The following is a 71,753-nucleotide window of genomic DNA, read 5'->3' on the forward strand; positions in this document are numbered from 1 at the left end:
GTCAGTAGAGGAGAGGAGACAGTACAGTCAGGAGAGGAGACAGTACTGTCAGGAGAGGAGGAGTAGTCAGGAGAGGACACAGTACATTCAGTAGAGGAGCAGGTACAGTCAGGAGAGGAGAAAGTACAGTCAGGAGAGGAGACAGTACAGTCAGGAGAGGAGACAGTACAGTCAGGAGAGGAGCAGGTACAGTCAGGAGAGGAGAAAGTACAGTCAGGAGAGGAGACAGTACAGTCAGGAGAGGAGACAGTACAGTCACGAGAGGAGACAGTACGGTCAGGAGAGGAGAGGAGACAGTACAGTCAGGAGAGGAAACAGTACAGTCACGAGAGGAGACAGTGCAGTCAGGAGAGGAGACAGTACGGTCAGGAGAGGAGAGGCGACAGTACAGTCAGGAGAGGATACAGTACAGTCAGGAGAGGCGACAGTCAGGAGAGGATACAGTACAGTCAGGAGAGGAGACAGTGCAGTCAGGAGAGGAGACAGTAGTCAGGAGAGGAGACAGTACAGTCAGGAGAGGATACAGTACAGTCAGGAGAGGAGACAGTGCAGTCAGGAGAGGAGACAGTACAGTCAGGAGAGGATACAGTACAGTCAGGAGAGGCGACAGTACAGTCAGGAGAGGAGTGGGTACAGTCAGGAGAGGAGAGGAGAGGGTACAGTCAGGAGAGGAGACAGTACAGTCAGGAGAGGAGTGGGTACAGTCAGGAGAGGAGAGGAGTGGGTACAGTCAGGAGAGGCGACAGTACAGTCAGGAGAGGAGAAGGTACAGTCAGGAGAGGAGAGGAAACAGTTCAGTCAGGAGAGGAGAAAGTACAGTCAGGAGAGGAGAGGAGAGAGTACAGTCAGGAGAGGAGAGGAGACAGTACAGTCAGGAAAGGAGAGGAAACAGTTCAGTCAGGAGAGGAGAGGAGAGAGTACAGTCAGGAGAGGAGAGGAGACAGTACAGTCAGTAGAGGAGAAAGTACAGTCAGGAGAGGAGACAGTACAGTCAGTAGAGGAGACAGTGCAGTCAGGAGAGGAGAAAGTACAGTCAGGAGAGGAGAGGAGACAGTTCAGTCAGGAGAGGAGAAAGTACAGTCAGGAGAGGAGAGGAGAGAGTACAGTCAGTAGAGGAGCCATTACAGTCAGGAGAGGAGACAGTTAAGTCCAAAGTTACAATAATTCTAGTTCTCCCATTATCACTCCCAAACAGGTGTGCGCCGACCCTAAATCACTCATAGAGAAACATGGAGAGTTATAGAGACAGATACATAGAAAGACAGGCCGAAAGGAAGACCAAACAAAAGAAAGACCCAAAGGAAGAGAGAGGAAGAGGTAAGAAGAGAAAAATCCATCCCGCTCCCTCTCTCCCCCTCTCTCTCCTCTTTTTGACCCAGGCTCGTCTCTGCTAGATGTCATCAGCCGGTCTGTCTTTCGTTTGACATGCCTGTATCCTCATCCTACTTCCTCTCCTCATCTCAGACCCTCCCCTGTCCTCACTGTCACTCCATCACACCTCTCCACCGCTCCCTCCCATTTTCAATCTCCTCCAGTCTCATCCACCCACCTGGAATCAATCTGATTTTTTTGTGAGAATATTATATTGTGTGACATCCTCTCAAACTGCTGGTAAAGGCTTCAACTAGTAGACAGAGCAGTCCTACCAACCCTCTCTGTTCAGTTGGTTCATCTTCACATGGGTTACTGTTACTGACAAGTGGCCACCCACTCTCCCCTTCTCCCCATATAGTGACCCCCCTGCAGATGTTGTTATGCACTGATTCCCAGAAACACAACCCACGACCCAGAACCTCTCTCTCAACCTTTCCATCTCTCAATGTCTTTATGTTTCTCCTGCTCTGTCCTTCCCTCTCAAACCTGTGGTCATTCATGATAGAAACAGGGTTGAACACACTCACACACACACATGCATGCATGTGCACACACGCACACACACACACCCACACGCACACACACACGCGCACACACACACACACACACACACACACACACACACACACACACACACACACGTACACAAACACACAAACACAAATACTCACACAAAGACAGAGACAGGCATGGGGTAGTAGGTAGAAGTGGCCCATAGGGAACCCCTACAGGAAACTTTTTCCATTGACTATTTCCAGGATGTTACCTATTGGACACAGTTCCTGATGACATCATGGTCGCTGACAGGGCTTTGATATCTGGGGGTTATGGAGAGAAGAGGAGGAGGGGATCGCTGCATAAAGAAATCACTGGCTGATTAGCAATAGCATATGTGGGGACCAAGAAGAGAGGGGGGGGGGATAGAAACAGAACTGTAATTTTTTTATTTACATTCTGAAGCATCAGCACTTAGCGTTGAGTGGATTTAAATGTGGTTTGACCATAGTGGTTGTACTATGTGCTAAAGCTATAAAAACGAAGAAAGGGAAGAACTAGAGATGTGGCTGAGGCTGCTTAGACACCGTAATTTGCTTTGAAGGATTTCCTGTGGCTGACTGCGTTGTATTCTCACACCCATAGTGCACATCTTTCCCCTGTAGAACACTGGCCAATTGAACACAATTATTGACCCAGCGTATTTAGGAATGTAGAAACTGTATAGCTGCATTATGGCTGTGTTACTGCGGGAGACTGTGTGTATGTGTGTGTTTGTGTGTGTGTGTGTGTGTTTGTGCATACATGCGTTAAAGCCAGACCAGTGTAGTTATCTGTCTTTCATCAGGCCCCACCTCTGTAAATACTTCATGTGTGTTTCTAATAAACTCAGTAAGATGTGTGGGGTGAGAGCATGGTAGTTCATCAATGTACATGTGTGTGTTTGTGTGTGTGTGTGCTTGTGTGTAACTGTGTGTCTGTGGAATATGGGACGTGTAAGCAGACGGGGTACTGCTTTGACGGGGTACTGCTTTGACGGGGTACTGCTTTGACGGGGTACTGCTTTGACGGGGTACTGCTTTGACGGGGTACTGCCTGTCTCCCAATACAACAACACAACAGATCATCACATCACCACATACGGGGTACTGCCTGTCTCCCAATACAACAACACAACAGATCATCACATCACCACATATCATATCACATCACAATATTTAACCACATGTATTCTCACAACTGCATGCAAAGTTAAATCCCTAAAATCAACACACACACAAATACATACAGAGAGGGATTGAGAAGGACTGAGAGGGACTCTGGGGAAAAGGGAGGTAGGGAAAAAGAGGACGAGAACAAGAGAGAGAATCAGAGGGAGGAAGGTATTGATGGGAAGGGAGAGAGAGAGGAAGAGGGGAGAAAGGGATGTCTCTGAAAGCACTGAATGATCATATAAACCCAGCGAAGCCACAGGGATTGTTGTGAGTTAGAACAGAAACTAAAGAAGAGAAACACACACACACTGGGGTGAACTAGGGGTACAGAATGAAAGCTCTCCAGCTGAGTGTTTCAGTGGTCTAACCCTGGAGCATTCTCACACAGGAACCTTTTAGCCTGGACCAACACAGAAAGCTGTGCTAACTCCACCATCCTTACAACCATAAATTGACAGAAGAGTTCAATTTATTAAACAGCACTGACAAACTACAATATAACATATTCAGATGCATTTAGTGCAATGCACTACACTTATCCGGTGTGTGACAATAAAACCTACACATTTTTATGGAATGGACTGTCATCCATTGGAATAGTTCCACCAAACTAAGAGGGGGTTGGCTACACTCTGGGTACAGAGACACAGTCTTTCTTTCCTATCCCCCCTCCCTCCCTCTCTCCCCCACCCCCTTTCTTACCTCTCTCTCCCCATCAGAAGGACATGGTGTCAGCATTTCCACTGAAGTCAGGCCTTACAGTCGATCCTCAGAGTACAGACATGTCATCATCACTCTGGTTAAGGGGACTGGGTGCAGGATACAGTATATGGAGAGGCATAGGACAAATCATACAGTAGGGCTCTGGCCAAAAGTCCTGCACTGCACTGTATAGGGAATAGGAAGCCGTAGCCAGTAGACAATGGTCTGACTGTAGTAATTTATACTGAGTCCATCTGAAGTGCCAGAGTCCAGTAATACACTACATCACTGAATGACTCCACCCAGGCACTGACTAAAAGCCATCTATGTGGATTTGGCTGACTGTTTGGTTATTGACCATTTGGCAGAACATTTCTGAGTCCACAGCAGATTTTTGACTGAACTCTCTCACTCCTGATGCCATGGCAGACTAGGGTGGCAGGTGGAGGATGGGGGAGGGAGGGAAGGATGGGGGAGGGAGGGAAGGATGGGGGAGGGAGGGGAGATTAAAGGATGTTGTAAGATAGGGGGCGGGGTGGGAAAACCAGAGGAGTCCAGGGGAGAGAGGGTTGAGTGCAGTTTAGGTGAGTTGTCAGTATATAAATTCAGGGCCAGAGATCCATATGGAAGCAGCCCTGTGAAATTACAACCATGAAACACTTTAGCTTAAACTTGCTCCATTATCTCAAACAACACTGGAACACTGCCCAAAAGTAAGGAAGACAAATGATTCCATATAGTGTGTGTGTACGCACCTGCGTGTGTGTGTGCGTGCATGCATGTGCGTGATTAGTTTTGCAGGTGGCATGGAAGCCATTGCTGTGGGTCTATCAGGCCTAAGTGGGCTCCATCCATCCCTCTTTAGAACACATGGCAGTTGGCATGATGGAGGAGTTGTTTTGAAAGAGACAAACTGGTTTAACTGTCTGCAATAAAAAGCCTGTGTTTCCCTTGATCCTGTGTCTGGTTTGGTTGAAGCCATGTCTTAAAGCCACTCAAATGTTATTGTGATAGCCTTTAGCTGCTCTGCTATTATTCAGTCACTCCTCTCATTCTATATTGATTACTTTACAAAACTCTGGTCTCTGACTCCAGCCAGAGTTACAGAGACCTTTAGAAGCCGCAGTACCACTGAACTCTGCTGTCAAACATTTATTTCTCACTGGAACGAACCCTAAGCCTCCTGTGCTGGATGTATGGAAGTGAGTTCCTTCCTGTGGCTCTCCTGCCACAGCCTTTCTCTTTCTATAGAGCAGCCAGAGCTGGAAAACACACCAGTAAAGATGCTTTATGGTTTCAAGCATTTAAAGGGCCAGTGACCTTAAAGACAGCAGATAGAACCAGTGGTTGCGGTGGGCTTGTGCTGACAGAGGGGTTTCGTCCAGTCCAGGTCAGACTAGGCGAGGCTAGAGAAATATGTTCATGAAGCACTGAGTCACACCACTGGCCAGTGATCTGTTCTGCCAGGCTTGACCCAATGACCACAGGGCTGATTCATGAACAACACGGTGACTGAGGATGACAACTTACCAGGGAGCAACAATAGACAGGAGACAGCCTGGCTGGCCAGAGACACAGAGACCATAACTATACTCTATAAGAGCCCTAGCCTCTACAGGAGGCCTACACTCTTAACTCTAACCATGTCTTCTAGTATAGCTTCACAATGACTGCTGTCTGTCTATTTAGATAAGACCAGTCTTGGCCCGTGACTGAGGTAGAGAGCTATTCATGTCAGTGTGATTTAGAACACTCAAAGAATCCGGAAATAATCCTTTAATACAGAACAGAAAATAACTTGAAGGATTAACAGAATCGAGATGAGGTTTTAATCTTATCAGAAGAAAAAGATCCTTAGACAGTAGAGTAGGCTGAAACACTTGAGGTCAGCCACCACAACAATATCAGATCCGATATCAGATGCACTGTCCTGCATCCATCACTTTAATAAGAAACACACACCACTGATCAGTTGGAAGTCAGTGGGTCCACACAATACCACAGATGAAACATTATCCTACTGAACCTGGGTGTGCTGTCCAGCATGCGCATTGTACTGACGTCTATGATGCTGTTGGTCTCTGATACACATGGCTGCAGGGCCACCTGGTGGTATTATGATCCACCTACACTCCCAGAGCACAGCTCTCACAGGCCATAACTAACCATAACCTTGCCTAACTCAGTAACCCTGGCCTGTAATAGCAAAGTAACTGTGATTCAATGGAGTGTCAGACACTCCAGACTGCTAGGAGCTAATCCAGCACAGTTTCAGGTAAACATAGATGCAGCTGAACTAGATAAAAAACAGGAGACAGCATACATTGTGGTCCTCTGTAGCTCAGCTGGTAGAGCACGGCGCTTGTAACGCCAAGGTAGTGGGTTCGATCCCCAGGACCACCCATACACAAAAAAATGTATGCACGCATGACTGTAAGTCGCTTTGGATAAAAGCGTCTGCTAAATGGCATATTAATTTTTTTATTACATGTACTGCAGCAGAAAGGAATGTTTATTCCAGGGAGGTGGCTCCACCCTGTGGTGAAGAGTAGTAACTGACAGGTGCATGCTGTACAGTCACAAACTTCCAAGAAAAAATAAATAAACAGCTTTTTCAGAATGCTTAGGTTTTAATTGTTTTAAATCAAAATCAATATTGCAAATTACAAGATTGGTCCAGATATCAAAACAACAGATAACTTATCTTTGAGCAAATTATTACCATATTTCATATAGCTATGTACAACTGTCTAGAAGTCATTGAAAAATTATACGGTCTGAAAAATATTATAACAATTAAAAAAGCAGTTGATCCATTCAAAGTTCTTCATATTTCCCTTCACATTTCTCCGCCATCGAGGAGTGTGTGTTAGGCCAGTGTAGACGTAATGTTCTCTGTACAGCCACAGAAGGGGAATGTTCCACAGCAGGGCTGCAGCCATGGACGCCACAGAATCTTCTCCCACGTCAGCTGGTTGGGGACAGGCTCGGACCGGGGAGTGTGTGTGTCTGGTTGTGTGTGTGAGGGATGTGTGTGTGTGAGGGTGGCACTGTGCTGCTCCACGGCCTTGGCAGTCTGCTGTATAACTTCCTGGTAGCGTGGCTCAGTGTCTGGGGTCAGGGGGCGGGACTCCGAGGGGTCGGTGTGAAGGTCAAAGATGATGGGGGGGTTGTGGTGTGTCACATGACTTCCGTGACATAAACAAACCTTGGTGTCATAGCAACCGCCAGCGCCCGGTGGGGAGAAGTTAGGGGTAAAGAAGTGGACCTTATAGACGGACTCACCTGGGGAGACACACACATGTAATGAGATGATGGTGTGTGTTGTAGTGTATAGTAGTGTGTGTATGTGTGTGTGTGTACTCACTCCCAGGTGGGTGCCAGCGTACTGCGTTGAGGTAAACACCACAATAGTGGAACATGAACTCATGCTGCGACCGCTCTGTCCTCCCCTCTAAAACAGGCATCAGATCATAGCCATCTAACAACCTGGAATATCCAGACATGAGGATAGGCAGACACACACAACAAGTACACACACACAACAAGTACACACACGTACCTGTCGCTGTGTGTTGCACTGGCCAGGTGTGTGAGTGTGGGGTAGAGGTCCATGAGACTGGTGGGTGTGTCAAACACTCTGCCTGCTGGTAGCCTGCCAGGCCAACGGAATATACCTGGCACCCTGATACCTCCCTCCCATCCACCCATCGCCTTCCCACCTGTATGAGAGGAGAGGAGACGACAATCAGAATGTTTTTCACGTCCGTTTCCTGTTTTCTGATTGCTCAAATGGCTCTATTTGATTGGTTGTTACCCCTGTACAGGCCTGTGATTGGTCGTTACCTTTGTAGATTCCATTCCAGCCTCCTTTCTGTCCTTGTTCATCTGCGTCTTCAATATGGCCTCCGTGGTCAGAGGTGAAATACATCATTGTGTTGTTGGCCAGACCCAACCTGTCCACTGTCTCAGTCATACGACCTGACAGAAGATCAATCATTAATACATATCAGAAACATAACTCATTCTAATCCAACAGTGTTGATGGCTAGACCCAACCTGTCCACTGCTTGTCATACAACCTGAGAGCATATAAAATCATAGTAAGATCATTAATACACATCGTAAACATAATAAACATTCTAATCTATCAGTGTTATTGGTCAGAGCTATCACACGCACACACACAAACCGCTCACCGATCATATAGTCCACTTCCTCTACGTTGTCTCCATAGAGACCATGGCGACTCTTCCCAGCGAAGCCAGGAGAGGAGAACAGAGGAGTGTGTACGTGGGCCAGAGACAGGAACAGGAGGAACGGCCTGCCAGCATTCCTATCGAACACACACACAAACAAGCTTTGAACTCTCGCCCAATACTGACCCCTAGCCTTTACCCTGAACGTACTAGATAGGTATAGCCAATGTGGGGAAAATCTATAAAAATGTAATGATTGATTGAGTGACTGATTGACTGTTCTGACCTCTCTATGAAGCCCTGGGCCTCTCCCAGTAGTCTTTGTGATAACGTGTCTAGGTCCATGGGCTGCTCCACCACTTCCTGGTTCCTCATGATGATGCAGTTCCAGGTCATCAGGAGTTCAAACGGGACGAACCACACACTGAACGCCAGCAGACACAGACAGGTCACCGCCACGATGACAGACACACTCACCTCAAGCAGACCACACACACGCACACACACCTACAGACAGGGAGAGAGGAGCTAGACAAACCTGCAAAACTATCAAAATATGCCATTAGATGGCCTTGTTTCATAAAACCATGTGAATCATTATCATCAAGGCCAGTTAACTGTTTGAGGCTCTCAGATAGAGATTAAGTATGTAGAACAGACATGACACTGTCATGTGGAAGAGGGAGTCATTGGACCCTACCAGGCTGAGCAGGGCCAGGGACCCCAGCAGTGTTAGTTGCCACAGTCTGTTCTGTAGGTCAGCTAGTACATCCGTCCCCTCCCCTGGTCTACAGTCATTGAACAGGGTGAAAGGCAGGCCGTAGAAGTAGCTGAAGCCGTGTGTGTTGGGGTGGTGGCAGTGGTCCCCTCGACGCTCACAGTTCACACCCAGGTGCCATTTTCCTACAGGTACACATCAGTGTGTTAGTGTGTGTGTGTGTGTGTGTGTGTGTGTGTGGGGGGGGGGGGTGTCTTACCCACTAGTCCGGTGGTGTATCCCTGCTCCTGTAGTCTCTTAGCGAAGGTGGTCTCAGTGGGGGGTAGACCCCCAGAACCTCCCAGAAACAACAACACCTGCACACGCCCTGTACTGCCCAGACCTACACACACATTATAATAGAAAGACACACAAAGACATTCCATTAATGCTTCCAATATTGTCTTTGTACGTGAGTGTGTGCGTGTTACTTGTGTGTGTTACCTGAGCGCAGTGCGTAGCGTCCTGTGTGGAAGGCAGCTCTACTGGGTGTACAGAGAGGAGCGGCAGCTATATGCTGAGTCAACTTCACTCCCTCTGCTGCTAAACGGTCGATATTAGGAGTCCTGAGAGAGAGAGAGAGAGAGAGAGAGAGAGAGAGAGAGAGAGAGAGAGAGAGAAACTCAGACTGCAGTATTTGGGACGGATTGCAGATTGCCTGGTTGCCTCTGTTACCTGATGGAGTCATTGCCGTAACAACCGATGTCCCCAATGCCGAGGTCGTCCACCATCATCAGGACGAAGTTGGGCTTCCTGTCCTCCTCTGACGCTGTGACATCCCTTCCTGTGGCCAGGCACAGCAACAGGGCCAGCAAGCAGAGCCTGGGGGTCAGGGCTTAGAGGTCAGGAGGGAGCAGTTTTACAGAACGTTCACATAGATCGGTAGTATGTATAATGTAGAACTGATGTGATCATCTGTTAGTCAGCTAAATTAATTTTGTTTCTATCTGTAACGGTTCTAAACATTTCACCTCATGGAACACCAGGGGGACAGCCTGATGGAGGGCTAGATCATACCTTAAGAGACAAATGGTGCTCTATAACCTTCCTATTGACATCAATTACCTATCTGTCTGGGGTATGTGTGAAGTCAGCATTAACTTATCTCAGTGATCTACAACATAAGGTATGTTCAGGAGTGTGAAACGGTACAGAACGTTAGTTTTGTGAACAACATATACGATTGTCCTCTTATCTTCCTCTGATCTACACAAGTAGCCGACCGACTGACTGATATCTCCTCATGCTTGTCTCTCCGTAGCTCCACGCAGATAAAGACAAAAAGTAGACTATAGCCTAATATAGTCTGAAAAATAAGTTATTTCAGCAAAACGTACACTTTTTTTCGCGTAAGGAAACAGTCACGCATTAACTTCAGTGTTGTGTAACAGTGCGAGGACTGACTTGCTTTAGAGTTTATGGGTGAACGTCTTAGTTTATGACTGTCCAGAAGGTCAAACCATACAGTAAAAGAACCTGATAGAAACACCGGTTGAACGTTTCGAAACAAAACCAAGCCATACGGTTTATCGAGTTGCATCTACACACTTATAGATCGCTATAGGTTATAACCAATGAAAAGCATTAATGGTGCTTTTAGAAATGATGCGCTCAAGCCATACCGTCTGCCACATCACCAACTCTTACCTCATCCTGAAACACAACAACGCGATTGATTCAAGTTGCGAAAATGTAACACTCTTGTCCAACTCTCCCCCATTTACCGTAGATACATGAGTATGAGCGCTATTACACTACCGGTGTGTTGGTATTAAATGCAAAGCAGTGGGTCTGATGGGGGCAGCTGCTCAGTTGCTTGCAGAACTACAGAATCTAAAGCCTTGTTCACACGGGCAATTTTTTTTGCATATCCTTTTCGAATCTTGCTGTCTGAACAGCCAAAAAGCACATGGAATCGGATATTTCAATACAAAATCTGAATCCTGACCATGCAACGGATAAATCAGGTTTATTATAAGTGGTTTTTAGACTGATATCTGGCATATCTTGTTGCTTGCTTGCTAGCTAACTTGCTTGTTAATTAGTGAATGTGCTTAACATATAACCTAGCTAGCTAGTTGAGGCTTTAAAAGTGTTCTTACACTACACTCTTTGAAAAAAATAAGCTACACTATATATACAAAAGTATGTGGACACCCTTCAAATTAGTGGATTCGGCTATTTCAGCCACACCCGTTGCTGACAGGTGTATAAAATCGAGCACACAGCCATGCAATCTCCATAGTTGGATCTGACTCTCAGATCCACCTCTACGCAGACGACACCATTTTGTATACATCTGGCCCTTCATTGGACACTGTGTTAACAAACCTCCAAACGAGCTTCAATGCCATACAGCACTCCTTCTGTAGCCTCCAACTGCTCTTAAACTAAATGCATGCTCTTCAATCGAACGCTGCTTGCACCCGCCCACCCGACTAGAATCACTACTCTCGGCTGGTCTGATTTAGAATATGTGGGCAACTACAAATACCTAGGTGTCTGGTTAGACCGTAAACTCTCCTTCCAGACTCACATCGAGCATCTCCAATCCAAAGTTAAATCTAGAATCGGCTTCCTATTTCGCAACAAAGACTTCTTCACTCATGCTGCCAAACATGCCCTCGTAAAACTGACTATCCTACCGATCCTTGACTTCGGCGATGTCATTTACAAAATAGCCTCCAACACTCTACTCAGCAAATTGGATGTAGTCTATCACAGTGCCATCCGTTTTGTCACCAAAGCCCCATATACTACCCACCATTGTGACCTGTACGCTCTCGTTGGCTGGCCCTCACTACATATTCGTCGCCAAACCCACTGGCTCCAGGTCATCTATAAATCACTGCTAGGCAAATCTCCACCTTATCTTAGCTCATTGGTCACCATAGCAACACCTAGCTCATTGGTCACCATAGCAACACCCACCCCTAGTATGCACTCCAGCAGGTATATCTCACTGGTCATCCCCAAAGCCAACACCTCCTTTGGCTGCCATTCCTTCCAATTCTCTGCTGCCAATGACTGGAACGAACTGCAAAAATCTCTGAAGCTGGAGACTTATAACTCCCTCACTAACTTTAAGAATCAGTTGTCAGAGCAGTTTACCGATCACTGCACCTGTTCACAGCCCATCTGTAATTAGCCCACCCAACTACCTCATCCCCATATTGTTATTTATTTTGCTCATTTGCACCGCAGTATCTCTATTTGCACATCATCTTCTACACATCTATCATTCCAGTGTTAATACTAAATTGTAATTATTTTGCACTATGGCCTATTTATTGCCTTAGTTCCATAACTTACTACATTTGCACACACTGTATATAGATTTTCTATTGCGTTATTGACTGTACGTTGTGTTTATCCCATATGTAACTCTGTGTTGTTGTTGTTTTTATCGCACTGCTTTGCTTTATCTTGGCCAGGTCGCAGTTGTAAATGAGAACTTGTTCTCAACTGGCTTACCTGGTTAAATAAAGGTGAAATACATGTTTTTTTTAATTGACAAAAATTGGCAGTAGAATGGCCTTACTGAAGAGCTCAGTGACTGTCAACGTGGCACCGTCATAGGATGCCACCTTTCCAACAAGTCAGTTCATCAAATTTCTGCCCTGCTAGAGCTGCCCCGGTCAACTGCAAGTGCTGTTATTGTGAAATGGAAACATCTAGGAGCAACAACGTAAAAATCGTCTGTCCTTGGTTGCAATACTCACTACCGAGTTCCAAACTGCCTCTAGAAGCAACATCAGCACAATAACTGTTCGTAGGGAGCTTCATGAAATGGCTTTCCATGACCGAGCAGCCTCACACAAGCTTAAGATCACCATGCGCAATGCCAAGCGTCGGCTAGAGTGGTGTAAAGCTCACCGCCATTGGACTCTGGAGCAGTGGAAACGTGTTCTCTGGAGTGATGAATCACGCTTTACCATCTGGCAGTCTGATGGACGAATCTGGGTTTGGCAGATGCCAGGAGTAAGCTACCGGCCCGAATGCATAGTGCCAACTGTAAAGTCTGGTGGAGGAGGAACAGTGGTCTGGGGCTGTTTTTCAATTTGTGAATCGGAGGTGCCGGAACAAAAACTGAGCACTAGAAGGGGGTGACCTGGGGAGCTCTGAGGTACCAGAAAATCACCTTTATATTAAAGCATTGCATGCATATCATTACATTTTCATAGTGGTCTAGACTAGAGCAGTAGAGTAGAGGCACTTGCAGATTGATTTTTGTAGCCTAGGGCCCGAAAAAATGTGGCCTTTTATAAACGCATTTCATGCAATTCTATGTAATTTTGACATGACTGGAGACTGTAGCCGAATATTTTGTAATACCTCACCAATGGTTTAAATGTCAGGCTATTTTGACATTGACAAACTGAGAATATGAGATCATTAAAAACGACCTCGTCTTGAATCCATCAATAGCATAGGTTTAGGTGTGTGGAGGAGACACATATTGTACAATATGAGGAGGAAATTATAGTCCTAAAAAAGCTTTCCAGTTTCAATGACTCAACCAATGATGCGCAGCTCACTATCTCTCTCGGTTTAGTTTGTAATAATAATAATAATATGCCATTTAGCAGACGCTTTTATCCAAAGCGACTTACAGTCATGCGTGCATACATTTTTGTGTATGGGTGGTCCCGGGGATCGAACCCACTACCTTGGCGTTACAAGCGCCGTGCTCTACCAGTTGAGCTACAGAGGACCACAAGCGTCGTAAAACAATGTAAAAACAATGCTGTTCACTCAGTAGGCCTATTTGGAAGTTGATACAATATTTTCGTAGCCTACAGAGAGATACGTATTTTTGTTTCAGCAGGAGGCATTTGCCTTCAAACCTGTGCTATCCCATGACTGTATTTGAAATATTGAGAAAGGCCTGTTTTGGCTGCATGCTGTTCACTGACAGATTTACCACGCGTTCCCGACTGTAGGCAATGCCTTGTGACTGGGCTACACACAATCCAAGCTAGGCAAAAACAAAACCTATTGATCATCGGTGGATAAATTATAGGCCTACTCCTGGTGTAGTATTCTGAATTATTTCATTTATTTCTGAACAGATGGCAGTAATTCTATAACTTTGGCAAATGTATTTCAATTTATCAGCGGTGCTGCAGCACCACCAGCACCCTTCCCATGGTTATGATTCTATAAGAAAATGATTACGAACAACTCTGGAGAGATGGTATTTGCAGGCTCATGTCTATCAGAGCAGAGAGAGGGAAAGAGATCATAGAAAGTTAATCTCATTCTGGTTCTGAGAGAGATACAGGCACGCTTCTCTCTCCCACCACTGCAACTGCCAGGAGTTGGTCTCTAGGGTACAATGTTGCGCAAATCATAAATCCGGGCTGGCCCAACCCGAATCAATTCTTAGAATATCTAAGTTTTCACATAGGCTACGTTTTTTTTAGGGTGCAGGAGAATTACAGAGGAGGCAACTCTGATCGCTTTTATTCAAATATCTACATTGAAAATTATGTTTGATGCCACGAGAGGTACCGGATCCTGGCAAATAGGTTCCGGAAAGAAATAGTCCAAAACTGAGAGGTGCTGGATCCTGTTCTGGCAGGATCCGGCTCAAATTAAGCACTGAGTGAAGGGAAATCTTAACGCTACAGCATACAATGACATTCTAGAAGATTCTGTGCTTCCAACTTTGTGGCAACAGTTTGGGGAAGCCCCTTTCCTGTTTCAGCATGACAATGCCCCTGTGCACAAAGAGAGGTCCATACAGAAATGGTTTGTCGAGTTCGGTGTGGAAGAACTTGACTGGCCTGCGCAGAGCTCTGACCTCAACCCCAGCGAATGCCTTTGGGATGAATTGGAACACGGACTGCGAGCCGGGCCTAATTGCCCAACATCAGTGCCCGACCTCACTAATGCTCTTGTGGCTGAATGGAAGCAAGTCCCCGCAGCAATGTTCCAAAATCTAGTGGAAAGCCTTCCCAGAAGAGTGGAGGCTGTTATAGCAGCAAAGGGGGGACCAACTCTATATTAATACCCATGATTTTGGAATGAGATGTTCGACGAACAGGTGTCAACATACTTTTGGTCATGTAGTGTATCTAGAACCTAAAAGGGTTCTTTGGCTGTCCCTATTGAAAACCCCTTTTTGGTTCCAGGTAGAACCCTTTTGGGTTCCATGTAGAACCCTTTCCACAGAGGGTTCTACATGAAACCCAAAATGGTTCTATGTGGAACCAAAAAGGGTTCAGCCAAAGAACCCTTTTGGAACCCTTTTTTCTAAGAGTGTATGATTTTGAACATTCAAAGCAACTGAAAAATGTCAATGGCAGGCATTGTTGTTACCGACCATAGCTTTCTACCCGACTTCTGAGTGATGGAAAGCAGGAATTACAGCCTACACCACTACGCACACATCCGTCATTACTATAACAACTAGCGTAGCAATGTCAGCAATTGACTGCTGTCTGAACACACACAAATCTGATTTTGTCACTTGTAACTTGCTGTTTGGACCGTCAGTATTCCAAAATGCATAAAAATATAAAAATAATGATTTGAGGCCTGCAGTTTGAACAAGGCAAGTGCTTTTAATACCAAATCTATGCCACCATATAAAGATGCCCTCCTTGATTGATAAAATCAAGTGAATCATTATCATCAAGACCAGTGAACTGTTTGGCACTCCTTCACAGAATATGTAGTTTGGCACTCCTTCACAGACAGACACACTTCTTTGTCATGTGGAATAGGGAATCTTGTCAGTTCTACAGCAGACCTTCCTCCAGCACAAAGGTCAATGCCAGGCGCAAAGGATGGATTAGAGTTGAGGATAGGTTAGGATAGTTGACTGCAAATATTTATACGTACAATACACATGAATACATTTGAATAATATATATTAAGATGGCAGTGAGTCTAGCCAACAGCACATTCTGACATTTCAGCTCTAATTCATTCATGTATTGGCCCAATTTAATACAATAGCCTCGATTTTCAATATTTATTACCATCACCTGTCTTGTCCTGAATTACTAAAGTGTATTAGTCTGTCGTGACACCAATTAACATATTTGTTTCTGGGTGCCGTGATCACAAGTTTATTGTCCACTTGACTTACAATCAAATATTCCAAAACACCAATGCCATTGTGCACTTGCTGATCTAATTAGCTGGCAATGGCATATGGATGATATGATGATGATATGCAGCTGTAAGGTGAGAAGTTATTCAGCGCAGGTTCCCACATATACCTGTAGTAACGCACCTGATGCCCCAGGCCTTGCTTTATGTGCCTGTCACTATCAATCACTACAACGTTGTGTGTGTGTGTGTCCGCCCTCTGATGATGAATACCTGACATATCAAGCTGTCCTGGTCATGTCTGATTCATACAGGCAGCTATGCCTCTAAAAGCACTGATCCATATGTTACTTATTGGGTTTGAACCCGGGTTGCCTGCATGCCCCAAGACTTTGACACACCCTTCACACACAACAGACACATGTCACATAGTTCCCCCTTAACAGCTCCTTTATTCCGGTCTCCAACATTATTCACAGAATTAAAAAAGAAAAACAAATAAGTGCTGAAAGATTAAAATCACACAATTCTTAAACACAAGATAAAGACAGATTCATTAAATAGAAGAGCGTAGTACTCTGTATACCAACGTGTATCATCATTACTCAAAACATGAATAGATTGGGAAAGTACTTCACCAAAAGAGGTCTTGTTAAGACAATGATATTCAGAAGAGTTAGTTGGCTAAAGTACACACAAATCATGGGACCAGGCTAATCAGAAAGTGCTTCTCCAGTTTTAGTCTTCGACTGTGAAGTGGAACATTCTTACAGTGCGTTCAGCAGTGAGCATCACCCAGGCTGACTCCTGCCCAGAGCTATACTGCATACAGTCGTATACCCTTTTCAAACTACTGAGCCAAATCAAGCTGTACTGGGCTGGCCTGGTTACGCATCCACCATAGTTGCTGGAGCCTTGTTGGAAAGGACAATATGAAAAGGAAATATGCTAGTCAGCACAGTACTGTTCGGGTCGGCCCTATAGTGTGAAGCAGGCACTGGGTTTTCCAATTCTGATCTTAGAGAGCTGCTGGGTGTGCAGGCTTTTGTTCAGACCTACGTTAACAGCACAGTACACCCAGTAGCTCTCCAGGACAAACGTTATAGACCCCTGACAGTCTCCATGGGGATGTGTGTGAAGAATGTGACAGTCCTGCCTAAGTCTAAAGCTATGTCCAAAATGGCACCCTATTACTTTTATAGCAGGGCTCCAAAAGTATTCCACTATAGAGGGAATAGGGTACCATTTCAGACTGGCACTAGTAGTGAGATAGAATCGTGATAAGGCTTGCAAGGTGAACCATCTAATGTAAGGCACTTACAGAGCAGAACAGCATTATATTGTAATACAGACTATTTGAACAGAGCTCTTTGACCTGCATTGTTGTCACTCGGAGCATAAGAATTTCACTGTACCCTGCGATTACATCTGCGACCCTGTGCATGGGACTAATAAACTCTGATTTGATTTGATAAATGTTCACATACTTTGTTGCATTTTAGACAACCCGCCGGTAAAGGTCTCCAAGCCCCCCGAATACCAAGCAAACACACAACAGGGCGACATCTTCTGTCCTCTTACCAGCTCTCACACAGCTTCCTCTAACCAGATTTCACAGTGAACAACACTACTAGTCAGGTGGTCCAGTCTGTTGCTGCTTTAGCCAACTCCTCTCTGAGTTCCTTAATTGTCACACAAAACGTGTATGGCTTGACAATAATAGAAGAGTTTGCTACCTTCATTATGGGACCAGGCTAAAAGATTGGGCTACAGCATATTCAACATGGGACCAGGCTAAATCATTGCAAAGAACCCAACAACAAACAAAGGTAACATTTCAAATAGAGTAGCCATTTTATCCAAAATAATCTAGGAACTAATAATCATGAGCTGTGCCTATACACATTGTTTATGTTAGATCCATAAAAATTGTGCTGCCTTCTCATAGACAACATAGAATGAGGTTCTACTGATTGGTCTCACACTCTAATGTGGTGCTGAAGGTTCATAATCCCACACAACTATCTCACAGTTTTACAGCTATATCAGTTTAAGGCCTAAAGATTGAGATTAATCTGTGTTTGAGTGTGTGCGCGTGTGTGTGTGCGTGTGTTATGGGACTCTGCCGCTGGTCCTGGTTATTTTCCAGTAGAATCTCAGATGATCTAGGATGAATTAGTCAGCAAGTTGCTGAGAACTGCAACCAGAAAAGGACAGGCTGGATTAACCACAGACAAACACAACACCGGCAGACTAGTGGGTGATTTATTAAGACATTACGTACCCTGGGGATCCGACTGGGTCACAGCCTCCTCCTTAGGGGCACTCTCTACGTCCCCTGACGGAGAGACAGGGAATTACTCTCTCTCTCTCTCTCTCTGTGAATATAGCTACATTAGCAGGCTGTACATTATGTAGTTGATGGTATCTCACCTCCACTGTTCTTGAAACAGAGCTTCTTCTTCTGATAGGCGAAGTATCCGGTGGCAGCTCCAACGATCGCCACGCCGATAGCACACAGAATGCCCACAACCGAGCCAGAGCTAGCCGCTATAGAGACAACAGTACACTGGTTATAACACTGCCTTTAATGCATGGTTCTATTAGGTGGTTTTGTACAGTATTTTCACAGCAGATATGCAATACTGTATTTCGTAACAAGTAGTGCAGTGTGATGCTGTTTCATTCATTCACACATAAAGAAAAGTTTGTTCATCAAATGTAATCCTTCTACAGCCCCCCCCCATTAAAAAAAAATAATAATAACAAATAAATAAATAAAATTTAAAGTGGTTATTCCACTGGCTATAGGGTGAATGCACCAATTTGTAAGTCGCTCTGGATAAGAGCGTCTGCTAAATGACGTAAATGTAAATGTAATGTAATGTATTTATTCATTAGATTGATTTATTTATTTTCATGTTATGTTTGATGTGAAGGGGAGCAACAAAAACTGCACTGTAGTGTAATTCAGAGAAGTTTATCATGTGATGTCATGTGTGTATAGATCTACATGGCTTGTGTCTGTGTATAGATGTACATAGTTGAATTATTAAGCGGGAAAACAGCTTCTCTGTCCTATTGGACTATTAATACTAGGGGTCATATAGAGCCTGGAGCTGTATCTGTCATCACTCTGTAATACACACAGAGACGGAGGACAGCGAAAGAGAGGGAGACATAGGGAGCGAAAGAGCGACAGAGAGGGAGAGAGAGAGAGAGAGAGAGAGAGAGAGAGAGAGACAGAGAGGAACGTGCTAAGTAGTGTCTCAGAGGACACCGTGTCCCTGCGATGAGCAGAGTTGACACACACGCACACACACACCTACACACATGCATGCAGACACACACACACACATCCAAACACACACACATACATGGTGGAAATGGAATGTGGGGGAGAGAACCCTCTGAGACAAGAAGGGACAGGTAAGACACACACATTGCACAGTATTGACACATCCAGAACACACTCAAGGGGAGAAAAAGACAGAGAGGGAGGGAGCAGGACTTACCTTGCGCTTCCGCTGCGCCTGTTCAGAAGAGAATAGAAAGAAACACACAATTATTTACATAACACACACACAACTAAAACACACCCACACTAACACACCCACGATTATTCACATAATATATCATTAAGGGAAGCAAGGCTCTTACCGTCTGCTTCTGCGGTATGGGCTGGAAAGAGGGGGGGGGGGGGGGGGGGGAGAGAGTGTTATTCAAACCCAGTCTGTGATGTAGTTGATGCCCTGAGGCTATTACTGCTATAGAGTTTCTGCTCTAACCAGTTCGGAGAGGACCAGATCTACATGCAAACACACACACACGCACATTCACACACATACTTAACTAACATTTATATTTGCATATGGATCATAGTGAATGTGAGCCATTCATGACTGGAGCTCTCTGTAAGCTGCAGTACATGAAGGCTCCAGGGCCACTCTGTCTTTGGTTCTTATACAAGTTGGAGCATGATAAACCACCTGCATGTGACTCATTCATTACTGTATATTAGTCACTTTATTGTTCGTAGAACACAATGAGCCCTGAGCTTTTAATATATTTTAATAGAGACTCCATATGTAGCTGCACATCAGAGTGTATTCAACAGGACACAGCATAATGATGTAGGAATGTTCACACTGAGTAGATCAAGTTCAAGTTTCAGTTAACAGCCTCTGTAGCTCAGCTGGTAGAGCACGGCGCTTGTAACGCCAAGGTAGTGGGTTCGATCCCTGGGACCACCCATACACAAAATTGTATGCACGCATGACTGGAAGTCGCTTTGGATAAAAGCGTCTGCTAAATGGCATATTATTATATTATTTGTCTGGTTCCATACTGTGCATTAGCCAGCTCTTCTAGCCTGGCAGGTTCCATACTGTGCATTAGCCAGCTCTTTTAGCCTGCCTGGTTCCATACTGTGCTTTAGCCAGCTCTTCTAGCCTGCCTGGTTCCATACTGTGCTTTAGCCAGCTCTTTTAGCCTGCCTGGTTCCATACTGTGCTTTAGCCAGCTCTTCTAGCCTGCCTGGTTCCATACTGTGCTTTAGCCAGCTCTTCTAGCCTGCCTGGTTCCATACTGTGCTTTAGCCAGCTCTTCTAGCCTGCCTGGTTCCATACTGTGCTTTAGCCAGCTCTTCTAGCCTGCCTGGTTCCATACTGTGCTTTAGCCAGCTCTTTTAGCCTGGCTGGTTGCATATTGTATGTGTTGTAGCCACGACCACCAGTATAAGATACTAACCAAGTGAGCCCCCTCTGCGGCTCTTCCCTCCCGTGGGTGTCTCCTCCTTTGTGGGCTCGCTCTCCGCTTGTGCTTCAGGCTCGGCTTCTGTAAAAGAAAGGAGGGAGGAGAGGTGAGACAGGTGTTGTCAGGGAGGAGGCAGGAGAGGTGAGACAGGTGTTGTCAGGGAGGAGGGAGGAGAGGTGAGACAGGTGTTGTCAGGGATGAGGGAAGAGAGGTGAGACAGGTGTTGTCAGGGAGGAGGGAGGAGAGGTGAGACAGATGTTGTCAGGGAGGAGGGAGGAGAGGTGAGACAGGTGTTGTCAGGGCGGAGGGAGGAGAGGTGAGACAGGTGTTGTCAGGGTGGAGGGAGGAGAGGTGAGACAGGTGTTGTCAGGGAGGAGGGAGGAGAGGTGAGACAGGTGTTGTCAGGGAGGAGGCAGGAGAGGTGAGACAGGTGTTGTCAGGGAGGAGGGAGGAGAGGTGAGACAGGTGTTGTCTGGGAGAAGGGAGGAGAGGTGAGACAGGTGTTGTCAGGGAGGAGGGAGGAGAGGTGAGACAGGTGTTGTCAGGGAGGAGGGAGGAGAGGCACCTTAGTGATGGCATAGAAACACACGGCGATATTCAGATAAAGAACCATATTATTTTTTTGATTGTCTTAACGATGGAGGATTGGTTGATTTCCAGTTTTTAAGTACATGTTTTTTCAAGACAATTGACAAAAAGAGTATCAGCCAACCCATCAGGTATCTCACTGCCTGCTCATATGATTTTCTAACTCCGCCGATAACTTTTGGACTTTATAGCATTCCCAGAAGGCATTGATTATTGAGTTATTGTTAGTTTTACACTTTATACATGACTCTGTCGTTGTGCTGTAGAATTTGTGAGTTATGTATCTTGTATAATAAATTCTATACATTAGTTTATACTGGATTAAGCGTACATTTTCTTTACCTGTAATTTCGTTAGTTATGTTCCAACATTCCCTCCATCTTGTGCCAATATCAGTACTTTTTAAGTCTTGGTTCCAATAGTTTAAGATGTTGTCAGTTGGATAGGCTCTCTGCAAGGTTTTGTATATCTTACCTATCATATGAATATAATTTTCTGACTCAAATAGGATTCCCTCAAGATTGCTCTGATGTCCAAAAGATTTCAAATAGAAATTCCGTAACATTAAACTTTTAGGTTGCAAAATTGCTTTTTAATTCTGTCATGGAAATAAAAGTATTTCCTATTATCAAGTCATTTACGATTTCTATGCCTTTAGTTTTCCATGCGGACCAATTTATCGGTGCATTCTGAAAAGCTATCCAAGGATTGTTCCATAGGGTTGTGTTTTTTGGGCATTATTGTCACGATCGTTGACTGATGAAGAGACGGACCAAGACGCAGCGTGATAAGCGTACATTCTTTATTTAGTACACACACGAACCAAAACAACAAACGAAACGATACGTGAAGTCCTAGGTTATACACAAAACCTTACGGAACAAGATCCCACAAAGACTAGTGCAAAACAGGCTGCCTAAGTATGGTCCCCAATCAGAGACAACGAGCTACAGCTCCAGTGTTTTGGAGAGGTTTTTCGCACATGTTAGTGCGCCGTTTGTTTGACGCCTGTGTGCGCCGTGATTTCGCCTTCGGGCTTATTGTGCTTATTTTCTATGTGAATATTGCACTAAAGTCTTTTGGACTGAGCTTCTGCGTCCTGCGCTTGATTCATGCACCACACCCACCTTCAGCACCCCTTGACAGAATCACACACCAGAATGGAATCAGCAGGATCTGCAGTTACGCCTGAGTCGCTCGAGGAGCATGTCCGCGGCCAAGATGACCAGATACGACAACTGGGGACCGCTCTACAGGACGTCATCAACACCTTGCACCGATGGGAGGCCAGCAGGGTACCCACACCTCCACCTACCCTGCCAACCCCATCGGCCGGTCCACCAGTCCCAGGTCCGGAACCCAGGGGGATTCGGCTCTCGCTCCCGAGGGCGTATGACGGAACAGCTGCCGGGTGTCAGGGGTTCCTCCTGCAGGTAGAGCTCTACCTGGCCACTGTACACCCGGTGCCCTCGGGACACGAGAGCGTTTCCGCCCTCATCTCCTGTCTCACGGGCAAGGCGTTGGAGTGGGCTAACGCCGAGTGGAGGAAGATGGACGCCAACACCATCTCCTATGCCGAGTTCTCCCGTCGCTTCAAGGCCGTGTTCGACCATCCACCTGAGGGCAAAGCGGCGGGGGAGCGTCTAGTCCACTTGAGACAGGGGAGGAGGAGCGCACAGGCGTTTGCTCTAGAGTTCCGGACTCTAGCGGCGGACGCAGGGTGGAATGAACGGGCCCTCATTGACCATTTTCGATGTAGCCTACGGGAGGACGTTCAACGTGAGTTGGCCTGCAGGGATACCCATCTTATCTTCGACCAGTTGGTCGATATGTCCATCCGTCTGGACACCCTGCTGGCCACCCGTGGACGTCCCGAGGGGGGTCCGTCCATTCCGCCCTCCGGCACCTCCGAGCCGAGCCCTATGGAGCTCGGGGGTGCCGGCGCTAGAGAAAGGAGGAGGAGGAGCCCGAGGGGGCCTGTCTCCTGCACCAAGTGCGGTCGTGGAGGGCACACTGCGGCCAGGTGCTGGGGAGGGTTCTCCGGGGGAGAAGACAACAGGCCACGCACTGGGGGGGACTCCCAGGTGAGTAGACGTCCCACTTACCCAGAGCTTTCTGTTGCGCACTTTTGTATACCTGTTTGTTTTCCACAGGTTGCACCTCATTCCCAGCATAAGGCGCTAGTAGATTCAGGCGCAGCTGGGAATTTTGTTGATCAGAAGTTTTGTTTAGATTTAGGGATCCCTCTCCTACCTGTTGACAAACCTTTTCCCGTTCATGCCTTAGATAGCCGCCCGTTGGGGTCGGGGTTGATTAGGGAGATCACAGCGCCACTTAGGATGTGTGCGCAGGGGGGTCATGAAGAGACTATACAGCTGTATCTGATCGACTCTCCTGCGTACCCATGGTGCTGGGAATTCCCTGGTTAAGCACCCATAACCCTGCTATTTCGTGGCAACAGAGGGCTCTCGATGGGTGGTCTGCTCAGTGCGAGGGGCGATGTCTGGGTGTTTCCGTGGGGGCGACTTCGGTGGAAAGTCCAAACCAAGTGCCCGCACTGCACATTCCGCCTGAATATGGGGATTTAGCTCTCGTGTTTAGCAAAACTAGGGCGACGCAGTTGCCTCATCATAGACAGGGGGATTGTGCGATTGATCTCCAGGCAGGAGCAGCGCTCCCACGGAGCCATGTGTATCCTTTGTCTCAAGAGGAGAGAAAAGCTATGGAGACTTACATAGCCGAATCTTTGAGACAGGGATACATTCGGCCCTCCACTTCTCCCGCCTCCTCGAGCTTCTTTTTTGTGAAAAAGAAAGATGGAGGGTTGCGCCCGTGCATTGATTACCGTGGTCTCAATCAGATTACTGTGAAATACAGTTATCCACTCCCTCTGATTGCGACCATGACGGAGTCATTGCAAGGAGCGCGGTTTTTCACAAAACTGGATCTCAGGAGCGCGTATAACTTGGTGCGCATTAGGGAGAGCGACGAATGGAAGACAGCGTTTAGTACCACGTCAGGTCATTTCGAGTATCTTGTCATGCCATATGGGTTGATGAATGCTCCATCAGTCTTCCAATCCTTCGTAGATGACATTTTCCGGGATATGCAGGGACAAGGGGTGGTCGTGTACATTGATGATATTCTGGTGTACTCGTCTACCCGAGCCGAGCATGTAACCCTGGTGCGTCGTGTATTGAGGAGGCTGTTGGAGCACGACCTATATGTCAAGGCAGAGAAATGTCTGTTTTTCCAGGAGTCGGTCTCCTTTTTGGGTTATCGGTTGTCCGCGTCAGGGGTGAGAATGGAGGTGGATCGTGTGTCCGCTGTGCGTAATTGGCAAACCCCAACCACTGTAAAAGAGGTGCAGCAGTTCTTGGGCTTTGCGAATTACTACCGGAGGTTTATCCGGGGTTTTGGACAGGTGGCAGCTCCCATCATGTCCCTTCTGAAAGGGGGTCCGGTGCGCCTGCAGTGGTCAGCTGATGCGGACAGGGCCTTTGGGAGACTGAAGGACCTGTTTACGTCGGCTCCGGTGCTGGCGCATCCGGATCCCGCATTACCCTTTCAGGTTGAGGTGGACGCGTCTGAGGCCGGTATAGGGGCCGTTCTCTCTCAACGGTCCGGCTCGCCACCTAAACTCCACCCCTGTGCTTTTTACTCAAAAAAGCTCAGCCCGGCGGAGCGTAACTATGACGTTGGGGACAGGGAGCTGTTAGCTGTAGTTCAAGCCCTTAAGGTGTGGAGGCATTGGCTTGAGGGGGCTCAACACCCTTTCCTCATTTTGACTGACCATCGGAACCTGGAGTACATCCGGGCAGCGAGGAGACTGAACCCTCGCCAGGCTCGATGGAGTATGTTTCTCACCAGGTTCGTATTTAAAATCACGTACATCCCTGGGTCCCAGAATGGTAAGGCAGATGCACTGTCCCGGCGGTATGACACGGAGGAGAGATCCGTTGAGCCTACTCCCATACTACCGGAGTCTTGCCTTGTGGCACCGGTGGTGTGGGAGGTCGATGCCGAAATCGAGCGAGCGTTGCGTACCGACCCCAGCCCTCCACAGTGTCCTGAGGGTCGGAAGTACGTTCCGCTCGAGATTCGGGATCGACTCATTTACTGGGCTCACACGTCACCCTCCTCTGGACATCCGGGTATTGGCCGGACAGTGCATTGCCTTAGCACTAAATACTGGTGGCCTACTTTGGCTAGGGATGTGAGGGTTTATGTCTCCTCCTGCTCGGTGTGCGCCCAGTGTAAGGCGCCCCGACATCTGCCCAGGGGTAAGTTACAACCCCTGCCCGTTCCACAACGACCATGGTCCCACCTCTCGGTGGATTTTGTGACAGACCTTCCCCTCTCTCAGGGGAATACCACCATCCTGGTCGTTGTGGACCGGTTCTCTAAGGCCTGTCGTCTTCTCCCTATGTCGGGTCTTCCTACTGCCCTACAGACCGCTGAGGCCCTATTTACCCACGTCTTCCGGCATTACGGGGTACCCGAGGATATAGTGTCTGATCGAGGCCCCCAGTTTACCTCCCGTGTTTGGAGAGCGTTCATGGAGCGTTTGGGGGTCTCGGTTAGCCTTACCTCAGGGTACCACCCGGAGAGTAACGGGCAGGTAGAACGTGTCAACCAGGATGTGGGTAGGTTTCTGAGGTCGTATTGCCAGGACCGGCCTGAGGAGTGGGCACGGTACATTCCCTGGGCCGAGATGGCCCAGAACTCTCTCCGCCACTCCTCTACCAACCTAACCCCCTTCCAATGTGTGTTAGGTTACCAGCCGGTTCTGGCACCGTGGCAGCAGAGCCAGATCGAGGCCCCTGCGGTGGATGATTGGATGAGGCGCGCGGAAGAGACGTGGAACGCTGCCCACGTCCACCTGCAGCGGGCCGTCCTTCGTCACAAGGCGAGCGCCGATCTCCACCGCAGTGAGGGGCCGGTGTACGCACCCGGAGATCGAGTCTGGCTCTCTACCAGAAACCTACCCCTCCGCCTGCCCTGCCGGAAGCTGGGTTGGCGGTTTGTGGGGCCCTTTAAAGTCCTGAGAAGATTGAACGAGGTGTGTTATAGGTTACATCTACCTGTTGAGTATAAGAATATTAACCCCTCGTTCCATGTGTCTCTTCTCAGGCCGGTGGTAGCTGGTCCACTCCAGGACAATGAGATGGGAGAGAATCCTCCGCCCCCACTGGACATCGAGGGGGCTCCGGCGTACACCGTTCGGTCCATCTTGGACTCCAGACGCCGGATGGGGGGTCTCCAGTATCTCGTGGAGTGGGAGGGGTACGGCCCGGAGGAGCGGTGCTGGGTGCCGCGGAGGGACATCCTAGACCCATCTCTCCTGTCGGAGCTCCACCGGGACCATCCCGCGCGCCCTGCTCCGCGTCCTCCTGGTCGTCTCCGAGGCCGGGGTCGGCGCACGGCTGGAGCCGCGCGTCAAGGGGGGTGGGGTACTGTCACGGTTTCAGCCGAGGCTGCTCCTCCTCCTGGTTCGGGCAGGCTTCGGCGGTCGTCGTCCCCGGAGTACTAGCTACCACCGATCTATGTTTCATGTTCGTTTGGTTTTGTCTTTATGTTGTACACCTGTGTCTTGTTAGTCCTCGTTAGTGTCCTATTTAGTTCTCGTTGGTTGTGTTTGTCTTTGTGTGTGATTGCTCTTCTGTTTTCGTGTTGGAGCTACGTACTTCCCTCCAGTGTTTTGGAGAGGTTTTTCGCACATGTTAGTGCGCCGTTTGTTTGACGCCTGTGTGCGCCGTGATTTCGCCTTCGGGCTTATTGTGCTTATTTTCTACGTGAATATTGCACTAAAGTCTTTTGGACTGAGCTTCTGCGTCCTGCGCTTGATTCATGCACCACACCCACCTTCAGCACCCCTTGACAGTGACAATTATAGTGGTTCTTGTAGAATCCGTTTAATTTTCTTCCATACAGTTACAGTGAGGGAAAATATATTTGATCTGCTGATTTTGTACGTTTGCCCACTGACAAAGAAATGATCAGTCTATAATTTTAATGGTAGGTTTATTTGAACAGTGAGAGACAGAATAACAACAAAAAAATCCAGAAAAACGCATGTCAAAAATGTTATAAATTGATTTGCATTTTAATGAAGGAAATAAGTATTTGACCCCCTCTCAATCAGAAAGATTTCTGGCTCCCAGGTGTCTTTTATACAGGTAACGAGCTGAGATTAGCTTGTTACCTGTATAAAAGACACCTGTCCACAGAAGCAATCAATCAATCAGATTCCAAACTCTCCACCATGGCCAAGACCAAAGAGCTCTCCAAGGATGTTAGCGACAAGATTGTAGACCTACACAAGGCTGGAAAGTGCTACAAGACCATCGCCAAGCAGCTTGGTGAGAAGGTGACAACAGTTGGTGGGATTATTCGCAAATGGAAGAAACACTAAATAACTGCCAATCTCCCTCGGCCTAGGGCTCCATGCAAGATCCCACCTGGTGGAGTTGCAATGATCATGAGAACGGTGAGGAATCAGCCCAGAACTACACGGGAGGATCTTGTCAATGATCTCAAGGCAGCTGGGACCATAGTCACCAAGAAAACAATTGGTAACACACTACGCCATGAAGGACTGAAATCCTGCAGCACCTGCAAGGTCCCCCTGCTCAAGAAAGTACATATACAGGCCCGTCTGAAGTTTGCCAATGAACATCTGAATGATTCAGAGGAGAACTGGGTGAAAGTGTTGTGGTCAGATGAGACCGAAATTGAGCTCTTTGGCATCAACTCAACTCGCCGTGTTTGGAGGAGGAAGAATGCTGCCTATGACCCCAAGAACACCATCCCTACCGTCAAACATGGAAGTGGAAACATTATGCTTTGGGGGTGTTTTTCTGCTAAGGGGACAGGACAACTTCACCGAATCAAAGGGACGATGGACGGGGCCATGTACCGTCAAATCTTGGGTGAGAATCTCCTTCCCTCAGCCAGGGCATTGAAAATTGGTTGTGGATGGGTATTCCAGCATGACAATGACCCAAAACACACGGCCATGGCAACAAAGGAGTGGCTCAAGAAGAAGAAGAAGCACATTAAGGTCCTGGAGTGGCCTAGCCAGTCTCCAGACCTTAATCCCATAGAAAATCTGTGGAGGGAGCTGAAGGTTCGAGTTGCCAAACGTCAGCCTCGAAACCTTAATGACTTGGAGAAAATCTGCAAAGAGGAGTGGAACAAAATCCCTCCTGAGATGTGTACTTTTTCAATGTAGAGCCCCCAGTCCTGCTCAACCTGTCATGTTTTGCAGAGGGGTCAAATACTTATTTCCCTCATTAAAATGCAAATCAATTTATAAAAATTTTGACATTCGTTTTTCTGGATTTTTGTTGTTATTATTCTGTATCTCACTGTTCAGATAAACCTACCATTAAAATGATAGACTGATCATGTCTTTGTCAGTGGGCAAACGTACAAAATCAGCCAGGGATCAAATACTTTTTTCCCTCACTCTATAGTGCTCTTAACTATGAAGTTGTTAATGTTCTTAGCTTTATCCTTTGAAAATAGACACGTGAAAATATTATGGGGGTTAGTATGCGCATCTTCAATATGTACGCATTGTTCGTCTTTAGTGCATTTAACAATATGTTTCAAGTACAAGCCCTGGGTGGTGAGTTGATACAATTCCAAGTCTAGGAGGTTAAAACCACCGTCTGACTTAGGAAGATGTAAAACGTCCCTTTTTATTCTATGTGTTTTATTTGCCCACATAAAGTGTGAGGACAGACGCTGGGAGACGAGAAGCAGGTACAGGGAGTGAATATTTAATATAAAAAGACATGAAACAAAACACGGACAGCGTCTGGACAGGGGAAACATAACAACATTAATGCTGACACGGGGATCACAACTGAGGAACAGACAGATATAGGGGAGGTAATTAAACAGTGATGAAGTCCAGGTGAGTCCAATGAAGTGCAGATGTGCGTAATGATGGTGACAGGTGTGCGTAAGGATGGGCAGCCTGGCGCCCTCGAGCGCCTGGGAGGTGGAGCGGGAGCAGGCGTGACAGTACCCCCCCCCCCCTCCAGGGACACCTGGGCGAGCCTGATGGGCTGGTCGGGGCACGGGAGCCTGACGAGCCGGCCGAGGTGCGGGAACCTGTCGAGCCTGATGGGCCAGCCATGGCATGGGAGCCTCATGAGCCGGCCGAGGCAGGGGAACCTGTCGAGCCTGATGGGCCAGCCAAGGCATGGGAGCCTCATGAGCCAGCCGAGGCAGGGGAACCTGTCGAGCATGACGGGCCAGCCGAGGTATGGGAGCCTCACGAGCCGGCCGAGGCGCAGGAACCTGTCAAGCCTGACGGACCGGCCGAGGCGTGGGAGACTGATGAGCCAGCTGAGGCGTGGAAGCCTGACGAGCCGGCTGAGGCATGGAATCCTGATGAGCTGGCTGAGGTGTGGGAGCTTGACAAGCCGGCTGAGGTGTGGAAGTCTGACGAGCCGGCTGAGGTGTGGAAGTCTGACGAGCCGGCTGAGGTGTGGAAGTCTGACGAGCCGGCTGAGGCGTGGGGGCCTTCCTCAAACTGTTGCCACTAAATTGGAAGCAAAGAATCGTCTAGAATGTCATTGTATGCTGTAGCTGCTCGAGAGTCCAATGGCGGCGAGCTTTACACCACTCCAGCAGACGCTTGGCATGGTGTATGGTAATATTAGGCTTGTGTGCGGCTGCTCGGCCATGGAAACACATTTCATGAAGCTCCCAACAAACAGTTATTGCGTTTATGTTGCTTCCAGAGGCAGTTTGGAACTCTGTAGTGAGTGTTGCAACCGAGGACAGACGATTTTTACACAGCAATCCTGTTCTGTGAGCTTGTGTGGCCTACCACTTTGCGGCTGAGCCGTTGTTGCTCCTAGACGCTTCCACTTCACAATAACAGCACTTACAGTTGAACGGGGCAGCTCTAGCAGGGCAGAAATTTGACGAACTGACTTGTTGGAAAGGTGGCATCCTATGACGGTGCCACGTTGAAAGACACGGAGCTCTTCAGTAAGACCATTCTACTGCCAATGTTTGTCTATGGAGATTGCATGTCTGTGTGCTCGATTTTATACACCTGTCAGCAATGGGTGTGGCTGAAATAGCCGAATCCACTAATTTGAAGGGGTGTCCACATACTTTTGTATATAGTGTAACTTCGATTAATAAACTATTTTGAGGGTGAAGTGGTAGTGGCTATGTTGTTGCTTCTGGGATTCAAGAGGGACAAACAACAATAACTGCCAGGGTACGATATAGCGATCCTAGCACACCCACATCGAACCACACCCCAAGACACAAATCACATTTTTCTTAATGAGCAGCAGCAAACCTAGGAGCAAGCCCAGGCAAAAACGGTGAGTTCAGCCGCCCTTTAAAGGCTATGTTCCCATGTTCGACTGCATTTCAGCGTTTACTGTGAATGCAGTCTCTGTGAACATGGGGATGGCTGAGCTCATATTGTGTTGGCTCAATCGTAAATTACCTTTAAATGTCAAGTGCGCTATAAAGTGGATCTTCCACGGTCCGGATTGAATCTAGGCATTAAACACACATTTCATGATAAAGTGTGATTTTACTAATAATACCATTTTAGGTGCAGTCTAACAAGCCATAACCTTACACTGTAAGAACATGACTAACACATAAAGCCGTACTTATGTCTCTGGTATTACCTGAGGCTGTAATGAGATGTATGAAACAGATTATAATGTACCGACTAAAATAAATAATAAGACATGAACATGATGTTTAAATTAAACAAGTTGAGACACTTCCAACACAGTCTCACTCATTACTACACAGGCCATATAGATGATCTCACTCCTAACAAACCTGTCAGCAACTACAGAGAGGGGGAGAGGTGTGTGGGTGTGAGTGTGTACGCCAGCGTGTGTTTTGAAGCAGAAAACTAATATCAATTCATTTGAATTTACACCGTTAGAGGATAGTGAATTGAGGCCTACACACTGGCAGAATCACAGTATCAATGTATTTGGATATACAGTTTGAGTTCAACAGTTTAAGACTGTTTTGAGGAAACTTTCGCTGACCTTGCATTCCAACATATATTCTGTCTATAATAGAACTTCTAAAGTGTCCTATGGGAACTCGGAAAGGTCATCGGCTAGAATGTCAAGTTCTGTTGCTGTGGTTGGCTGTTGACTCTCTCAGTCAGAGTCCTCAGAAGGCAAACTAAATTGCACTTGACTCTCCCCACCGACTTCACCTGAACCTCCAGCCCCCTCCACTTTAGATTCCCAAAAGTAAGGACAAACGGATCCAAGAACTCGTTCATACCCAACACTACCATACAGCTAAATAAATGGAAACTGGTCTCATACACTTAACATACATGCAAAGGTCATGAATGTACTGTAGTTATATGGGGTGTCTGACCTGCAGCTTCCTCTTCTACAGCAGGTTCCTCTGCTTCTGGTTCTGCCGCCTCCGCTTCTAAACACAACAATAACCATTAACAACTGTGTGTGTGTATATGTGTATGTATGTGTGTGTGTGTGTGTGTGTGTGTGTGGCTCACCTGGTTCTGCCTCAGCTTCAGGGGCCACCTCTACTTCCACTGTTGGTTCTTCTACTACTTCTGTGTCCTCTGTCGGAGCCTCTCCTTCTGCAGCTGCAGCCTCTTGGTCTGTAGCCGGAGCCTCCCCTTCTGCAGCTGCAGCCTCTTGGTCTGTAGCCGGAGCCTCCCCTTCTGCAGCTGCAGCCTCTTGGTCTGTAGCCGGAGCCTCCCCTTCTGCAGCTGCAGCCTCTTGGTCTGTAGCCGGAGCCTCCCCTTCTGCAGCTGTAGCCTCTTGGTCTGTAGCCGGAGCCTCCCCTTCTGCAGCTGCAGCCTCTTGGTCTGTAGCCGGAGCCTCCCCTTCTGCAGCTGCAGCCTCTTGGTCTGTAGCCGGAGCCTCCTCAGAACTTGCAGCCTCCTCCTCTGCAGCCTCCTCCTCTTCTGCAGCCTCCTCCTCTTCTTCTGCCGGAGCCTCCTCAGCAGCTGGGGCCTCCTCGGCAGCTACTTCCTCTGCTGGGGCCTCGGGCTCTGCTGCTTCTGCTTCTGGTTCCTTTGTTTCTGGCTCAGCAGCAGGGTCTTCTGGAGAGAGGAACAGACTTTTCCTTTAGCAGACAGCAATGTATGGTAGTCATGCTAAGTGTCCCCCATCACATTTTATATCATCATCAATAAATATTCAGACACACCTCGACTTTCAGTTGGCAGGTCTACTCTAGTGTGTGTGTGTGTGTGTGTGTGTGTGTGTGTGTGTGTTGCAATCATAGGGGGCTGTGACATTCCCCTACTGTATGTAAGGTGCAGCAGTGTGCCAGAGAGTATAGAGGCAAAACAGCAGGCTACTTTCTCACTCCAACCCTCTTATTTCTCTCAACCAGGCATGGCCAGCTGGTCCTGGAGGGGCGCAGTGTGTGCAGGCTCTTGTTTCAGCCCTGCTCCTGATCCACCTTCTGATTTAACGGGCCACACTGAACCAGTTGAATGAGGTGTTCGAGCTGGGTTGGAACAAAGGTCTACACACTCTATGGCCCTCAGAGACTGGAGTTGCCCATCCCTGTTCTAAAGAACAGAATCAATAGTCCTGAAACACAATCCATCAACAATGACCAAGGCAGACACACTGGCAATACTGTATTGTATGTGGGAGTTTGGTCAGGAAAAGAGAGACAGGGACTTAAGACTACTGTACCTTAAGACCACTGTACCTTAAGACTACTGTACCTTAACCATACAGCATGTGGGTGGGGGATCCACATACAACTATACAACGCGTTGCTGTTCTCATCTGATGTTAGAGCTTTTCTGAGCTGTAGGACTCATGCACACACAATGTACATACAAAGACCCCACCATGAGACTGAGGCAGTTAAAGTTGCTGAAGTGGAGTGCCTGTATGAATGCAAATGCATAGGTCCCATGTGTGTGAATAAATGACAAGGCAGTGGAACATAGGAACATAGGCTTCCTTCTATGTTATGTTCTATCTGTGTGTGTGTGTGTGTGTGTGTATGTGTGTGTGTGTTTGTGCATGCGTGCGTGCGAGTATGTGTTAAATAGAGACCGCCCCCATATATTCCACGTGTGTGGGGTAAATAGAGACAGCCCCCCCCCCCCCATATATTCCATGTGTGTGGGGTAAATAGAGACAGCCCCCCCCCCCCCATATATTCCATGTGTGTGGGGTAAATAGAGACAGCCCCCCCCCCCCCCCCCATATTCCATGTGTGTGTTAAGAGGAAGTGTGGAACAGAGGGGAGAGAAGAGAACAGAATGTTTGTGTTTGGAAGTTCCACAACATTACAGAGCGAGGGCTTCCCCTATAGGAACTATAGGAGGCTGGCTGACACTGGCCGAGTTACACACACACACACACACACACACACACACACACACTTAGAGTCAAGAGAATGACAGAGAGCAGACCCTCCCCTACACAGTGCTGTAGTAATATCAGGGCAAACTACAACTCAAGGAGTTTAACTACCGAAAAGAGAAAATCACTACAATTTTTTTTACATTTACATTTTAGTAATTTAGCAGACGCTCTTATCCAGAGCGACTTACAGTTAGTGAGTGCATACATTTTTCATACTGGGAAACCCTGAGTTAGAACAATGTGTTCTCAGGTATTTATATTGTGTGGAAGCGTAGAGGGACCCCTGCTGTTGTTTCTCCCTGTTTCAGCTGGCCAACAGGATAATGACAACAGGATAATGCACTGTGGGGAATAGCGTTCCTTTTCAGATGGACCAGTTGTTTTGATTAACTGGAGGGTCACAGTAGAATCCAGGTGGCTCAAAGCACAGAACCCCTGATCTAGAAAATTCTACGGAACCACTGATCTAGAACATGTAGGAATACCCATTCTTGCGTTCTAAATAGAAGCCATTTTTGGTATGTAAAAACGGAACGTTTTATAGTATGTTGAGCGCAGTGCTCAATCCACCTGCAGTAACTGGAGGTAGAACTGCAAGCATTGCAATGTGCTGCATTTGCCTCTGTCATTTGGAAATGGGTGGTCTCATCATTGAATGTCAATTTGCCTGTGAAATTGTGAAAATTATGATAAAGCCCTTTTAGTGTAAGAGCTGTTTGAAAAGACCGCCTGAAAGTTTTGCCTGTTTTGGTGGGATGGAGTTTTGGCCTTCGATGGTGACATCACCATGGAGTACATTTGTTAATAGGCTGATAAGAAAGATAGTTCCAAACCTCTCTGCCAATAACAGCTAATTTTCAGTTTTCCTCTCCCCACAGACCACTCCCAGACAGTCCTAGCTAAATTATTGCTTGAGAAATTGCTCTTTGCTAAGAAGCTTTTTTTTCTTCATTTTAATTGAAAACAATCACGGTAAGGTACTTAATTGTTACCCAGAAATGATTTGATATTGAGATAAAATGGCTGCATTTAACCTTTAACGAACTGGCTTCAGATCCCAGCCAGAGTCTACCAAGGGGTGGGTGTGGCAACCAGGAATAATAATAATGTAGTGGGTGCTTATATTTGTCCTATTTCACACATGTACAGTTGTACATGTACACAAGTGTGTATTAATAGCATGTGTGAATTGGAAATGTTTTTTTTTGCATATCCCAACTCTCCCTGACAACCCTTGGAGAGTGGGGCCTCTCTCTCTGTGGACAACAACACTTACCAACAACAACTATTATGTCACAACATTCACCAACATGACTAAAGCCAGGTGAGACTAATAACTCAGCAGTTGTCACAAAATGCTTTATTAAACACATTTCTACCAGTGTCCACACACTATAGAATAGATACATGCAGTAGGAAAATACCATAGATGCGGTAGGCCACAACCTATAGGACTATATACAGTGCCTTCGGAAAGAATTCAGACCCCTTGACTTTTTCCACACTTTGTTAGGCTACAGCCTTATTATAAAATTGATAAAATTGTTTTCTTTCCTCATCAATCTACACACAATACCCCATAATGACAAAGCAAAAAGAGGTTTATAGAAATGTTTGCTAATTTATAAAAAAAAAAAAACGGAAATCACACTTACATAAGTATTCAGACCCTTTACTCAGTACTTTGTTGAAACACCTTTGGTAGCGATTACAGCCTCAAGTCTTCTTGGGTATGACACTACAAGCTTGGCTCACCTGTATTTGGGGAGTTTCTCCCATTCTTCTCTGCAGATCCTCTCAAGCTCTGTCAGGTTGGATGGGGAGCGTTGCTGCACAGCTATTTTCAGGTCTCTCCAGAGATGTTAGATCGGGTTCAAGTCCGGGCTCTGGCTGGGCCACTCAAGGACATTCAGAGACTTGTCCCGAAGCAACTCCTGCGTTGTCTTGGCTGTGTGCTTAGGGTCGTTGTCCTGTTGGAAGGTGAAACTTCGCCCCAGTCTGAGGTCCTGAGCGCTTTGGAGCAGGTTTTTATCAAGGAGTTCTCTGTACTTTGCTCCGTTCATCTTTGCCTCGATCCTGACTAGTCTCCCAGTCCCTGCCGCTGAAAAACATCCCCACAGCATGATGCTGCCACCACCATGCTTCACCGTAGGGATGGTGCCAGGTTTCCTCCAGATGTGACGCTTGGCATTCAGGCCAAATAGTTCAATCTTGGTTTCATCAGACAGAGAATCTTGTTTCTCATGGTCTGAGAGTCTTTAGGTGCCTTTTGGCAAACTCCACATGGGCTGTCATGTGCCTTTTACTGAGGAGTGGCTTCCGTCTGGTCACTCTACCATAAAGGCCTGATTGGTGGAGTGCTGCAGAGATTGTTGTCCTTCTGGAATGTTCTCCCATCTCCACAGAGGAACTAGAGCTCTGTCAGAGTGACCATCAGGTTCTTGGTCACCTCCCTGACCAAGGCCCTTCTCCCCCGATTGCTCAGTTTGGTCAGGCGGCCAGCTCTAGGAAGAGTCTTGGTGGTTCCAAACTTCTTCCATTTAAGAATGATGGAGGCCACTGTGCTTTTGGGCCCTTCAATGCTGCAGACATTTTTGGTACCCTTTCCCAGATCTATGCCTCGACACAATCCTGTCTCTGAGCTCTACAGACAATTCCTTTGACCTCTTGGCTTGGTTTTTGCTCTGACATGCACTGTCAACTGTGGGACCTTATATAGACAGGTGTGTGCCTTTCCAAATCATGATCAATCAGTTGAATTTACCACAGGTAGACTCCAATCAAGTCGTATCAACAACTCAAGGATGATCAATGGAAACAGGATGCAGCTGAGCGCAATTTCGAGTGTCATAGCAAAGGATCTGAAAAATTTATAAATAACGGTTTTCGCTTTGTCATTATGGGATATTGTGTGTAGATTGCTGAGGATTTTTATTTATTTAATACATTTTAGAATGAGGCTGTAACGTAACAAAATGTGGAAAAAGTCAAGGGGTCTGAATACTTTCCTAAGGCACTGTATATACAGTATAACACATCTATACACCAGCATCATATCTGAGTAAATAATGTTTTACATAAATAAATGTTCATATCTGACACATAGCCTACAGTGTGTATATAATGATAAATCAGAGCAGGTTTATAAACATTTATTTATTTAGTCTGCATTTCAGCCTCAGGTACAGATAGACAGAGAGGATGTACTTGAAGTAGCGGGTGTAAAAGGTGAGTACTTGTCATGCCGGTCAGCTGCTCCACTCCAGTGCCAGAGCAGTCCGCTCCACCGGTGCCCAGTCCAGCTCCGGTCAGCTGCTCCACTCCAGTGCCAGAGCAGTCCGCTCCACCGGTGCCCAGTCCAGCTCCGGTCAGCTGCTCCACTCCAGTGCCAGAGCAGTCCGCTCCACCGGGGTCCAGTTCAGCTCCGGTCAGTGGCTCCACTCCAGAACCAGACGTCAACCCCTCTCCAGGGTCGGGGCCTCCCACACCAGGGTCCAGATAGGGCTTGGTGCATCGCGGGGGGATTGCCGGTCCAGGCCCAGACGTCGGCCCCTCTCCAGGGTCGGGGCCTCCCACACCAGGGTCCAGACAGGGCTTGGTGCATCGTGGGAGGACTGAGAGGGGAAGCATCGCGCCGAGGTCCAGACCGGACCAGGGGTACAACGGGGAGGCAGTAAGGGAGAGGACGTCACGCCCGGAGCCGGAGCCACCACCGAGGCTAGATGCCCACCCGGACCTTCCCCTGTTAGGTTTTGCGGCCGGAGTCCGCACCTTTGGGGGGGGGGGGTACTGTCACGCCCTGACATAGAGTTCGCTAGTTGGTTTGGTCAGGGTGTGAGTATCTATGTAATGTGTATATCTATGTGTCAATCTATGTGGTGTATTTCTATGTTGGCCGGGTGTGGTTCCCAATCAGAGGCAGCTGTCGATCGTTGTCTCTGATTGGGGATCATACTTAGGTAGCCTGGTTGCCTACCTTAGTTGTGGGGTCTTGACTCTTGTTTGGCTTGTTTGTGTGTAGCCATTGTGAGCTTCACGTTACGTTGCTTTTGTTGTTTTGTAGTGTGTTAAATTCGTTAATAAACATGTATGCATTCCACGCTGCACCTTGGTGCAATCCTGGATGTGACAGTACTTAAAGGCCCAGTGAATTCCAAAATGTGATTTTCCTGTGTTTTATATACACTGAGTGTACAAAACATTAGGAACACCTTCCTAATATTGGGTTGCACCACCTTTTGCCCTCAGAACAGCCTAAATCTTTCAGGGCATGGACTCTATAAGGCGTCCAAAGTGTTTCACAGGGATGCTGGCCCATGTTGACTCCAATGCTTCCCACAGTTGTGTCAAGTTGGCTGGATGTCCTTTGGGTGGTGTGCCATTCTTGATACACACGGGAAACTGTTTAGCATGAAAAACCCAGCAGTGTTGCAGTTCTTGACACTCAAACCGGTGCGCTTGGCACATACTACTATACCCCATTCAAAGGCACTTAAATATTTTGTCTTGCCCATTCACCCTCTGAATGGCACACATACACAATCCATGTCTCAATTGTCTCAAGGCTTAAAAATCCTTCTTTAACCTGTCTCCTACCCTTCAACTACACTGACTGAAGTGGATTTAACAAGTGACATCAATAAGGGATCATAGCTTTCACCTGTATTCACCTGGTCAGCCTATGTCATGGAAAGAGCAGATGTTCTTAATGTTTTGTACACTCAGTGTATATTTCCACACTATGAGGTTGGAATGATACTGTGAAATTGTGAACATTATGATAATGCCCTTTTAGTGTAGGGGAGAGGTAGAGTAAATTCAGCCATCTTTTACATTCAGCATCACTCCGTGAAGGGAAATATAGTATTCTTTCTAACAAAGATAACAACATATAACTAGAATGCAATGGTATAAAAATACTTTAAAGTACTACTTAAGTAGTTTTTTTGGGGTATCTGTACTTCACTTTAATATTTACAGTACCAGTCAAAGGTTTGGACACACCTACTCATTCCAGGGTTTTTCTATATTTTTATACAGAAGATAGCCCGATTTGGTAAAATACCAAGTCCATATTATTGCAAGAACAGCTCAAATAAGCAAAGAGAAACGACAGTCCATCATCATTACTTTAAGACAGGAAGGTCAGTCAATACGGGAAATTTCAGTCGCAAAAACCATTAAGCGCTATGATGACACTGGCTATCATGAGGACCGCGACAGGAATGGAAGACCCAGAGTTAACTCTGCTGCAGAGAATAAGTTCATTATTGTTACCAGCCTCAGAAATTGCAGCCCAAATAAATGCTTCACAGAGTTCAAGTAACAGACACATCTCAACATCAACTGTTCAGAGGGGACTATGTGAATCAGGCCTTCATGGTCGAATTGCTGCAAAGAAACAACTACTAAAGGACACCAATAAGAAGAAGAGACCTGCTTGGGCCAAGAAACACGAGCGATGGACATTAGACCGGTGGAAATGTGTTCTTTGGTCTGGAGTCCAAATTTGAGATTTTTGGTTCCAACCGCCGTGTCTTTGTGAGACGGATGATCTCCGCATGTGTATTTCCCACCGTAAAGCATGGATGAGGAGGTGTTATGGTGTGGGGGTGCTTTGCTGGTGACACTGTCTGTGATTTATTTAGAATTCAAGACACACTTAACCAGCATGGCTTCCACAGCATTCTACAGCGATACGCCATCCCATCTGGTTTGGCCTTAGTGGGACTATCATTTGTTTTTCAGCAGGACAATGACTCAACACACTTCAAGGCTGTATAATGGCTATTTGACCAAGAAGGAGAGTGATGGAGTGCTGCATCAGATGACCTGGCCTCCACAATCCCCCGACCTCAACCCAATTTAGATGGTTAAGGATGAGTCGGACCGCAGAGTGAAGGAAAAGCAGCCAACAAGTGCTCAGCATATGTGGGAACTCCTTCAAGACTGTTGGAAAAGCATGACTAGTAGTTTATATTTTTGACTACTTTTAATTTTACTTCACTGTCACGGAATCAGCCGAGGCTTCTCCTCCTCCTTGCTCGGGCAGGCTTCGGCGTTCGTCGTCCCCGGAGTACTAGCTGCCACCGATCTATGTTTCTGTGTTTGACTTGTTTTGTCTTGATTGTGTACACCTGTTTCCTATTATGTTGTATTGTATTCCCTATTTAACCCTCTGTCGTTCATTGTGTGTTGTGTGTGATTGTTCTCGTCATTTTCGGCAGTTGCTAGTGTGCAGGTATTCCCCTCCCTGTTTGGAGGTTGTTTTGTATTCTGGTTACTTTGTTAGTAAAGTATCATTTCCAGTAGCTCGGTGTCCTGCGTTTGACTTCGCCTACCGCATTCACGTCGCAATCTGACAGAATCACACACCTCTCATGGAGTCAGCAGGAGAGGCGGTGCCAGCTGGATCTATGGAGGCACGCGTTGAACACCAAGCGGTCATGATCCAGGCTCTCGGCACCGCCATGGAACGGGTGGTGAACACCATTGAGTGATGGGAAAGAGGGGGTCTACCTATACCCCCTCCAACGATACCACCACCATCGGCGATGCCCATCGTTTCACCTCCGGGGTCCAGTGGGATTCGGCTCTCGCTCCCGAGGGCTTATGATGGCACAGCGGCCGGGTGCCAGGGTTTCCTACTCCAGGTTGAACTCTACCTAGCAACCATTCACCCGGCGCCCTCGGGATACGAGAGCGTGTCCGCCCTCATCTCCTGTCTGTCCAGCAAGGTGCTGGAGTGGGCCAACGCCGAGTGGGGTGGGATAGACGCCGCTACGGTCAGCTATGCAGAGTTCACCTGCCGCTTCCGGACAGTATTCGATCATCCACCAGAGGGTAAAGCGGCGGGTGAGGGTCTATTCCACCTTAGACAGGGGAGGAGGAGCGCGCAGGAGTTCGCGCTGGACTTCCAGACGCTGGCTGCCAACACCACTATAGATGTAGCCTGAGGGAGGACGTGCGTCGGGAATTGGCCTGCAGGGACACCAACCTCAGCTTTGATCAACTGGTGGACATGTCGATTCGCCTGGATACCCTGTTGGCTACCCGCGGACGTCCAGATTCGGGGCCGTCCATTCCAGCACTTCCGAGCCGACCCCTATGGAGCTCGGGGGTGCTGGTGCTAGGGAGACCAGGAGGGAGACCAGGAGGGAGGCCGTCCCCTGCACCAACTGTGGCCGCAGAGGACACACTGCTGGTCGGTGCTGGGGAGGGTCTCCTAGGAATCGAGGCAGTGGGCGACGCACTGATGAGTAATTCCAGGTGAGTAGGCATCCAACTCACCCAGAGCTCTCTGTTGATCATATGTGTATTAAAGTGGTGTTTCCCGAGGTTTCTCCTCACTCCCAGCATAAGGTGCTAGTAGATTCAGGCGCAGCTGGGAATTTTATCGATCGCCAGTTCACCTATAAGTTAGGGATTCCTATCGTACCTGTTGATGTGCCCTTCCCTATTCATGCCCTAGATAGCCGCCCTTTGGGGTCAGGATTGATTAGGGAGGTCACGGCGCCTCTCCGGATGAAAACGCAGGAGGGCCATGAGGAGATATTACGTTTGTATTTGATTGACTCTCCTGCGTTTCCCGTGGTGTTGGGGCTTCCCTGGGCGGTGTGTAGGCGTTTCCGTAGGGGCAACGACGGTGGAAAGCCCGAACCAAGTTCCCACCTTGCACATTCCACCTGAGTATGCCGATTTGGCACTCGCCTTCAGTAAGAAGAAGGCGACTCAATTACCACCTCATCAACAGGGGGATTGTGCGATAGACCTCCAAGTAGGCGCTGCGCTTCCACGTAGTCACGTGTATCCTCTGTCTCAGGAGGAGGAGACGGCCGCTATGGAGACCTACGTCACCGAATCTCTGAGACAGGGTTACATACGGCCGTCCACTTCCCCTGCGTCCTCAAGTTTCTTTTTTGTGAAGAAGAAGGATGGGGGTTTACGCCCGTGTATTGATTACCGTGGTCTAAATCAGATCACAATCAAATACAGATATCCTCTCCCTCTGATTGCTAGTATGACGGAGTCATTACACGGGGCGCGATTCTTCACAAAATTGGATCTCAGGAACGCGTACAACCTGGTGCGCATTAGGGAGGGAGATGAGTGGAAGACAGAATTCAGTACCACCTCGGGTCACTGAGTACCTCGAAATGCCATACGGTTTAATGAATGCTCCTTCAGTCTTCCAATCATTTGTGGATGAAATTTTCCGGGACTTGCATGGACAGGGTGTTGTGGTGTATATTGATGACATTCTAATATACTCCGCTGCACGAGCCGAGCATGTGTCCCTGGTGCGTCGAGTGCTTGGTAGACTGTTGGAGCATGACCTGTATGCAAAGGCGGAGAAATGTCTGTTCTTCCAGGAGTCCATCTCCTTCCTGGGACATCGGTTGTCCGCGTCAGGGGTAGAGATGGAGATTGACCGCGTTTCTGCCATGCGTAATTGGCAGACTCCCACCACGGTAAAGGAGGTGCAGCGCTTCTTGGGTTTTGCCAATTACTACCGGAGGTTTATCCGGGGCTTTGGACAGGTAGCAGCTCCCATTACCTCTCTGCTAAAGGGGGGTCCGGTACGCCTGCAGTGGTCAGCTGAGGCGGACAGGGCGTTTAAACGTCTGAAGGACCTGTTTACCTCGGCTCCGGTGCTGGCGCATCCAGATCCCTCTTTGGCATTCCAGGTGGAGGTGGACGCTTCCGAGGATCAGCGCTGTGCTGTCTCAGCGCTCGGGTACGCCACCTAAACTCCGCCCCTGTGCTTTCTATTCTAAGAAGCTCGGTCCGGCGGAGCGCAATTATGACGTGGGGGACAGGGAGCTGCTAGCTGTGGTTCAAGCCCTGAAGGTGTGGAGACATTGGCTTGAGGGGGCTAAACACCCTTTTCTCATTCTGACTGACCATCGTAACCTGGAGTACATCCGGGCAGCGAGGAGGCTGAACCCTCGCCAGGCAAGGTGGTCTATGTTTCTCTCCCGCTTTGTATTTAAGCTCACCTATAGACCAGGGTCCCAAAACGCTAAGGCAGACGCCCTGTCCCGACTATATGACACAGAGGAGAGGTCCATTGAGCCCACTCCCATACTCCTGGAGTCTTGTCTGGTGGCACCGGTGGTGTGGGAGGTTGATGCGGAAATCGAGCGGGCGTTACGTTCCGATCCTACTCCTCCACAGTGTCCAGAGGGTCGGAGGTACGTGCCGCTCAAGGTTCGCGATCATTTGATATACTGGGCTCACACGTCACCCTTGTCTGGTCATCTGGGTATTGGTCGGACAGTGCACTGCCTTAGTGGGAAGTACTGGTGGCCAACTTTAGCGAAGGACGTGAGGGTTTATGTTTCCTCCTGCTCGGTGTGCGCCCAGTGTAAGGCACCTAGACACCTGCCCAGGGGGAAGTTACAACCCCTACCCATTCCACAACGGCCGTGGTCTCACCTATCGGTGGATTTTTGTCACGGACCTTCCCCCCTCCCAGGGGAACACTACGATCTTGGTTGTTGTGAATCGGTTTTCTAAAGCCTGCCGTCTCATTCCCCTGCCAGGTCTCCCTACTGCCCTACAAACTGCTGAGGCCCTGTTTACACACGTCTTCCGGCACTATGGGGTGCCTGAGGATATAGTGTCTGATCGGGGTCCCCAGTTCACCTCTAGAGTCTGGAGGGCGTTTATGGAACGTCTGGGGGTCTCGATTAGCCTTACCTCAGGTTTTCACCCCGAGAGTAATGGGCAGGTGGAGAGAGTGAACCAGGATGTGGGTAGGTTTCTGAGGTCGTATTGCCAGGACCGGCAAGAGGAGTTTTCAGTGTGTGCTAGGTTATCAGCCGGTTCTGGCACCTTGGCATCAGAGCCAGACCGAAGCCCCTGCGGTGGACGAGTGGTTTCGGCGCTCTGAAGAAACTTGGAACGCTGCGCATGTCCATCTGCAGCGGGCTATCAGGCGGAAAAAGGCGAGCGCCGATCGCCACCGCAGTGAGGCTCTGGTGTATGCACCGGGAGATCGGGTCTGGCTCTCGACCCGAAACCTGCCCCTTCGCCTGCCCTGCCGGATGCTGGGTCGGCGGTTTGTGGGGCCATTTAAAGTCCTGAGGAGATTGAACGAGGTATGCTATAGGTTACAACTGCCCATTAATTACTGCATTAACCCCTCGTTCCATGTGTCTCTCCTCAGGCCGGTGGTGGCTGGTCCACTCCAGGAGAGTGAGGTACGAGAGGCTCCTCCGCCCCCGTTGGACAGTTGCTAGTGTGCGGGTATTCCCCTCCCTGTTTGAAGGTTGTTTTGTATTCTGGTTACTTTGTTAGTAAAGTATCGTTTCCAGTAGCTCGGTGTCCTGCGTTTGACTTCGCCTACCGCATTCACGTCGCAATCTGACATTCACTTAATTCCTAAAGAAAATAATGTATTTTTTGCTCCATACATTTTCCCTGACACCCAAAACTACTTGTTACATGTTGAATGCTTAGCAGGACAGGGAAATTGTCCAATTCACGCACTTATCAAGAGAACACATGGTCATCCCTACTGCCTCTGATCTGGCAGACTCACTAAACACAAATGCATCGTTTGTAAATTATATCTGATTGTTGGAGTGTTCCCCTGACTATCCGTCCATTTTAAAAACAAGAAAATGGTGCCATCTGCTTTGCTTAAAATAAGGAATTTGAAATGATATACTTTTACTTTTGATACTTAAGTATGTCTTAGCAAGTACATTTACTTTTGATACTTAAGTATATTTATAATTTTAGTATTTTACTGGTTGACTTTCACTTTTACTTGAGTAACTTTCTATTAAGGTATCTGTACTTTTACTCAAGTGCTTTTTCCACCACTGTCAGAAGTCATGTAAACATTACAGTTTTTGAAACATAGCTTGTCCAAAAAAAGTGTTCTCTTGGCACAACTTCTTGAGCCGCGGGACAGGGTATGTTAAGCCGCCTACAAATATGTGTACTGAATACAATATTACAACTAACTTTTTAAAACGATGTTTATCTTTATTTCCCAAACACAATTCAACACAATAGCTTTTTTGTCTCTTAATCATTTTAAGCATCTTTTAACATAGGCTTACACCTAACAAACACTCTGTACTTTTTAAAACACACTTTTTGTTGTTGTTGGTATTTTACCCCTCCCGTGGTATCTAATTGGTAGTTACAGTCTTGTCCCATCGCTGCAACTCCCGTACGGACACGGGAGAGCCGAAGGTTGAGAGTCATGCGTCCTCCGAAACACAACCCAACCGAGCCGCACTGCTTCTTGAAACAGTGCCCGCCTAACCCGGAAGCTAGCCGCACCAATGTGTCGGAGGAAACACTGTACACCTGGCGACCAAGTCAGCGTGCACTGAGCCTGGCCCACCACAGGAGTCGCTAGTGCGCGATGGGACAAGAACATCCCTGCCGGCCAAACCCTCCCCTACCCTGGACGACGCTGGGCCAATTGTGTGCCACCCCATGGGTCTCCAGGTCGCGGCTGGCTGCGACAGAGCCTGTACTTGCCACTCGGGAAGCCCCTAAAATAATTTTAACATAGGCCAGGCCCTGTTGTTACCTCACATCCCAGAGATAATGCCTTGCATTATGCCTTGGAAGAAAACACTTCAATTTGCTCAACTTGCCATTGGCCCATCCATTGGCTCAACTTACACCAAGGCAAACATTTTGACTATATTAGCCCACAGAGCTACAATGATGCATTTTCATGCTAGGTTTAGGACCTCATATTGAAGCTTATAGACCCCAACTGATGTATAGAACTAACTTGCTTACCACTTTTTCCATGTGGACCTCTTCCTAAACATTTTGTCAAATGATCAATTTTGTGTATGGTTTCCTAGAAAAAAGGGTGGCTCAACTTACCCCTTTGACTTAACTTACCCCACTCTCCCCTAAGAGCTTTTTGAAAAGACTGCCTGAAATGTCAGCCTGTTTTGGTGGGATGGAGTTTTGGCCTGCCTGGTGGCATCACCAGGCAGTAAATTAGTTAATAGACCAATAAGAAAGAGAGTTCCAAACCTCTCTGCCAATAACAGCTAGTTTTCAGTTTCCCCCACTCAGACCACTCCCAGATAGTCCTAGCTAAATTCTTGCTTGAGAAATTGCTCTTTGCTAAGAAACTCTTTTTGTGTTTTTTTGACCATTTTAATTGAAAACAATCACAGTAAGGTACTTAATTGTTACCCAGAAATGATTTGATATTGAGATAAAAATGGCTGCATTGGGCCTTTAACTAACTTGTCTCAAGTAGAAACAGAACCATAAAGCACCATAAAACTAGTTGTAAAAGCACATTAGAGGATGTAAAAGTGCTTACCTTGTGTCTTGGCTCCAATCACCAAACTGCCCAGCAGGAGAATCCACAGGTATGACATCATGGGAACAATGTGCTGAATTACAAAACTGGAGTTTTAGACTTCTCTGTTGAATGGTGAGAATAAAATAATAAAAGTAGCAATGATGATGGAGATGATGTTTCTGGTAATGTAGACCAGCTATGTGTATGATGTGGTGTGCGATGGCTATATTATCATGTTGCCTTCTCCTCTGCTGCAGCTCCAATCTTCTCATGCATTCTTTTGTCTCTACATGGACCCAACTTTAGGGGGTGTGTCTTTGTCCCAGCCACACCCCAGACAGAGTAACTGATAGCTGAGTGGGCTAATCCCATCAAGCCTTTTCATATACTGTCCAGACTGTATATAAAGGAAAGGCGTCATGCCCATAGGGGTCACAGGGGCACGTGCCCGCTTAGATTTTTCCTGTAATTTTTTTTTTTTTAAACATTTTGTTTCTCTGTAATACTACTAGCCACCTATCAATTTTATGAAGTTGCCTTTAGCTAGGTCAGATAGGTTCCCAATCTCTCAACCTCATAATTAGCTACCAAAAATCAAGTTAGAGTAGCTAGCTTGTCTAATTATCTTAGCTGGCATGCCTGCTGGCAAGGTTGGTAGACTTTACAAAAGTAAGTGATTACTAAATATACTGAATAAGACTCACATTCCTTTCAATATTTTACCCAGAAATGCAGAGAAGCATATTTCGTGTCTTTAATTTACTGCAGTGGGCTAAATCAGGGTCACACAGAGTGTTTCTTGGTAGTCTTAAACAAATCTACTTTGAAACAAAGGTATACACCTCACACACATGGTTATGGGCTTTAAAAAAAGAAGACACCTGTACCATGACAGATATAGATGAAATGTATTCCATTTTGAGTTTGCATTCCAATATTACACTGTATATACATCACAGAAGACAGAAATATACTGTACCAAAAACGTTTGACATAGAAAAACCGAATTTTCAGCATTTATTTAAAAAATGTATGTTTATTAATTATGAAATTATGAAAAATATTAATAGCATTCCACCCATGAGGCCACTAGCGGCGATTTGGTCATTTGACTGCAGGAAAGGGCTAGAAAAAGAACTACCAGTCAGGAGGATAGAGACAGCTCAAGAGGTATGCTTAGATACACAGAACAAATGTACATATTTTTTACATAAAATTAATCATACTGATTATGGCTCTAGAATGCAGGAAACAGTTGTTTCAGGTGTTTGAAAAATGCTAAATTCTCCATCTTCCCCAGTCATCCCCCAGCCCCTTCAGATTTTGTGGGTGCATGATGCCCCTGGTTGCAACTGTGAAGGTGAATGAGTAATTACAAATCTATTTTCATCATAAGGCTGCACTACACCATACCATGGATTTGATAACTGTCATCTCAATCATTATACGATTTCATGTTATTTATGAGGAGAAATATAAGTAATTGGGGCCCTTATGGAAGAAAGTATTATTGAAATGTAACAGTACAGTAACCTTTGAGAACAGAGAACAGTAGAGCCAATATAATGCTGAACCATAGACACAGGAGGACAGATATTCACACACAAACATGCAGTGTAGTAGCTCAACTCTATGGTAGTAGCAGGGCCGGCTCCAGGCATAAGCAACATAAGCGGTCGCTTAGGGCCCCCGGCAGCTAGCGGGCCTGTCATGCCAAAAAATGCCCCCCGGCCAAAAAGTGTCCCCCTCTGCGTCACAATGGGATTCAATAAACTATTAGCGTCCGTTGCTATATCAATGGTGTGATGACCTAATGATTCGAATTTTTGAGATCATTACAGCCTAAATGATGTTCTTTTCAACATCGCTATGCAAACAAGGCTGATGTCTGTGACAATTTTGTTGTTTAACCAAGTTTTGTTTAGCTAATAAAATGAAAATTTTACTTCGAACTACTTTTGGGTACCTTGTTAACATTACAACATGAAATCCCTGTCTTAAACGTTTCTATGTTTCGGAAATGGCAAAGAAAACGTCTAATCTGCTTGACACATTAAAGTTACTTATCTTACAGATCACAAAGTCAGCTAATTTCCACTTCATTCATATACAAATCCATTTGGTTCATACACTGGCTTTTCTGGCTGTCATGTTTTTATTTTAACCTGCCGTTCCCTTATCTACACTGAAATAATATAATTTCAGTAGCCCTCTATTATGATTCATATTGTTCTGTCTTGCATAGCTCATTAGTGCACCCTTGTGGTTGAATATATATGTATCTATTGTAGGTTCTAGGATACAACAATGAATAATGTGGAACTAATAAATACCATCAGAGGACACCTTACAACCTACAATAATGAACACCTTGTGAAACAGCTGTGAAAATCAACCTGGCAATATGTAAGATTTTAATACATAAACTTTGATTATTTTTTTTTACAGTTGTGTCATTAATTTATTTTCACAGATTTTTTGTACACTCACATGGTAATCAGACTGAAATACTGAATTCTGGTGTGTGGAATATAGAGGAGGTGGTTGCTGTGTGGGTGGTAGGGTCTGCCTGTCACTTGTTCTCAACAGGCAGTCTCAGAAGGGGGACTTGAAGAGGGAGACTGCAAAGTCCAGGCACTGCTGCTCTCTTCGTTCTGAGTGTTTGCAGTGCTAGTGTTTTTAGTTAATCTGGTATCTCACATATTATGTGCCCAAAATGACAGAGCAAGAAAACTTTCTTAGCAGATAATGACAACATGACAATAACAGTAGCTGTAGATGATGTAATGAAAAGTTGGAGGGTGGTTGGTAATGGAGGACATCAGATGGATCCACGTCTGGGTGTTGGGCAGAACCCCTAGGTCCTGGAGAGCAGGAGCAGAGTTAAAGGGAACAGCGTAGGAGACAGAAGTAAACAAGCAAACACAGGTTACACTTTACTGTGAGAAAATTTGATGGATTAGTGCAGTGTTATAAATGTGAGATACATACTTTTCAACAGTTTTGGAAGGTATAGCCTACCTCAAGCTGGTCCCCCTCCGACTCAGAGCACAGAGAATCAGACTGATCCAAACTCACTGGCTCTGGTGAATGGGATACCTACTGGGGGGCTCGGACAGTCGATGGTCCTAAAGTCATTTGAAGAGGTAAATTGAAGAGGTACCTTTTTATAAGCTCAGCATAACTACCATTTCTTGCTTTCTCAAATGTCAACCAAAGCTTAACATACTTTGTCTATTGGGCTTCACCGAAGTGTAGGGCGTCAGTGCTTTCAGTGGTCGACCGTCCAACTGCTCCAACTGGAGAGGATTGTTGGCTTCCACCGAGGTAACCCTAGGAAGACAAAGAGAAACATATCAGTGTTAGGGAAACTAAAATTAGCTTCAGGTTATTTTGTGTGCAAATGCAAATTGTTATTATTTGAGATTCTTTATACTCACCTTAACAGATGGTGACCCCAGCTAGGAGCAAAAGAGCAGCGAGGTTTCCCAGGTCTCGCCTTCCTTTTGTCCTTCTTTCAAACCAAATAATTTGCCTGGATGTCGTAGCACTTGGTCCCCTTCTTGATTCTGCTCCAGTAGCTCTCCTTCTCTTTCTCCTGCGCCTTGTCGATGTTCAGTCTCCTTGATTGATAACAGGAATAAATGCAATTATATTTCATATTACAAATACATTTCTTACATATCTCTTGGAGGGCCAGAAAATAAATTAACAGCGGACAATCATTTTTACCTGGTCAAAAACCTCCACATCCTTCTCAGTCCGTGCCTGAAGGTGGTCCTCGAAGGCGTTCTGATCTGGTTCGACAACTTCCACCACATCAGGTGGGGTTTCAGTGATCTGAAAGTACGTTACACAAAAATAGCAAAAGACAAACACAAATTTGAAAGACTACAGTATATGCAATAATTGTATATACAATTGCATTGTTTACCTCAGTCAACAGCTGCGGCTCCCGTCCGTACTCAGTGGAGGCCTGGATGCTGCTGTTGTGTGCAAAGAGAATTACATTCAGGTTGTTCTCCCACCCTTCCTGGTACCAATCAAGGGACTCGCCCATGGCAGTCTTGAGGGTCTGGTTGGTCCATTCACCAAACCTGGAGGAGGGGTAGGGAAAGCGATATCTATTGACAATGTAAGATATTGAAATATGTCTGATTATGTACCATGAAAAAACAAATTGTAAAAAATAAATAAAACAAACCATTAGTGACAGAATATAACCTATAACATCCGTACTTTGATACAGTGTTCATGACCTCGGTCACTCAAGATGACCTCAGGAGAACCGTGGGTGTTGAAGATGTCCATCATCGCCTTGGAGGTGGCCTCGCCAGTCTTGTCCTTGATGGGTATCATACAAAACGAAAATCTATTTTTGGTTCCAAGCACCCTTTTTAATGGGTTACAGAAAGGAATTTAAAGTTAAGCACATACTCTTCCTTTACTGACCTTAATGGGTATTGCCTCGACCCACTTGGTAAAGTGATCGGTCGCCATCAGACACCAGCTGTTGCCATTCCTGGATTTCGTGAAGGGACCAATGAGGTCCACCCCTAACATTTAAAGTGTTAGAGTGAAGATTACTTTATTCTTACCCGTATCTGTGTCATACAGTATGCAGATTTTCATATTTGTAAGGATACTGACACTCACACACACATTCAATAATATTGAACTCTGCTGTGGTCAAATAAAGCAACCATTACAAAACAACTTATCAGGGCAGAATTTGAATTGGGACACTTACCGATCATGTGCCATGGTGAAACAACTTTGATGGGCTTCAACTCCGGCGCCACAGTCTTCACCCTCTCAAACTTCTGGCAGGCTAGACAGGGTACTGACCTTTAAGCACAAAGTGACAAATTGAAACATTGTGTGCTCTCTGATATGACATTAACTGAAATCATAATAATTTCAGATATAATAGAATGTGATTGATAAGCAAAAGGTTATTTCACTTGCCAAGCTGTCCACCTCATTGACAATTCCCCGTCAGAAAATGCGTAGGTTGATTTTGGCAATCATGCGCTTCATTCCGAAATGGCCAACATGCATCTCGGTCAGCACGGCCTCCTTCTCCTCCTTAGTAAAAGTCACCCTCCTGTGTGGCTTGCCGTCCTTCCCCGGTAGGTACATGTGATTGCCTAACATGTTGGAAGAGAAGAGTTGTTGAAATACTAAAGTCAAAGTACATTTGCACTGCTGTCTTTCTCTCTCCGTTTCTCTCTCGCCATCTCTCTCTCTGTCTGTCTCCGCATGTGTGGTTCCCACCATGAATTATGGAGGAGGAGGTGTGATGGTGTGGTGGTGCTTTGCTGGTGACACTGTCAGTGATTTATTTAGAATTCAAGGCACACTTAACCAGCATGGCTACCACAGCATTCTGCAGCGATATGCCATCCCATCTGGTTTGCGCTTAGTGGGACTATAATTTGTTTTTCAACAGGACAATGACCCAAAACCCACCTCCAGGCTGTGTAAGGGCTATTTGACCATGAAGGAGAGTGATGAATTGTTGCATCAGATGACCTGGCCTCCACAATCACCCGACTTCAACCCAATTGAGATGGTTTGGGATGAGTTTGGACCGCAGAGTGAAGGTAAAGCAGCTAACAAGTGCTCAGCATATTTGGGAACTCCTTCAAGACTGTTGGAAAAGCATTCCATGTGAAGCTGGTTGAGAAAATGCCAAGAATTTGCAAAGCTGTCATCAAGCTAAGGGTGGCTACTTTGAAGAATCTCAAATATAAAATATACTTTGATTTGTTTAACACTTTTTTGGTTGCTATATGATTCCATATGTGTTATTTCATCGTTTTGATGTCTTCACTATTATTCTACAATGTAGAAAATAGTAAAAATAAAGAAAAACCCTGGAATGAGTAGGTGTGTCCAAACTTTTGACTGTTGCTGTATATGTATAGCTAGCAACATGTAGATGACCAACTAGCTAGATGGAAAATGGTTGCTGAAAATTCTGTCCAGTTATCTAATAGAAGTTAACTGCTTAACGTTACCCTGAATTGTGAATATTTCTGAATGTTGCGCCTGTGGTCGAAATCAGTGGTTCCTTCATAGTACTTCGCCTGGTTGGAAAGATCAAATAGAATCTCCTCGAGGGATGCCATTGAAGTGCAAGCTACATACAAGCAGAAAGCTACAATAAGTTACAGTAGCTAGCTAGCTAACGTTAGCTACTGTAGCTGGCTAGCTGACTAGGCAGGCTGAGGTAAATAAGTACAGTTCTCTCCGCCCTGTGGCAAAATTTGTAGAACTGCAGAAAAGTTGCTTTAAAACTGCAAAAATGTCTCTCTGCCCCATGGCAAAATGAGTGGAATTGCATTAATTTTTGTATACAATTGAAAAATGATCTCCTCCCCATGGCTAAATGTGTAGAACTGCATAAATGCTTTAAAACTGAAACATTTTCTCTACGCCCAAATCTTGCTTAGGGCCGGCCCAAGGTAATACAACCTTTAGCAGGGTTTCCCAAACTAGGTCCTGTATATGCACATTTTGGTTTTTGCCCTAGTAATACACAGCTGATTCAAATAACCAACTCATTATCAAGCTTTGATTATTTGAATCTGCTGTGTAGTGCCAGGGCAAAAAACTAAATGTGCACCTGGGAAACCCTACTCTATGGTAGTGAGACCAGCGCAACTAGAGTGGCCACTATATGGAGAAAGCAGCCTGTTGTCGCCATCTAGTGGTTCATAATAGTACCAGATTCATTAATACGCTGAATTGGTGCACGCCGCTCTTATAGTATTGTCATTAAGAAGAGTCACATTCTGATGAATGTCTTCGCTCCAAGAACCCTAAACAGGCAGCATGCTGATCGTTGTTTTATTTATATGGATTTTCAGTTTATTCTATTTATACCAAATAAGAAATCCTATTTAGATCATTATTGATGGTAGCCTAACCATTAGGCTATCAGCTTATCCGAATTGTTCCAATGAAATTAATAGGCTAATGTTGATGAACGAAATGATAATGATGATGATGATACAAATACATCTATAAATATAGGCCTATACTAATGAATAACATAGCTCTCTGAAATAAAGCTTAATCATGTTCAAATGAACGAATGTTGTTGCTAGCATGATCTGTTATAGTACAATATGATATGATAAACATACAACCCTATATTCTGTTACTAGCTACTAACAGAGCGAATGTATAGCCAAAGAGATGTCTATAGCCTCGAGTCAAGACAGGAACGTGTTATTATTATCATTATTACCAAGCCCCTCACAGCGTGTGCTGCATGCTGGTCGCCCTCCAGCGCCTTTAACAGAGTTGACCACGCGCCTCACGGAGAGGATAGGAATAATAATCAACCTGTTTCCTTCCCTAACGGAGCGCAGCAAGCAGCAACAGCTCGCAACTTGGAGATCCTCCGATTCAAATGGGTTCTGGTGGATTTTAGATGTATTGTTTTGGCTTTCTCCATCACTATGTTCATTATTGGATTGATCAGTATTGTTGACTGTGGATTTCATACATGAAGATACCATTTTGTTTAATAGCCCAGAGACAGCGGATTCATAACGACTATATAACAGAGAGGACTTCTGGTGTATTTCTGGATTTCTGCTCTTAGGAGTTGATGTTTCATTTGGAGGGAAGCCCGAGCTGTTTGCGCGTGTGTGTCTGTCTGTGTGTGTGTATGTGTGTGTGTGTGTGTGTGTGTGTGTTTAGGTTACTTTGTGAGTGATTGTATGAGGATTCCGCACTTCCATCCTCAACAGTTAATGATGACAGAGAGCAGAGAAGTGTGTTATTGAGACGCATAGCGTGGAAACACACACACAGAAACCTGCACGCACACACACACACGCGCGCGCACACACACACACACACACACAGTGCTGTCACACACTGTCTGCGGATGAGCTCTGTCATGCAGTCGTTCCTCTCTCCAGTGAACAAGGCAATTCTAGTAGCTCTGTTCATCTTCGCCATCCTCCTCATCCTCTATGTGATCCTCTGGTACATCTGTAGAGACGTGGATTGCGACCACGGCATCTGATCTGATTAACACCGGGAACACCACCGAATAACCTAACGGTGGAGGGTGACCCTCGAACACCACCGAATAACCTAACGGTGGAGAGAGACCCGTCTGACAGAGGGTCACCCTGGTAAGTCAGCACGTCTCCTCCGCTTCACGCTCCTGTGTGTGTGTGTGTGTGTGTGTGTGTGTGTGTGTGTGTGTGTGTGTGTGTGTGTGTGTGTGGCTCTGTAGTGTCAGAACAAGTGTTTTCTCTGACAGGAACATGACAGAAACAGACACAGTCCCGCGCATAACCTGTTTCCCGGTTGCGCCTCCAGGCTCCAGTCCGTTATGAAAGGTATTTTTAAATCTTATTTACCAGTTATGTCTTGAGGCTAAATATCTCTTTGGAGATAGAAACCTGGCAAAAAGGTCAGTTGGGAATTCTACTTTTTTTGGCCAATCACAATACAAAACGAGGAGCATATAAATGTGTCTTCATTTTGGTTTATTGGGTTCTTATTCGCCTGTAATGCCTCCAGATAACAGTAACAGTATCGCTGTGGGCTGGCCACAGAGCCTAAGGTGACACAATGTCCCCCCGACAGGAATGTTCTGTTATCTTCTCCAGTTTGAGCGGAGCGGTAGCGGCTAGAATACCAGATTAGAGCACGAGGACAGGCAAAGACACTGCGCGGGAACCGGCGCCGTCCCAGTGGGCACGTTTGGGCTGTGGCAATACCAATGTATCATCGTTGCGCGTGTGTTCGCCCGTGCGTGAGTGCGTGCGTGGGTTGTGCATATGACAGGGTTTCCCAGACTCTGTCCTTGGGATCCCAAGGGGGGCACGTTTTGTTTGTTTTTTGCCCTAGCACTACAAAGCTGATAAAAATAATAAACTTATCATTAAGCTTTGATAATTTGAATCAGCTGTGTATAGTGTTAGGGAAAAAAACAGAACGTGCACCCCTTGGGGTCCCGAGGATCGAGTTTGGGAAAAGCTGGATATGAACTGCATAGTCGTGTATTATCTGACATTGGCATTATCATCGAACAGTTCTACATTTAGCAGACGCTCTTATTCAGAGCAACGTAGTCGGCTCGGTGTTTAGAACCAGCGACCTTCGGTTACTGGCCCAACGCTTTTAATCGCTAGGCTACCTGCCGCCTAACACGATCAAACAAGAATACTTTTTTTTAAAGGATTATTCTTCCCCCTATAGAATCCAATTTCTTACCTGAGCTTTTCTTGTGTCATGCAGCAATCATTTGATGTTTGTCGCTAGTACTCTATTCCCTGACGCTGGCAAACGCGTTCGTGACCTCTGCTGCTGCCCAATAAAGAATATCTAAAGACTACTGTCTTTCAGTGTGGGATTAATCTCTTCTATCATATGCCTTTACAACCCTGCACCCTAATACATTTATTACAATAATAGCGATGAGCATGCCATTTATTCTTCTAATCATCACAGCCATGCCGAGTCAATGTTGCTTTTTACGCAGGTCTTAGACTTCAGCTGACATTTGGCGCTTTGCGTGATTGTATTCAATATATAATGCACCTTCAGGCATGTCGGCCACTTGGCAGTGTGTGTGTGTCTGAGTGCGTGTGTCTGAGTGCATGTGTGTGTGCATTGTACTTGTCCATTCACTTAAATAATAGGCCTACTTAAAGAAAGGATAAATAGATCAACAGCCAGACAGTGTTCTGATCAAGCTGAACCTGTATAAACTGACTGACAGAATAATGGCTTCTATCCTGCCTGGAAGAAACAGATAAACCATCCACATACCAACATGAGGGGCTGAAGGACACATCAAGGACACAATGTATAGCCGCCCTTCTCTCTGTGTGTGTGTGTGTGTGTAAGATAGTGTATTTCTAGGTTGAGGGTCAGTGAAGCGGTTCATCCTTGTGTGTGTGGAGATCACATGGACCGAGACTAAGTGTGCTTGTCACACAGGAAGATGACAGTATAGGGAACAAATATCTTTAGATTACTAACACTACAACTAGGTTATGGTATGTGAGACAGTCTGTGAAAAATGAAATATTTTTACACAAAAAAAAAACAGTTCATCAAGACAACATGGAACAGGCTCCTTTCTTCTAAACAGACGAGCTTACACATAGACAGCGTTCTGACTGGGCTTCGAGTGATTGATGTTGGGTGTTTAAAAAATGCTTCTCTGGGAGTCAGGCCAGTCAACCTTTCATGGTCAACTATAGAAGGGATGTGTGTGTTTGGGTCCTCTGTAGCTCAATTGGTAGAGCCTGGTGCTTGTAACGCCAGGGTAGTGGGTTCGATCCCCGCGACCACCCATATGTAAAAAAAAAAAATTATGCACACATGACTGTAAGTCGCTTTGGATAAAATCGTCTGCTAAATGGCATATTATATCATAGACTGTCTAGACACACACACACACACACAAACTGTCTGTGTCATCACACTCGTACTCAGACGTTATTATTATCAAACACTCAGTGGTAAAGCCATGAGTATGTTTTCAGATGTCAGTATAAAGTGGCCCCCCACGGTTTCCTCTTTGTCTGTGCTATGAGCTCAAGGTCACTGTGATGTGATTTGTCATTATCCTCTCATTCCCTCCCAGTCTCTCCTTCCCTCCCAGTCTCTCCTTCCCTCCCACTCTCTCCTTCTGTCTCTCCATCTCCTTATTTACTCCCTTAAAATCAAATGTATTTGTCACATGCTTCGTAAACAACAGTTACGGGCCCTTCCCAACAATGCAAAGAGAACATTTTTGAAATAATAGAAAAATAATAACACAAGGAATAAATTCACAACTGAGCTCGCTCGGTGTGTCTCTCTCCTCTCTCTGCCTCTAGGGCTTTACAGACGGTACCTCCTTATCCCTCTCTTTAACCCAGGTTAAAACTGTCCCAGGGCTAGCTTACCCTCCTGACACACAGGCATTTGTTAACCCAAGGATTAACATTAAACCAGGGTTAAAAGTCAGCTCAAACGTGTTCCCTGAAGCCCACATTTTTTTCATGTTTTATTATAAAGACAGTAGAAACAGCCAGGTAATCGAAAGAGAAGGTTGTGTGTGGAAATAGCGGTGGGACGGGGATTCAATCCCACACTCGATTATATTGACATACATACACCAAAGGCATTGGAAGTAACCACTAGACCAAACCCCAGGGCCACACTGGCTGTTTTGGGTGATTTCCGGGGTAAATATCAAAAAGTCGGTACTACTAACCCTACTCTGGAGCAGGTCCAGCTAACCCCTGGGCTAAGGTTGGGGTTATTCCACTTTCAAACCTCCATTAGCCCTGGGCTTCGAGGCTCCCTTAGCCATTGGAAGTTCTTAGTCCTGGGCTAAGCTGAATGTGTTCTCTGTGTTGGTTAGCACACACACCCTCGAGTCCTGTCATGCTCCATGTCCACTGCACTTATCTTCAAGTTATGCAACATGTAGCACACACTCACTCACTCACTCATTCACTCACACACTCTCTTTCTCTCTCTCTTTGTCAATGTATGTAAATTGTAAAGTATTTTGTCTGTAATGTATTTTTCGTTATGTGTCGGACCCCAGTAAGGCTAGCTGTCACCATTGGCGTCGGCTAATGGGGATCCTAGTAAATAAAATAAAATAAAATACACATAAACACACACACACGTTAAGTCTGTGTTTTTCATGTGAGTAAACATGGCCTCCAGATATAAATGGCGTGTGGTTCAGTGTTGGGATGGGGTCACTCGCTGGAGTGAGGGATTCGGCTGTCTGCCTGTCATTATAAAGAGACCGGAGAAGTGCACGCAAACACAGCCTTCAGTTAATGGGGTTTCTGGGTTGTATTTTACCTACTCTCAGGCTGTACCTGATCGGGTTGAGAGTTTTACTGAATCAAATGTTCTGCCATCATTTCACGTTGCCAGGTTAGTGTAATATAGCTAGGCTAATTAACCAGTTTCTCTATACGAGTATGATGATCTGTATGTGATGATAGAGCTGCTGTTCATGCCAGCTAGAATATAAAATGGCTTTGCCAAAGATTGTTTTGCCGGTCATTTTAGCTGTTTTAACACAAAGCAGGAGCTTAACAAACCGTCTCCGCTGCCCACATTTCCTCTCAGCTCCTCCATAAATAGTGGGTTCTGTAGCAATATTGATGTTACTCATATTGATGTTACACAGGAAACGGAAACCAATAATTATTTACCGTCTTCATGTACTTGAGGTGCTGGTTAACAACATGCATAGTAAAGTTTGCTTAACTATATATCTTTGTCTGTCGTGACTACAACACAAAGCCTATTGAAACATGGTGGCAGCGGTACTCAAAAGAACCTGGATCTCATTGATGTAAATGAAGAATACATCCCAGGCGGCAGTTTGGAAAAGTGCTGCGTTTACAAGCTAGTCATCACGTCGAACGTCAACGCCAGCTGGCTATCATGAGTGATTCTATGCTAAAAGCTAACCGGCTATTGGACACAAGCAAATTCGTGAGTAGCTAACATTCCATTCTACAAATAAATTGCCATGGAAAATGCACTGAAACCTCAGGGAAAAATAGACTTTGATGATTGCAATTTAGCACTTACCTGGAAAAGATGGAAAGAGGAATTCAATTTCCACATGGCTCTTACAATGGGAGAAAAACCTGATGACTACAAAGTGAAGCTATTGTATTATCTCATTGGCGAAAAAGGCAGAGAGATTTGTGAGACCATCTGTGTGGGCAGTACAAAATACAATCTCTTTGTTGAGGAAGTAATTGCAGCACTGGATGCATTTTGTGATCCCAAGAAAAATGAACACAATTGAGAGATATAATTTTTTCATGCGCAGTCAGGGCCAAGATGAAAGTTAATACAAATATCTCACTGAATTGAGTATCCTAGTGGCCACCTGCAACTTTGGAGTAATCACAGACTCTCTTATCAGGGACAGGATTGTGTGTGGCAGGTGTGACCCACACTTAAGAGAGTGCTTACTCAGAGAGACTGATCTCAGTTTAGAGAAATGCATACAGATTGGAAGAGCTGCAGAACTGTCCAGACAGAGAGCTAAAGTCATACATGTGCAGGGCCCTGTAGCAGTGCATGCAGTAACACAGAAAGAGAGACCGAGAGGAAGAGGAGACCCTACAGAGGGACAGAGCATTATACAATGCAGATACTGTGCACAGACACATGAGAAAAAATGAAAAATCCCCTTCATATGTACAAAAATGTAAATCCTGTGAGAAAAAAGCAATCCCTTCTCTACGGTTTGCAAAAGTGCAGGGACCAGCAAGAGAAACAGAGTCCTGGCAATGGAAAATGTGTCAGCTGACTCAGAAAGCGGTGAGGATGTTCTCTGCATCACACTAGGGCCAAAGTCAGAGAGCATCAACGTGGTACAAGAGAAAACCACAGACCCCAATGCAGCTCTCTTTGCAACCATGCTGGTCAACAAAAAGTCAGTCAAATTTCAGCTAGATTGTGGTGCTAGTTGTAATGTTATCCCTGCAAACCTCATAAAAGCCAGTCACCTAGAGCCCTGCAGTCAGGTATTGGTGATGTATAACAAGAGTACTCTGACGCCACAGGGGAAGTGCACACTTAAAGTGATCAATCCACGCAATAAGAAAACCTACAGAGTTGAGTTCATCGTAGTCAACAAGTATCTGCACAGGCCCATTCTAGTCAGTAAGGCTATCCAGGCAATGGAGTTGATTACTGTGCAGCATCACAACATCCTGGCCATCGAGAAAGCAACAGGATCCTGGACTAAAGAGCAAATAAAACAGGAGCACGCTGATGTATTCCAGGGAGACGGATGCTTACCCGGCAAACTGAAGCTAGAAGTGGATGAGTGAGTGGAGCGTGTCCAGCTGCCAAAGAGAAGAATGCCAGTAGCACTATGTAAACCACTCGTAGGAGGAGCTCGGTGGTCTAGATAAACCTGAATAAAATGTTCAAAACCCATCACAGATTGGATTAACAGCCTGATCGTAGTGCAGAAACCGTCTGGAAAATTACAAGTGTGTATTGATCCAAAACCTCTCAACAAGGCGCTCAAGAGGAGCCATTAACCACTTCCCACTATTGAAGATGTGCTGCCAGACCTGAACAGAGAATGCGTGTTCTCTGTTTGTGATGTAAAAAATGGATTTTAGCATGTGGAACTGGAGGAGGAATCCAGCTATCTCACCACGTTCTCTACTCCAATGGGACGCTACAGGTGGCTGCGCATGCCAATGGGAATCAGTCCAGCCCCAGAGATCTTTCAGAGGAAGTTGAACCAGGCAATGGAAGGTCTTCCAGGAGTCAAAATCATTGCAGATGACATCCTGATTGTGGGAGAAGGAGACAACGATGAAGCAGCGACTATGGACCATGACAAGAACCTGAGAATGCTCCTGGACAGATGCAGGAAGCTCAATATCAAGCTGAATCTGGAGAAGCTGCAGCTCAGGCTGAAGGAAGTGCCCTACATTGGCCACCTGCTAACATCAGAGGGGTTGAAAGTGGATTCAGGAAAAGTGACAGCCATCAGACAGATGCCTAGGCCTACAGATGTGCAGGGGGTGCAGCGCTTCCTGGGCATGGTAAACTACCTATCCAAGTTCTGGAGCCACGCCACGGAGTTCTGCGAGCCACTGCGACAGCTAACACATAAGGACTCACTTTTGGAGTGGTCAGAGAGACATGAGCTGGCTTTCAAGAAAATCAGGGATACCATTGCACAGACCTCTGTGCTGAAATTGTCACGGATTCAGCCGAGGCTGCTCCTCCTCCTTGCTTGGGCAGGCTTCGGCGTTCGTCGTCCCCGGAGTACTAACTGCTGCCGATCGATGTTTCGGTGTTTGTCTTGTTTGGTCTTTATTGTTTACACCTGTTTCCCATTATGTTGGATTGTATTCCCTATATTAACCCCTGTCTCTCATTAGTTATTTTGTGTGTTATTGTTTGTTGTCATTCCGGCAGTTCTTGTATGTACGGGTCTTTTCCTCCCTGTTTGGAGGTCCTGTGTTCAGTAAAATACGTTGCCAGCCGCTCTGTGTCCTGCTTTTGACTTCGCTAACCGCATACACGTCGCGTGACAGAATAACACACCTAGACATGGAGTCAGCAGGAGCGGCGGTGCCAGCTGGATCACTGGAGGAGCGCATTAAACAATAAGCGGCCATGATCCAGGCTCTCGGCACCGCCATGGAAGGGGTGATGAACACCTTGGGGCGATGGGAAAGAGGAGGTTTGTCCACACCTCCTCCGACGATACCACCACCATCAGCTATACCCATCGTTTCACCTCCGGAGTCCAGTGGTATTCGGCTCTCGCTCCCGAGGGCTTATGATGGCACCGCTGCCGGGTGTCAGGGTTTCCTGCTCCAAGTGGAACTCTACCTGGCAACCATCCACCCGGTGCCCTCGGGATACGAGAGCGTGTCTGCCCTCATCTCCTGTCTGTCCGGCAAGGCACTGGAGTGGGCAAACGCTGAGTGGGGGGGAATAGACGCTGCTACAGTCAACTATGCAGAGTTCACCCGCCGCTTCAGGGCGGTGTTCGATCATCCCCCAGAGGGGAAGGTGGCGGGTGAGCGTCTGTTCCACCTCAGACAGGGGAAGAGGAGCGCGCAGGAGTTCGCACTGGACTTCCGGACTCTGGCTGCCAATGCGGGATGGAATGAGAGGCCCCTCATCGACCACTACAGGTACAGCCTGAGGGAGGACGTTCGTCGGGAGTTGGCCTGCAGGGACACCAAACTAAGCTTCGATCAGCTGGTGGACATGTCGATTCGCCTAGATACCCTGTTGGCTACCCGCGGCGTCCGGAGTCGGGGCCGTCCATTCCATCCTCCAGCACTTCCGAGCCGAGCCCTATGGAGCTCGGGGGTGCTGGTGCTAGGGAGACGAGGAGAGAGACCAGGAGAGAGGCCGTCCCCTGCACCAACTGTGGCCGCAGAGGACACACTGCGGTTCGGTGCTGGGGAGGGTCTCCTAGGAATCGAGGCAGTAGGCAGCGCACTGATGAGTCATTCCAGGTGAGTAAGCACCCAACTCACCCAGAGCTCTCTGTTGTACATATGTGTATTAAAGTTGTGTTTCCCTAGGTTTCTTCTCACTCCCAGCATAAGGCGCTAGTAGATTCAGGCGCAGCTGGGAATTTTATTGATCGCCGGTTCACGTATAAGTTAGGGATTCCTATTGTACCAGTTGATGTGCCCTTCCCCATCCATGCCCTAGATAGCCGCCCTTTGGGGTCGGGATTGATTAGGGAGGTCACAGCGCCACTTAAGATGAAGACGCAGGAGGGCCATGAGGAGAGATTTGATTGACTCTCCTGCGTTTCCCGTGGTGTTGGGGCTTCCCTGGTTAACATCTCATGACCCCAACATTTCATGGCAACAGAGGGCTCTCAAGGGATGGTCTGATCAGTGTGTCGGGCGGTGTGTAGGTGTTTCCGTAGGGGCAACGACGGTGGAAAGTCCGAATCAAATTCCCACCATGCACATTCCTCCTTAGTATGCCGATTTGGCACTCGCCTTCTGTAAAAAGAAGGCGACTCAATTACCACCTCATCGACAGGGGGATTGTGCGATAGACCTCCAGGTAGGCGCTGCGCTTCCTCGTAGTCATGTGTATCCTCTGTCTCAGGAGGAGACGGCAGCTATGGAGACATACGTCACCGAATCTCTGAGACAGGGATACATACGGCCGTCCACTTCCCCTGCGTCCTCAAGTTTCTTTTTTGTGAAGAAGAAGGATGGGGGTTTACGCCCGTGTATTGATTACCGTGGTCTCAATCAGATTACAATCAAATACAGCTATCCTCTCCCTCTGATTGCTAGTATGACGGAGTCATTACACGGGGCGCGATTCTTCACAAAATTGGATCTCAGGAGCGCGTACAACCTGGTGCGCATTAGGGAGGGAGATGAGTGGAAGACAGCATTCAGTACCACCTCGGGTCACTATGAGTACCTCGTCATGCCATACGGTTTAATGAATGCTCCTTCAGTCTTCCAATCATTTGTGGACGAGATTTTCCGGGATTTGCATGGACAGGGTGTAGTGGTGTATATTGATGACATTCTAATATACTCCGCTACACGAGCCGAGCATGTGTCCCTGGTGCGTCGGGTGCTGGGTAGACTGTTGGAGAATGACCTGTATGTGAAGGCGGAGAAATGTCTGTTCTTCCAGGAGTCCATCTCCTTCCTGGGACATCGGTTGTCCGCGTCAGGGTTGGAGATGGAGATTGACCGCGTTTCAGCCGTGCGTAATTGGCAGACTCCCACCACGGTGAAGGAGGTGCAGCGGTTTTTGGGTTTTGCCAATTACTACCGGAGGTTTATCCGGGGTTTTGGACAGGTAGCAGCTCCCATCACCTCCCTGCTAAGGGGGGGGCCCGGTGCGTTTGCAGTGGTCGGCTGAGGCGGACAGGGCGTTTAGACATCTGAAGGACCTGTTCACCTCGGCTCCGGTGCTGGCACATCCGGATCCCTCTTTGGCGTTCCAAGTTGAGGTGGATGCGTCCGAGGCGGGGATCGGTGCTATACTGTCTCAGCGCTCGGGCACGCCTCCAAAACTCCACCCCTGTGCTTTCTATTCCAAGAATCTCAGTCCGGCGGAACGCAATTATGACGTGGGGGACAGGGAGCTGCTAGCGGTGGTCCAAGCCCTGAAGGTGTGGAGGCATTGGCTTGAGGGGGCTAAACACCCTTTTCTCATTCTGACTGACCATCGTAACCTGGAGTACATCCGGGCAGCGAGGAGACTGAACCCTCGTCAGGCTAGGTGGGCCATGTTTCTTACCCGGTTTGTATTTAAGCTCACTTATAGACCAGGGTCACAGAACGCTAAGGCAGACGCCCTGTCCCGACGATATGACACAGAGGAGAGGTCCATTGAGCCCACTCCCATACTTCCGGAGTCTTGTCTGGTGGCATCGGTGGTGTGGGAGGTCGATGCGGAAATCGAGCGGGCGTTACGTACCGACCCTACTCCCCCAGAGTGTCCAGAGGGACGGAGATACGTGCCGCTCGAGGTCCGTGATCGACTGATATATTGGGCTCACACGTCACCCTCCTCTGGTCATGCTGGTATTGGTCGGACAGTGCACTGCCTTAGCGGGAAGTACTGGTGGCCCACCTTAGCTAGGGACGTGAGGGTTTACGTTTCTTCCTGCTCGGTGTGCGCCCAGTGTAAGGCGCCTAGACACCTGCCCAGAGGGAAGTTACAACCTCTACCCGTTCCACAACGGCCGTGGTCTCACCTATCGGTGGATTTTGTCACGGACCTTCCCCCCTCCCAGGGGAATACCACGATCTTCGTCGTTGTGGATCGGTTTTCTAAGGCCTGCCGTCTCATTCCTATGCCAGGTCTTCCTACAGCCCTACAAACAGCCAACACCCTGTTTACTCACGTCTTCCGGCACTACGGGGTGCCTGAGGATATAGTGTCTGATCGGGGTCCCCAGTTCACCTCTAGAGTCTGGAGGGCGTTTATGGAACATTTGGGGGTCTCGATTAGCCTTACCTCGGGTTTTCACCCTGAGAGTAATGGGCAGGTGGAGAGAGTAAACCAGGATGTGGGTAGGTTTCTGAGGTCCTATTGCCAGGACCGGCAGGAGGAGTGGTCGGGGTATATCCCCTGGGCAGAGATAGCCCAAAACTCACTCTGCCACTCCTCCCCTAATCTTACACCTTTTCAGTGTGTGCTGGGTTATCAGCCGGTCCTGGCACCCTGGCATCAGAGCCAGATCGAAGCCCCTGCAATGGATGAGTGGTTTCGGCGCTCGGAGGAAACATGGAACGCTGTGCATGTCCATCTGCAGCGGGCTATCAGACGGCAAAAGGCGAGCGCCGATCGCCACCGCAGTGAGGCTCCGGTTTATGCACCGGGAGATCGGGTTTGGCTCTCGACCCGAAACCTGCCCCTTCGCCTGCCCTGCCGGAAGCTGGGTCGGCGGTTTGTGGGGCCATTTAAAGTCCTGAGGAGATTGAACGAGGTATGTTATAGGTTACAACTGCCCATTAATTACCGCATTAACCCCTCGTTCCATGTGTCTCTCCTCAGGCCGGTGGTAGCTGGTCCACTCCAGGAGAATGAGATACGAGAGGCTCCTCCGCCCCCACTAGACATCGAGGGGGCTCCGGCGTACTCAGTCCGTTCCATCGTGGATTCGAGGTGTCGGATGGGGGGTCTGCAGTATCTCGTGGAGTGGGAGGGATACGGTCCAGAGGAACGGTGCTGGGTCCCTAGGAGGGACATCCTAGATCCCTCCCTGTTGAGGGATTTCCACCGGAGTCATCCGACTCGCCCTGCTCCGCGTCCTCCTGGCTGTCCCCGAGGCCGGGGTCGGTGCACGGCTGGGGCCGCGCGTCAAGGGGGGGGGGGGGGGGTACTGTCACGGATTCAGCCGAGGCTGCTCCTCCTCCTTGCTCGGGCAGGCTTCGGCATTCGTCGTCCCCGGAGTACTAGCTGCTGCCGATCGATGTTTCGGTGTTTGTCTTGTTTGGTCTTTATTGTTTACACCTGTTTCCCATTATGTTGGATTGTATTCCCTATATTAACCTCTGTCTCTCATTAGTTATTTTGTGTGTTATTGTTTGTTGTCATTCCGGCAGTTCTTGTATGTACGGGTCTTTTCCTCCCTGTTTGGAGGTTTGTTGTTTTGTACGTTGATTTTACTGTGTTCAGTAAAATACGTTGCCAGCCGCTCTGTGTCCTGCTTTTGACTTCGCTAACCGCATACACGTCGCGTGACAGAAATACTACAACCCAACAGAGCAGCTTGTACTACAATGTGATGCTTCAGAAAGTGGGTTAGGAGCAGCCTTGATGCAGGGAGGACAACCAGTAGCATACGCCAGCAGAGCCCTGACACAGACTGCAAAAGGGTATGCATAGCTAGAGAAGGAGCTGCTTGCAGTGGTGTTTGGCATGGAAAGGTTCCACCAATTCACATATGGACGAACTGTCGAAGTGCAGTCGGATCACAAGCCTCTAGAGAGCATCATCACAAAGCCTCTCCTCAGCGCACCAAAAGACTACAACGCATGATCATGAGACTTCAAAACTACAAGGTCAGTCTCTGATACGTTCCTGGAAGACGTGATGCTGGCCGACACCCTGAGCGACCTGTGGAGGTCGAAGTGGAATCAATCAACATGATACACTATCTGCCTGTGTCAAGCGAGAGACTAAAGACCATCCAGAAAGCCACTGATCTGGACCGGGAGCTCCAGACACTGAAAACATGGATCCTGCAGGGGTGGCCTGAAGTGAAAGAAATTGTACCCTTGGAAGAAGCCATGTATTTTCACAACAGAGATGAGCTGAGTGTGAAAAATTAAATTATCTTCAGAGGTGAGCAAGTCGTTGTGCCTGCTGCCCTCAGGTCAGAGACAATGCAGAGAATCCATTCCTCACACATAGAAATCGAGGGATGTCTGAGAAGAGCTCACCAGTGTGTCTACTGGCTGGGCATGAATTCACAGCTGAGAACATACATGGAACAATGTAGCACCTGCACTGCATGGGGTGTGAAGCAGCAGAAAGACACACTGAGGCCACACAAAGCACCAAAGCGTCCCTGGCAAAAAAATAGGGACTGACCTGTTCCAGTTCAACAACAGATACTACATGGTCACAGTTGATAATCTCTCACATTTCTGGGAAATGGACCATTTGGAGAACACACAGTCTAAATGGTAATTTGAAAACTGAAGACACACTTTGCACGCTATGGGATACCTGACATCCTTTACTCAGACAATGGCCCCCAGTACTCTTCAGATGAGTTCCGAAGTTTCAGCAAGGCTTGGAACTTTAAACACAAAAAAGTCTCCAGGATACCCGCAAAGTAATGAGAAAGTGGAATCGGCAGTGAAAACAGTCAAAAGACTAATGGCAAAAGCGAAGAGAGCAGGTGCTGACCCATACCTGGCCAAGCTGGATCACAGAATACCCCGTCACAAGGAATAGACAGCAGCCCTGCAATGGCGCTCATGGGAAGACGTACAAAGACACTACTGCTAAAGAATGAAAATCTGCTGAGACCGGTGATGACAAACTATCAGCAGGAGAAGTTCAAAGAAAGACAGCAGAGACAGGCAAAGTACTACGACACCTCTGCTAAGGATCTAACAGTGCTGCAACAAGATGACAGGGTGTTCAGCCACTCACAGGACAGAAACAGTTGTGGCAGAGGGCCACAGTAGTCAGGCCTTCTAAAGCAAAGGTCCTATGAGGTGAAGACAGAACAGGGACAAGTCTTCAGTAGGAACAGGCGAAACCTGAGGAAGAGCAGAGAAATAGAGGAGGATTTCCCCACTGTTGAGGAGCCTGGCACAGAGCCAGTAAACAGAGCACCAGCTGACACCCAGCAGGGTGTGGAACACAACCTAGAGGTGGACGCTGCACCTCAACAAGAAGATCCAAACATCTCAGGTCAAGCACCTCCTGATGTAATCAACACTCCCCACACAAGGTCTGGTAGGGCCATCCGAAGACCTATACATCTGAAATACTTTGTGTGAATGTACATTTATAATTAAAAAAAATAATGTAATGGACAGTCAGAGACATTAAACAAACATTCAGTTCACATTCCAGTTTATTGCAGACATGGACTACAAGCCAAAGTTAGATGGAGTCTGCCTTTGTTTGCACGCACACGCACACACACACACACACACAAACACACACACAGCTCACAGGTATGAGCTGAGGGGGAGGGACAGCAAGATGTCAATCATGTTATAAACTACAGTCTTTTTGTCTGTAATGTATTTTTCGTTATGTGTCAGAGCCCAGTAAGACTAGCTGTCACCATTGGTGTCAGCTAATGGGGATCCTAATAAAATCTCATCACAAATACATCACAAAAACAGACTTACGTGCTGGAAAATAAGAAACTACACCCACCTACATGTCATAAACATGTAAACATGCCATACAAACATCATAATGGCCTAAAGAAGTACACTATAGGGAATAGGGTAGGGGTGTTTCAACACTTGGTCCCTTTCACCCAATCTCTGTGAACTCTGTGCGGGTCGCTTAATTTTTTGTGCATGTGACCCCTCAAAAGAGCCCCCTAAGCGAACCGAACTGAGACCATCTCGAGAGGTGGTCTGAGTTCGGTTCGCTTGAATTCCGTTGTCTGGTTCTCTTTTTTAGGGCAACGGGAACACAAAGCTCCCCAGTTTATCTTGTCATTATTCCCGCACCACACACTAGACTAGTGCAACACCGTTTCCCCTGCCATAACCCTTCAAATTGGTGCCACAAATGAGAGAAGATGATCATGTGCAGGTTCGCAGAAAAAAAACGTGTGCTGTGTTTTGGATATTGATTAGCAATTGTCAAGGATGCACATAAATTCAAAAATATGTGTGGAGTTTTCAGTTCAGATTGTTTGTTTTCAATATGTGATCTATCGGCTAAGAGAGCTTCATAAGCTGTTTATTTGATTGTGGGGTTTGAATAGTGTAAGAAGACAACATATTTTGTGAGAATCACAACATATGGTACAAACTCAATTCTAGCTCAATTCTATTCTAGGAGCAGGAGCCTAGATATGGTGTACAATTTTCAATTACAGCATTATTTAGTCTGCAGTTATTCTTCTGCTATTTATTCTGTTACCAATAATATTTACATGTTAATAGTATCTTCTGATGACAATTATTATGTATTTTAACTAAATGCAATCTATTAACTTCCAAAATGTAAGTAGGTATCTAACTGTCCGATAACACGTTCTGATGGAATGGCTTGTCCTGCACATTGTACAAACCCAGTGTCACGGATCCCCCCGGTACTGCTGCTCATTCCATTCACCAGTTCCGGAGGTCTACGTCACCGGCTTTCTAGGCGTCACTGACATGGATCATTACCACCAACCCCGACTGTCTTGTCTCATTATGCACACCTGGTTCCCATTCCCCCTGATTAGTATGTGTATATATGTGCCCTCTGTTCCCCATTGCCCTTGTCGATTATTGTTCCATGTCCGTTGGTCTCGTGAGTACCGTGTATTGTGCTCTGGTTGTTTACGAGTCTCGTCCAGTGTATTGTGTAGAGTTTACACGTCGCTCTTTGTTTGGGTTACATCCCTTTTGTATATATATACATGTTTGTGTTGGGTGGAGTAATAAAAACCCTAATACGTATTCCTGCGCCTGTCTTCTAATCATTATACAACGTGACACCCAGAGTAAATTGAGTGAATTTTGGAAAAAGATCTTGGTTCCTTTCTAAACATAGCAATGTGATTGCAAAGAGGACTCGGACCACAAAATAGGTGAAGTGAACTGGCAAAAGTTCAAAGGCAAGGGCAGTGTGAATACAAAGAGAACTGAGTTATTTTGCTTTTTTTACCCCAGAGTTCTAATTAGAGAGGACTGAGATCGGTTATTTTAAAGAGGACTATATGTGAAAACACCCTAAGATTTGCAACATGTTTATTACTCCATTCATAAAAGAACTTTCATTTATTTCCTTTCTCCAGAGCTGCCCAGACAACATGGCATAGTTGCTATAGTGACGGGAGACACCAGGGGAATCTGCTTTGAGACCACAAGACACATGGCCAGCCTGGGGGCACACATTATCATAGGTAGGCATACAGTAACACACCATACTGTACTCTATAGGCCTACCAATGTGAATGTGTTATACCTAACATAGTTCAGGTGTGTTTGTGCATGTGTATCTCTCTTTCTCGCTCTCTCGCTCTCTCTCTGTCTGAGTGTGTTTACTTAGGAGATTAAATACATCAGTATCCTCTCTTCCCTCCCCTCTTCTCTCTTCTCTCTCTCTAGCTGGACAGCATGAGTGGGAGGGTGTGTCTGCTGTGAAGAGGATTTGTGAGGAGAACAGAGAGGCCAAAGGTAACATACACAGTCCACACAGCCCTGTTTGGTTTTGTGTCTCCTTGGCTCTGGATATTACTGATTGGCTGGAGAGTGAACACACCTTTTCCCAGGTAGAAATCAGTCCCTAGTTAAAAGACAGATTGAACCTCTGCTGTAGTGCGTCACGTCAGTTAGAGGTAGAGAGGGCGTCATTGAAGTAGATTTCCAGGCTGGGACTGTTGTAGGATCGATTTCTCTTCGTTAAGACTAAGAGGCAGGCGTTAAGGGGTGTTGGGTAATTGGGGGGGGGGGCGGCGGCATCGTGACAGTGCTCTGAATGACGGGGGTGAGTTGGAAGTGGGGGGAGGTGAGGAGCATCTAGCTCTGTCCTCTGAATGACAATGTGCCGATGGGGCGATGAGGTGGTGGTAGGGAGGCGTGTATGCAGTTGCATGCGTGTGCGTTCGCGTGTGTGCTTGTGTCTGAGTGACAATATGACGGAAGGTTTATTAGTATGTGAGGCAAGAGCTTCTCACCAAATGTCTTCTAGCTCCTGGTGTGTGTGTACGGAGGAGAGGAGTGGAGATGGGTAAGCAGAGAGCAGAGGAGAAAGGAGAGGAGACAGAACAGTGTGTTAACCAGTGATGTAATGGAGGATAAACCTAAGTAAACACACCACTGAATAGTGAAGTGTTTATCCACCTAATAGCATTTTTTGCATTAGCGTTAAGCTCTGAGTTTCCCATCTACTGGGCACTATATTAAATGTATTACTGCAATAGCTAGACTATTTGATAGACAGTAGCAGTGGTGTATTGGGTCAGAGTGGAGTAGCCCTGGTTACATTAGCAAAATGAAAAGCTTATAGGTGTAAAATGTGCTTATCTCTCTGGCATGGAGCACAGATCCTTTGTTATTATTACAGGTAGAACAGGTGGAGTAGAAGAGAGGGATGGAGGGGTGGAAAGAGGAGGAGGGAAGGAGTAGAGTGCACCCTAAATACCCCATTGTTGAGAGGAAATCTAGTGCTAGAGCCAATCAAAACATGCCACATATTCTCCTTGTTCAAAATATATGTCACGCCCTGACTCAGGGGACGTTTATTTGTTGAGTCAGGGTGTGTATATTCCGTGTTGTGTTGTATCTATGGTGTAGTATCTAGTATGTCTATTTCTATGTTGGCCGGTGTGGTTCCCAATCAGAGGCAGCTGTCGCTCGTTGTCTCTGATTGGGGACCATACTTAGGCAGCCTATTGGCACTAGTGGGTTGTGGGATCTTGTTCCGTGTGAGGTATGTTGTTTGTCTACCTTGGACTTCACGTGTCGTTTAATTTGTTGTTTTGTCATGGTGTTTATTAAATATAAATAAACATGTATGCATATCACGCTGCGCCTTGGTCCGTCTCGTCTGTAAACGAACGTGACAGAAGATCCCACCAAACGAGGACCAAGCAGCGTGTCCAGGAGCAGACAGCCTGGACCTGGGAGGAGATCCTGGACTTGGGAGGAGATTCAGGCCGGGATGGATCGCCGTCCTTGGGAGGAGACAGTGGAGGCGCGGTATAGAGAGGAGCAGCGGCAACGCGGAAGGCGCCGGCCGAGGAAGAAGCCCGAGAGACAGCCCCAATATTTCTTTTGGGGGGGGCTAAAAGGGTGGTTGGCGGAGCCTAGAGGTAGAGCAGAGCCAACTCCCCGTACTCACGCGAGGAGGAGTGTGACTGGGCAGGCTCCATGTTATGCGGAGCTACGTACTGTGTCGCCAGTGTTCCGGCACAGTCCTGTACGTCCTGTGCTAGCACCACGCATGTGTCGTGCGAAGATGGGCATTCAGCCAGGACGGGGTGTGCCGGCTCAAAGCTCCTGGTGTCCAGTACGCCTCCTCGGTCCCGCATATCCTGCGCCTGTTCTACGAGCTGTATCGCCAGTGCGCGTGCACAGCCCAGTGCATCCTGTGCCAGCGCCCTGCATGTGTAGTGCGAAAGTGGGCAGCCAGCCAGGGCGGGTTGTGCCAGCTCTCCGCTCCAGACCTCCAGTCCGCCTTCGCAGTCCGGTCCGTTCCTGCTCC

General features: G+C 46.9%; 2 protein-coding genes across 11 annotated transcripts; both read right to left on the minus strand.

The window, feature by feature from the left end:
- Nucleotides 1-6,252: 6,252 nt before the first annotated feature.
- arsh (arylsulfatase H) lies at nucleotides 6,253-10,439 on the minus strand. Of its 3 annotated transcripts, none has more exons than XM_084162205.1 (11): nucleotides 10,389-10,439; nucleotides 9,417-9,563; nucleotides 9,186-9,307; nucleotides 8,962-9,084; nucleotides 8,685-8,887; nucleotides 8,271-8,491; nucleotides 7,985-8,121; nucleotides 7,632-7,766; nucleotides 7,348-7,507; nucleotides 7,153-7,274; nucleotides 6,253-7,070 (listed from the first exon to the last, which is right to left on the minus strand). In XM_084162205.1, the coding sequence occupies exons 1-11, from the start codon at nucleotides 10,391-10,393 to the stop codon at nucleotides 6,655-6,657; spliced, it is 1,791 nt and encodes a 596-aa protein (XP_084018331.1). In that variant the 5' UTR covers nucleotides 10,394-10,439; the 3' UTR covers nucleotides 6,253-6,654. The 3 variants fall into 3 exon arrangements, 2 of the variants coding, with proteins under 2 accessions (XP_084018331.1, XP_084018330.1); XM_084162204.1 differs by lacking the exon at nucleotides 10,389-10,439 and adding an exon at nucleotides 10,079-10,340; XR_014613307.1 differs by lacking the exon at nucleotides 10,389-10,439 and adding an exon at nucleotides 10,079-10,345 and having other exon boundaries at nucleotides 6,401-7,070; nucleotides 7,153-7,239.
- A 4,854-nt stretch (nucleotides 10,440-15,293) lies between these two features.
- On the minus strand, nucleotides 15,294-46,131 carry LOC311128864 (uncharacterized protein). Of its 8 annotated transcripts, none has more exons than XR_014613232.1 (10): nucleotides 45,858-46,129; nucleotides 31,690-32,244; nucleotides 31,548-31,604; nucleotides 20,553-20,639; nucleotides 19,464-19,484; nucleotides 19,319-19,336; nucleotides 18,237-18,353; nucleotides 18,088-18,132; nucleotides 17,063-18,000; nucleotides 16,229-16,990 (listed from the first exon to the last, which is right to left on the minus strand). XR_014613232.1 is itself a non-coding variant. In XM_084161083.1 (9 exons), exons 1-9 carry the CDS (start codon nucleotides 45,916-45,918, stop codon nucleotides 17,969-17,971), a joined length of 1,002 nt encoding a protein of 333 aa, XP_084017209.1. In that variant the 5' UTR covers nucleotides 45,919-46,131; the 3' UTR covers nucleotides 15,294-17,968. The 8 variants fall into 8 exon arrangements, 2 of the variants coding, with proteins under 2 accessions (XP_084017209.1, XP_084017210.1); XR_014613233.1 differs by having other exon boundaries at nucleotides 18,088-18,141; nucleotides 45,858-46,127; XR_014613234.1 differs by having other exon boundaries at nucleotides 16,231-16,832; nucleotides 17,459-18,000.
- Between the last annotated feature and the right edge of the window lie 25,622 nt (nucleotides 46,132-71,753).

The sequence above is a fragment of the Coregonus lavaretus genome (assembly GCF_964263955.1).
Source record: "Coregonus lavaretus genome assembly, chromosome: 5".
Classification (NCBI taxonomy): Eukaryota; Metazoa; Chordata; class Actinopteri; order Salmoniformes; family Salmonidae; genus Coregonus; species Coregonus lavaretus.

Coding starts and splice junctions, on each gene's coding strand:
- arsh (XM_084162204.1), bottom strand. CDS start 10,281: ATGCAACTCGATAAACCGTATGGCTTGGTTTTGTTTCGAAACGTTCAA. Junction 9,085..9,185: donor ACGCTACGCACTGCGCTCAG/GTAACACACACA, acceptor ATGTGTGTGTAG/GTCTGGGCAGTACAGGGCGT. Junction 8,888..8,961: donor ATACACCACCGGACTAGTGG/GTAAGACACCCC, acceptor GTGTACCTGTAG/GAAAATGGCACCTGGGTGTG.
- LOC311128864 (XM_084161083.1), bottom strand. CDS start 45,918: ATGATGTCATACCTGTGGATTCTCCTGCTGGGCAGTTTGGTGATTGGA. Junction 32,245..45,857: donor GATTGGAGCCAAGACACAAG/GTAAGCACTTTT, acceptor TCCTCTCTCCAG/AAGACCCTGCTGCTGAGCCA. Junction 19,485..20,552: donor CCGCAGAGGGGGCTCACTTG/GTTAGTATCTTA, acceptor CCCTCTTTCCAG/CCCATACCGCAGAAGCAGAC.